Raw genomic sequence first — 72,089 nt, 5'->3', positions numbered from 1 at the left:
TTAATTCGATTCCCATATGCATGCATCTCAGGTGCAGGAATTCTTTTCCATGTCGCCAGAAGACCAATCTATTAGAGTGTGCAGGTCCTGCCACTGGGAAATAAGCCAAGTACATCTTGGCACACATCAACTAGGAACTATGTCTCCCTGTCAGCAGTCCTCTTTATTCGTGATTATCTTACTGATAGCCAGTCCGCATCCACAAGTAGCGCCATCGCCTTGTCATTGTCATCAGTCATCAGCCTCATCTACTACTTTCTGTATTCTTTCTGTTCATTAGCTAGCCTTTCGGGTGCCCCAAAAAAATGTAATCAGTTGTCCATTTGTGTGGAAACTGAACTCCCACATGTCCACGTTCACCATAATCTATGCCGAACCTCACGGATTTGCAAAAGAATCGCTTGCATTCAGTCTCAATGGAAGATACGTAGCTGCCATGTTTTATTGAATAAAGCCTTCTCTGTTTTATATTTTCATGTAGCGAAGACCACAGTCTTATTCTTGGAACTGAGCTCTAAGTTACACTCCACCATCAACAGCAGCAGTTATGGTCAGGGACTTTCCAAGTGTGTTATGTCCCATTAAGTTAATGTTTGGCATTACATTAATGCACAACTGGAAGCAGACTCATTGTTTACTGGCAGTGGCAATACCTCCACACCAGATGTCGCTTATGCACTTCCTCCACTTCTTCCTCAATGGACATCTCTAAAGGTACCGTCACATTAAGCGACGCTGCAGCGATATAGGCAACGATGCTGATCGCTGCAGCGTCGCTGTTTCGTCGCTGTGTGGTTGCTGGAGAGCTGTCACACAGACAGCTCTCCAGCGACCAACGATGCCAAAGTCCCCTGGTAACCAGGGTAAACATCGGGTTACTAAGCACAGGGCCGCACTTAGTAACCCGATGTTTACCCTGGTTACCATTGTAAATGTAAAAAAAAAAAACAAACACTACATACTTACATTCCTGTGTCTGTCCCCTGGCCTCAGCATCCCTGCACTGTCTCAGCGCCGGCCGGCCGTAAAGCAGAGCGGTGACGTCACCCCAGGAAGGTGGCATAATCTGGCATCAAATGTCACACAGGATGACTCATAGTGAAATACAATCAGGCAACTTGGTAAGCAACAATGCCACAAACATTGAGGCTGTCATGCAATGAGGCATAGAATATGCCTTCAATTTGATCTTGTAGCATTTAAAATATATATATTTACCCGCAGGAACAATGTTGTGTTCATTGTCAGAAAAGTGTGTGGGCAGTTCCACTGTGCAAGGATTTGGAGCGACCGAGCGGTTTTTACTGAGCTGCCGACTGACGTGCAAACTTGAAACATAATGGAATTCTCAACTGCATATGTTACAGCATCTGTACAAGCCACATCAGGCGGTGAGGTGACAGAATAAATCTGCCATTGGCAGGTGATGGTGTATTGCTTAGTGAAGCTTTTGAAAAAGAATAGAAAATGATTTGTCTTTTGTAAAAATTTGGCACATCTCAGTGTACTCCTTATTTCTAGTTAAATTAATATTTGTGGGAACGTTGTCTGGTGAAACTTTACCTAATAGGACCCTATGCTAGAATAGGCCCCCTGCACAAGAATGGATAGAAAAGGCAAATACTGTTATGATAAAAACTATTGGGCTTCTCTGACTCCTAATTTTCTTTAGATCTCTGCTTCACAATCAATTTGGGGTCAATCTGATTTTTTTTTTTAAAGGAATCAACTGGGTTGACTTCCCTCGGTAGTACCCTGCACAGAAATGGGACCCTATGCAAGGCATGGCACAAAAGGAAAAATTGTTCTCACTTAGAAACAAATATTCTTGATATTTCAAATTAGCTTTAACAAAATTCTCTATTATTATATACATTTTCTTTAATCATTTGTTTGAGTCAGGTGAAGTTCAACAGTAGAACAGCGCAGAGGACTGGACCCCCGTCCACGACTGGGAATATAACAGGTCGTGAGTCATGACAGTTTTATTCTTTACTGATTACTTCTTTATTCACAATGAAACAAATATCAGATAGCTAAGGAGACAGATGGATTCTGCTTAATGGTGTTGGGTACATCTTCAAGAGATAGCAATATTAAACAATTATCTTGAGATGTCATCACTTGTTCAAGGGTCTCAGGTTCAATAGAATTTAATTGATATTAGTAATAGCTAATTCTTCTGGTTATGGAGCATCTACAGTAGCAGTGTGCAGGCGTATAATATAAGTATATACAGTATGTCTGTGAATTGGCTATGGCATATATGCAATTGTATTTTAATTTGATACTATGGGGGTGCTGGGCTTGTTCTATATTTTTTAGATTGATTTAGATAGAGTGACGACGAGCAAAAGGGTTACATTGTTTTGAACTTTTGACTTTCAGGCTCCATATCTCACCATCCACAACTGCTTCAAGCATGAGACTACCAACACTTTTTAGACAATCATCTTGGCTATCTCATACATGAATTTGGCTTGCAATTATTTAGCCTATAATTAGTTATGCAGATTCTTGTCATGTCACTACATTGTTACTGCTTTGCTCCTGGTGGTGGAATAATCTTTTTCTTGCTGTATAATACAAATTACAGCCTGTTCTCACATTTCTCAATAGTGTGTTATTAGTTTGATTCCCATGCAAAATGTCACTGGTTCGAATTGAAGAGCAGCCATGATGATTTCCCAAGACAAGAGAAATGGCATCATCCAGGTGGTCTCTCAGCCAAGAAATTCCCAAACTGCATCATGTAAGTGTCATGACAGGTGGAAAAATACAAAATGAAATTCATGCATCCATTCAAAAGCCAAGAGGTGGAAGTCCAAGCAAAATATTAACAAGTGAGTCAACAAGTCGGCTCATCACAAGGTCTATCAGTTCTGGTGCAACAAACGTGGCAATAGAGGTGGCTCCTATGGATTGTAATAGTGAGATCACAGATGTCTATGCAATCATCGTGCGACGCACATTACACAAGTCTGAAATGGTGGTTCAAAAAAAGGTGAAGAAGCCTCGACTTTAATATAACAACCCTCAGATCCAGTTTCCAAAAAAGTCTGAAAAGTGGACAGTAGAAGATTGGAAACGGGTGATATGGAGTGATATGGTGAAAGTCAATAGACTAGGCTCTGCTGGGAGCAAATGGGTCTGGAAGAAACAAGTAAAAAAGAGGATATCAGATCGATAAATTGAAGGAGTTGTCAAGTTTGGTGGGGGAAGCCTGATTATATGGGGTTGTTTCACAGCCAAAGGTATTGGATATTTGACCATGATCAATGGTGGTCTCAATGCTGAGCTATATGTGAGTATCCTACAAGATGACTTACTTCGTTCACTCGAGTACTATGGGCATAAAAAGGATGACATAGTGTTCAAGCAGTACAACAACCACAAGCATACTTTGAGATTGGCCAAGAAATGGTTCAATGACAATGAAGTAGAGATGATGGATTGGCCCCCGCAGTCCCCTGACCTCAAACCAATCAAACACTTGTGAGTAGAGTTGAAGAAAAAGCTGTATACATACCATATCCAAGTGAGTAAACCACTATGCACAAACTTTATGAACTTGTAAGAAAGACCTGGCATCAGATTTTGGTCAAGACTTGTTTGAATCTGATCATGAGCATGCCCAGAAGGATTCAGGCAGTGTTGGAAGCCAAAGATGAATTTACTGAATACTAACAAAATAATAAAAAATACAATTCAGATTTTTAGGAGCAAAACAGTAACAATGCAGAGACATAATAACAATCTGCATAACTAATCATATGCTAAATAGTTGCAGGTCAAATTTATGTGTGGGATAGCCAAGATGATTGTCTATACAGCAAAATGATGACAGTCTCACATTTGAAGCAGTAGTGAATGATGAGATAAGGAGCCTGAAAGTCATAAATTCAAAACATTTTTACCCTTTTGCTCATCAGTGTAGATAGATAGAAAGACACAAAGCCAGTGAAGGCAACAAGGAAAAATAAAGGAAAAACGCTGATTATTTTAGATCATTTACACATAATGACAGACTAATTGCAAGATACAATGCTAACAAAAGAACTAGGCAGATTATCCTTTCAGTGCAGAAAAGAGACGGCTCATTAACCTATTCATTTAAAGTGATGCACAAGGGGTGGCTCTGTGTCCTTTTCATTATATGGATGCTTCCAAATTATTTTATTTAAGATATCCAAACAGAGAACATCCTCAGGAGATTTTCCATTACTGTTTCATAGAGATAAATCAATTATTTATCTATTCATCAATTGTTATGGTATAAAAATTGCATTTATAGCAGGACTGATTAACTCGTACAATGCTATGCTGCCACTAAAAAGAACTCTGAAATGCTTCAAATTCACACTTGTGACAAAAGTAATGTATACATTTTATATGTTCACAGTCTAATCTAAACTAGGAAAATGTAACAAAGCAAAGCAGTGTAACACTTGTCATTTTAGCAGTTGATGAAAGGTACCTAACTACCACTGACATAGCAACTAGACAAACGGGAACATCATCATGAGCCATTTCTACATAGATGTTGATTAAATAATATACAGTAGCTTGCAAAATTATTCACCCTCCTTGGTACTGTTCTTGTTTTGCTGCCTCATAACCTGGAAACTTCAGTGTGCATAACTATACACCTCACTGATTAATGCCCTCCTTGCCCGGGCTGAGAACTTTGGTGAGCAACCCTCTCTTGGCAAGTTTGTTGTGGTATCATGTTCTTTGCATTTGATGGTAATGGATTTGATGGTGCTCTGGGAGATCATTAGAGATTGGGATTTTTTATAACCCAAACCTGACTTGTACTTCTCAACAACTTTGTCCCTGACTTGTCTGGAGATTTCCTTGGTCTTCATGGTGTTTGGTTAGTGGTGCCTCTTCCTTAATGGTGTTGCAGCCTCTGTGGCTTTTCAGAAAAGGTGTATATGCTAACAGACCATGTGAAACTTAGATTGCACACAGGTGTACTTCCTTTTACTAAGCATGTGACTTATGAAGGTAATTGCTTGCACCAGAAATTTTTAGGGGCTTCATCACAAAAGGCGTGAATACATATGCATATGAAATTTTTTCGGTATTTTAACCCACAAAATTACTGTGTGTCTATATTTTTCTCACTTCACTTCACCAACTCAGACTATTCATCACACACAAATTGGATTACAAAAATGTTTTAACACAGGTTGTAATGTAACAAAATAGGTAAAAAGCCAAGGGGGTGAATACTTTTACAAGCCACTGTAGGGTAGGAATACAAAGTGCACAATTTGGCTTGACTCCAAAGATAAAATTAGTGAGTGACAACAGTGTCACTCCACAGTTTTTAGCAGCACCCTCAAATGAATCATCAGCAGGAGATATTAATAGATGCAGTAAGTGACACCAATGCTGCCCCTATGACGATTCATTTGAGAGCGTTGCTATCTCCACCCCCTGGCGATGTCTTCATTCAGTTAGAAGCAACAGCAGCAGTAGAGATAAAAGCAGAGTGCTGGCGCTGCACTCACATCTCCTACAGCGTCCATCCCTCCGGATCCAGAATGTTTTCAGAGGGGAGAAATGCAAGAAACTAGTGAGCAGCTACAGTGTTGTCCCCTGTGACATTCTGTTCCAGGAAGAGTGACCGATAGGGTTGAGCGACCTTGACCTTTTTAGAGTCGAGTCGTGTTTCGCGAAACCCGACTATCTTAGAAGTCGAGTCGAGTGGAATCGGCCGATTATCGCGAAAAGTCGGGTATCGCCCGAAACACGAAACCCAATGCAAGTCAATGGGGGAGCATAGTTGGCAGTGAGTGGAGGCCAGGAAAACACCTACACTGCCCATTTTAATGGCAAAAACATCCATTCTTTTTACTGAAGCTTGTCAATCGTAATTTAGTTTATAATAATTGGAAGGCATTTGAAATTGGTGGTAATTTGGCTAAAGTTGTGGGGGGTAGGGCTGGTTCAAGTAATTAGTGGGCCCAGGAAATCTGGAACGCATCACGGCAGTGGAGCAGGGAGAGGAAAGTATTTCAACTTTGCAAGTGCTGTGATCCTGAGCAAGCAGGGAAGGCCCACTCGTTGGTACTGGCACTGGCACAGGGCCCCTCAAAGTACAGCGGTGTGTTTGCACGGCGGGGGCGCCTCCCACCGGCAGCAACACTTTTGCGTACTATGAGAGGCCCTGTGCCAGTGACGTCGCCAACTAGTATTCCTCCCCCCACCTGATGAAGGAACCTGCACTTTCATCTGCACCTTCCTCTTTGTCCCCGTGTAAGGTGGTATGGTATGCGGGAAGAGGAACCTGACTTTCAGCAGGGTCACAATCTTGCTGTGTAGCGTGCACGGGGAATTTAGCGTTATGGGTCAATGTACCAGCAGACTCATCTATCACTGGCTGGGCAATGGGCAGGATGAGGAGGAAACACAGATATAGGCCCAAAGAATAAAGTGGGCTAAATGCAGTTCAAAATTGGTAACACAGGACTAACCAGGGGGCATTGCAGTGGAGGACAACTGGAATGAGAGGCTGACACAGAGAGTAGGCCCAAATCAGTAAGTAGTCGAAATGCAGTTCAAAATTGGCAACCGTAGTAAACAGGCGGCACAGCTTTGTTCAGTGGAAGAGAACAGCAAGGAGTGGCAGACACCGATAGTAGGCCCCAACCCAACTAGTAGGCCAAATGCAGTCTAACATTAACAACTACTTAACGAGAGCCTGAAAATGGAATTTCAGGACAGGAAACCAGGAGAACAGCAAGGAGTGGCAGACACCAATAGTAGGCCCCAACCCAACTAGTATGCCAAATGCAGTTGTTCCATTTAACCACAATTTAATGAGAGCCTGAACATAGAAGCTCAGGAAAGGCAACCTGGAGAACACCTTGTAGTGTAACACACCATCTCTCTACACCCCATACCCAATTTGTAGGCCTAATGCAGTGTAGTTTCCAACAACTACTAAACGAGAGCAGGAAGATCGAAGCAATGGCGAGGAAACCTGGGGAACACCTTGGAGTGGAACACACCATCTCTCTACACCCCATACCCAATTTGTAGGCCTAATGCACTGTAGTTTCCAACAACTACTAAACGAGAGCATTAAGATTGCAGCAATGGCGAGGAAACCTGGGGAACACCTTGGAGTGGAACACACCATCTCTCTACACCCCATACCCAATTTGTAGGCCTAATGCACTGTAGTTTCCAACAACTACTAAACGAGAGTCGGAAGACTGAAGCAATATGGATGAAACCTGGGGAACACCTTGGAGTGGAACACACCATCTCTCTACACCCCATACCCAATTTGTAGGCCTAATGCAGTGTAGTTTCCAACAACTACTAAACGAGAGCAGGAAGATCGAAGCAATGGCGAGGAAACCTGGGGAACACCTTGGAGTGGAACACACCATCTCTCTACACCCCATACCCAATTTGTAGGCCTAATGCACTGTAGTTTCCAACAACTACTAAACGAGAGCATTAAGATCGCAGCAATGGCGAGGAAACCTGGGGAACACCTTGGAGTGGAACACACCATCTCTCTACACCCCATACCCAATTTGTAGGCCTAATGCGCTGTAGTTTCCAACAACTACTAAACGAGAGCATTAAGATAGCAGCAATGGCGAGGAAACCTGGGGAACACCTTGGAGTGGAACACACCATCTCTCTACACCCCATACCCAATTTGTAGGCCTAATGCACTGTAGTTTCCAACAACTACTAAACGAGAGCAGGAAGATCGAAGCAATGGAGAGGAAACCTGGGGAACACCTTGGAGTGTAACACACCGTCTCTCTACACCCCATACCCAATTTGTAGGCCTAATGCACTGTAGTTTCCAACAACTACTAAACGAGAGTCGGAAGACCGAAGCAATGTGGATGAAACCTGGGGAACACCTTGGAGTGTAAAACACCATCTCTCTACACCCCATACCCAATTTGTAGGCCTAATGCAGCGTAGTTTCCAACAACTACTAAACGAGAGTCGGAAGACCGAAGCAATGTGGATGAAACCTGGGGAACACCTTGGAGTGTAACACACCATCTCTCTACACCCCATACCCAATTTGTAGGCCTAATGCACTGTAGTTTCCAACAACTACTAAACGAGAGCAGGAAGATCGAAGCAATGGAGAGGAAACCTGGGGAACACCTTGGAGTGTAACACACCATCTCTCTACACCCCATACCCAATTTGTAGACCTAATGCACTGTAGTTTCCAACAACTACTAAACTAGAGCATTAAGATTGCAGCAATGGCGAGGAAACCTGGGGAACACCTTGGAGTGGAACACACCATCTCTACACCCCAGACCCAACTTGTAGGCCGAATGCAGTGTTGTTTTTAACAACTACTTAAGAAGAGCCTGAAGATCAAAGCTCAGAAAAGGCAACCCGGGGAACACCTTGGAGCGGCAGACACTGGTAGTAGGCTGTAAACCCCAAATTTTGGTCAATGGAGTTTATGAAATGTTCCAGGGGTACACAGGCAGCATTGGTGTGATAAGCGGAGGACAATTTATATTTGGGACTGCAGACAGACTTTGTAGGCTGTCCCCTGTGGACTATGCATCCACAACATTAACCCAGTGCGCCGTAATGGACATCTAACCTTTCGTGGACATGCCTACTGGTCCATGCATCTGTTGTCAGGTGCACCTTTCTACTATTAGATAGCCAGAGAGCATGGACAATGCAGATTTTTACATGATGCTATAGTGCTGGGATGGCTTTTCTCGCAAAAGAAGTGACTACTGGGTAGCTCTTACCGTGGTACAGCGTAGTCCATCTGGGCTTTATAATTGTAAAATAGAGAATAAAAATTGGCTGTATGCACTTTAAAATAGGTTACAGGGGTACACGGGCGGCAGTGGTCTGGTCAGTGTAGTTGTAGTAGAAAGAAGGGACCGCAGACAGGCTTCGAAGGCCTAACATAACAAATTGGACAGGCTGTAGGCACTTTTACATTGGTTCCAGGGGTACACGGGCAGCAGTACAATGGTCAGTGGAGGCCAAGTGGAAGGAGGGACCGCAGACAGGCTTCGAAGGCCTAACATAAAAAAATAGGGCTGTTGGCAATTTACAATTGGTTCCAGGGGTACACGGGCAGCAGTACAATGGTCAGTGGAGGCCTAGTGGAAGGAGGGACCGCAGACAGGCTTCGAAGGCCTAACATAACAAAAATAGGGGTGCAGGCAATTTAACATTGGTTCCAGGGGTACACGGGCAGCAGTGGTCTGGTCAGTGTAGTAGTAGTAGAAAGAAGGGACTGCAGACAGGCTTCGAAGGCCTAACATAACAAAATTGGGCTGTTGGCAATTTACAATTGGTTCCAGGGGTACACGGGCAGCAGTACAATGGTCAGTGGAGGCCTAGTGGAAGGAGGGACCGCAGACAGGCTTCGAAGGCCTAACATAACAAAAATAGGGGTGCAGGCAATTTAACATTGGTTCCAGGGGTACACGGGCAGCAGTGGTCTGGTCAGTGTAGTAGTAGTAGAAAGAAGGGACTGCAGACAGGCTTCGAAGGCCTAACATAACAAAATTGGGCTGTTGGCAGTTTAAAATTGGTTCCAGGGGTACACGGGCAGCAGTACAATGGTCAGTGGAGGACTAGTGGAAGGAGGGACCGCAGACAGGCTTCGAAGGCCTAACATAACAAAAATAGGGGTGCAGGCAATTTAACATTGGTTCCAGGGGTACACGGGCAGCAGTGGTCTGGTCAGTGTAGTAGTAGTAGAAAGAAGGGACTGCAGACAGGCTTCGAAGGCCTAACATAACAAAATTGGGCTGTTGGCAATTTAAAATTGGTTCCAGGGGTACACGGGCAGCAGTACAATGGTCAGTTGAGGACTAGTGGAAGGAGGGACCGCAGACAGGCTTCGAAGGCCTAACATAACAAAAATAGGGGTGCAGGCAATTTAACATTGGTTCCTGTTATGTTTGCTAATGACAGGTGTTATGAAGGCAATCCAGAAACACAGTGTGCTTAGCGATCAGAGCGCACACAGTGATCTGACAAATACCCAAAAATACAAGAACGAGCTCTGAGACGTGGAAACTCTGTAGACTGCACACCTGATCCTATCCTAAACACAACTAAAAGCGGCTGTGGATTGCGCCTAACAACTACCTAGGCAACTCGGCACAGCCTAAGAAACTAGCTAGCCTGAAGATAGAAAAATAGGCCTGACTTGCCCCAGAGAAATTCCCCAAAGGAAAAGGCAGCCCCCCACATATAATGACTGTGAGTAAGATGAAAAGACAAAACGTATGGATGAAATAAATTCAGCAAAGTGGGGCCCGATATTCTAGGACAGAGCGAGGACAGTAAAGCGAACTTTGCAGTCTACAAAAAACCCTAAAGCAAAACCACGCAAAGGGGGCAAAAAAAACCCACCGTGCCGAACTAACGGCACGGCGGTACACCCTTTGCGTCTCGGAGCTTCCAGCAAAACAAAAGACAAGCTGGACAGAAAAAAAGCAACAAAAAAGCAAAAAGCACTTAGCTATACAGAGCAGCAGGTCACAGGAACAATCAGGAGAAGCTCAGATCCAACACTGAAACATTGACAAGGAGCAAGGATAGCAGCATCAAGCGGAGTTAAGTAATGAAGCAGTTAACGAGCTCACCAGAACACCTGAGGGAGGAAGCTCAGAAGCTGCAGTACCACTTGTGACCACAGGAGTGAATTCAGCCACAGAATTCACAACAGTACCCCCCCCCCTTGAGGAGGGGTCACCGAACCCTCACCAGAGCCCCCAGGCCGACCAGGATGAGCCGCATGAAAGGCACGAACAAGATCGGAAGCATGAACATCAGAGGCAAAAACCCAGGAATTATCTTCCTGAGCATAACCCTTCCATTTAACCAGATACTGGAGTTTCCGTCTAGAAACACGAGAATCCAAAATCTTCTCCACAATATACTCCAATTCCCCCTCCACCAAAACCGGGGCAGGAGGCTCAACAGATGGAACCATAGGTGCCACGTATCTCCGCAACAACGACCTATGGAATACATTATGTATGGAAAAGGAGTCTGGGAGGGTCAAACGAAATGACACAGGATTGAGAACCTCAGAAATCCTATACGGACCAATAAAACAAGGTTTAAATTTAGGAGAGGAAACCTTCATAGGAATATGACGAGAAGATAACCAAACCAGATCCCCAACACGAAGTCGGGGACCCACACGGCGTCTGCGATTAGCGAAAAGTTGAGCTTTCTCCTGGGACAAGATCAAATTGTCCACTACCTGAGCCCAGATCTGCTGCAACCTATCCACCACAGAATCCACACCAGGACAGTCCGAAGACTCAACCTGTCCTGAAGAGAAACGAGGATGGAACCCAGAATTGCAAAAAAATGGAGAAACCAAGGTAGCCGAGCTGGCCCGATTATTAAGGGCGAACTCAGCCAACGGCAAAAAGGACACCCAATCATCCTGGTCTGCAGAAACAAAACATCTCAGATATGTTTCCAAGGTCTGATTGGTTCGTTCGGTCTGGCCATTAGTCTGAGGATGGAAAGCCGAGGAAAAGGATAGGTCAATGCCCATCCTACCACAAAAGGCTCGCCAAAACCTTGAAACAAACTGGGAACCTCTGTCAGAAACAATATTCTCAGGAATGCCATGCAACCGAACCACATGCTGAAAGAACAAAGGTACCAAATCAGAGGAGGAAGGCAATTTAGCCAAGGGCACCAGATGGACCATTTTAGAAAAGCGATCACAGACCACCCAAATGACTGACATCTTTTGAGAAACGGGAAGGTCAGAAATGAAATCCATCGAAATATGTGTCCAAGGCCTCTTTGGGACCGGCAAGGGCAAAAGCAACCCACTGGCACGAGAACAGCAGGGCTTAGCCCTAGCACAAATCCCACAGGACTGCACAAAAGTACGTACATCCCGTGACAGAGATGGCCACCAGAAGGATCTAGCCACTAACTCTCTGGTACCAAAGATTCCAGGATGACCAGCCAACACCGAACAATGAAGTTCAGAGATAAGTTTATTAGTCCACCTATCAGGGACGAACAGTTTCTCTGCTGGACAACGATCAGGTTTATTCGCCTGAAATTTTTGCAGCACCCGCCGCAAATCAGGGGAGATGGCAGACACAATGACTCCTTCCTTGAGGATACCCGCTGGCTCAGATAAACCCGGAGAGTCGGGCACAAAACTCCTAGACAGAGCATCCGCCTTCACATTTTTAGAGCCCGGAAGGTACGAAATCACAAAGTCGAAGCGGGCAAAAAATAACGACCAACGGGCCTGTCTAGGATTCAAGCGCTTGGCAGACTCGAGATAAGTCAAGTTCTTATGATCAGTCAATACCACCACGCGATGCTTAGCTCCTTCAAGCCAATGACGCCACTCCTCGAATGCCCACTTCATGGCCAGCAACTCTCGATTGCCCACATCATAATTACGCTCAGCGGGCGAAAACTTCCTGGAAAAGAAAGCACATGGTTTCATCACTGAGCAATCAGAACCTCTCTGTGACAAAACCGCCCCTGCTCCAATCTCAGAAGCATCAACCTCGACCTGGAACGGAAGAGAAACATCTGGCTGACACAACACAGGGGCAGAACAAAAACGACGCTTCAACTCCTGAAAAGCTTCCACAGCAGCAGAAGACCAATTAACCAAATCAGCACCCTTCTTGGTCAAATCGGTCAATGGTTTGGCAATGCTAGAAAAATTACAGATGAAGCGACGATAAAAATTAGCAAAGCCCAGGAACTTTTGCAGACTTTTCAGAGATGTCGGCTGAATCCAATCCTGGATGGCTTGGACCTTAACTGGATCCATCTCGATAGTAGAAGGGGTAAAGATGAACCCCAAAAATGAAACTTTCTGCACACCGAAGAGACACTTTGATCCCTTCACAAACAAAGAGTTAGCACGCAGGACCTGAAAAACCATTCTGACCTGCTTCACATGAGACTCCCAATCATCTGAGAAGATCAAAATGTCATCCAAGTAAACAATCAGGAATTTATCCAGATACTCACGGAAGATGTCATGCATAAAAGACTGAAACACAGATGGAGCATTGGCAAGTCCGAACGGCATCACTAGATACTCAAAATGACCCTCGGGCGTATTGAATGCAGTTTTCCATTCATCTCCTTGCCTGATTCTCACCAGATTATACGCACCACGAAGATCTATCTTAGTGAACCAACTAGCCCCCTTAATCCGAGCAAACAAGTCAGATAACAATGGCAAGGGATACTGAAATTTAACAGTGATCTTATTAAGAAGGCGGTAATCAATACACGGTCTCAGCGAACCATCCTTCTTGGCTACAAAGAAGAACCCTGCTCCCAGTGGTGATGACGATGGGCGAATATGTCCCTTCTCCAGGGATTCCTTCACATAACTGCACGTAGCGGCGTGTTCGGGCACGGATAAATTAAATAATCGACCTTTAGGGAATTTACTACCAGGAATCAAATTGATAGCACAATCACAATCCCTATGCGGAGGTAGAGCATCGGACTTGCGCTCTTCAAATACATCCTGATAATCAGACAAGAACTCTGGGACCTCAGAAGGGGTGGATGACGAAATCGACAAAAATGGAACATCACCATGTACCCCCTGACAACCCCAGCTGAATACCGACATGGAATTCCAATCCAATACTGGATTATGGGTTTGTAGCCATGGCAACCCCAACACGACCACATCATGCAGATTATGCAACACCAGAAAGCGAATAACTTCCTGATGTGCAGGAGCCATGCACATGGTCAGCTGGGCCCAGTATTGAGGTTTATTCTTGGCCAAAGGTGTAGCATCAATTCCTCTCAATGGAATAGGACACCGCAAAGGCTCCAAGAAAAACCCACAACGTTTAGCATAATCCAAATCCATCAGATTCAGGGCAGCGCCCGAATCCACAAACGCCATGACAGAAAACGACGACAAAGAGCATATCAAGGTAATGGACAGAAGGAATTTGGACTGTACAGTACCAATGACGGCAGACCTAGCGGACCGCTTAGTGCGCTTAGGACAATCAGAAATAGCATGAGTGGAATCACCACAGTAGAAACACAGACCATTTAGACGTCTGTATTCCTGCCGTTCAACTCTAGTCATAGTCCTATCGCACTGCATAGGCTCAGGTTTAACCTCAGGCAGTACCGCCAAATGGTGCACAGATTTACGCTCGCGCAAGCGTCGACCGATCTGAATGGCCAAAGACAAAGACTCATTCAAACCAGCAGGCATAGGAAATCCCACCATGACATCCTTAAGAGCCTCAGAGAGACCCTTTCTGAACAAAGCTGCCAGCGCAGATTCATTCCACTGAGTGAGTACTGACCATTTCCTAAATTTCTGACAATATACTTCCATATCATCCTGACCCTGGCACAAAGCCAGCAAATTTTTCTCAGCCTGATCCACTGAATTAGGCTCATCGTACAGCAATCCGAGCGCCAGGAAAAACGCATCGACACTACTCAATGCAGGGTCTCCTGGCGCAAGAGAAAATGCCCAGTCTTGAGGGTCGCCGCGCAAAAAAGAAATAATAATCAAAACCTGCTGAATAGGATTACCAGAAGAATGAGGTTTCAAGGCCAGAAATAGCTTACAATTATTCTTGAAACTTAGAAACTTAGTTCTATCTCCAAAAAACAAATCAGGAATAGGAATTCTTGGTTCTAACATAGATTTCTGATCAATAGTATCTTGAATTTTTTGTACATTTATAACGAGATTATCCATTGAAGAGCACAGACCCTGAATATCCATGTCCACACCTGTGTCCAGAATCACCCAAATGTCTAGGGGAAAAAAAAAAAATGAACACAGAGCAGAAAAAAAAAAAAAATGATGTCAGAACTTTTTCTTTCCCTCTATTGAGAATCATTAGTTTGGCTCCTTGTACTGTTATGTTTGCTAATGACAGGTGTTATGAAGGCAATCCAGAAACACAGTGTGCTTAGCGATCAGAGCGCACACAGTGATCTGACAAATACCCAAAAATACAAGAACGAGCTCTGAGACGTGGAAACTCTGTAGACTGCACACCTGATCCTATCCTAAACACAACTAAAAGCGGCTGTGGATTGCGCCTAACAACTACCTAGGCAACTCGGCACAGCCTAAGAAACTAGCTAGCCTGAAGATAGAAAAATAGGCCTGACTTGCCCCAGAGAAATTCCCCAAAGGAAAAGGCAGCCCCCCACATATAATGACTGTGAGTAAGATGAAAAGACAAAACGTAGGGATGAAATAGATTCAGCAAAGTGGGGCCCGATATTCTAGGACAGAGCGAGGACAGTAAAGCGAACTTTGCAGTCTACAAAAAACCCTACAGCAAAACCACGCAAAGGGGGCAAAAAAAAACCACCGTGCCGAACTAACGGCACGGCGGTACACCCTTTGCGTCTCAGAGCTTCCAGCAAAACAAAAGACAAGCTGGACAGAAAAAAAGCAACAAAAAAGCAAAAAGCACTTAGCTATACAGAGCAGCAGGTCACAGGAACAATCAGGAGAAGCTCAGATCCAACACTGAAACATTGACAAGGAGCAAGGATAGCAGCATCAGGCGGAGTTAAGTAATGAAGCAGTTAACGAGCTCACCAGAACACCTGAGGGAGGAAGCTCAGAAGCTGCAGTACCACTTGTGACCACAGGAGTGAATTCAGCCACAGAATTCACAACAGGTTCCATGGGTACACGGGCAGCAGTGGTCTGGTCAGTGTAGTAGTAGTAGAAAGAAGGTACTGCAGACAGGCTTCGAAGGCCTAACATAACAAAATTGGGCTGTTGGCAGTTTAAAATTGGTTCCAGGGGTACACGGGCAGCAGTACAATGGTCAGTGGAGGACTAGTGGAAGGGGGGACCGCAGACAGGCTTCGAAGGCCTAACATAACAAAAATAGGGGTGCAGGCAATTTAACATTGGTTCCAGGGGTACACGGGCAGCAGTGGTCTGGTCAGTGTAGTAGTAGTAGAAAGAAGGGACTGCAGACAGGCTTCGAAGGCTTAACATAACAAAATTGGGCTGTTGGCAATTTAAAATTGGTTCCAGGGGTACACGGGCAGCAGTACAATGGTCAGTGGAGGACTAGTGGAAGGAGGGACCGCAGACAGGCTTCAAAGGCCTAACATAACAAAAATAGGGGTGCAGGCAATTTAACATTGGTTCCAGGGGTACACGGGCAGTAGTGGTCTGGTCAGTGTAGTAGTAGTAGAAAGAAGGGACTGCAGACAGGCTTCGAAGGCCTAACATAACAAAATTGGGCTGTTGGCAATTTACAATTGGTTCCAGGGGTACACGGGCAGCAGTACAATGGTCAGTGGAGGCCTAGTGGAAGGAGGGACCGCAGACAGGCTTCGAAGGCCTAACATAACAAAAATAGGGGTGCAGGCAATTTAACATTGGTTCCAGGGGTACACGGGCAGCAGTGGTCTGGTTAGTGTAGTAGTAGTAGAAAGAAGGGACTGCAGACAGGCTTCGAAGGCCTAACATAACAAAATTGGGCTGTTGGCAATTTAAAATTGGTTCCAGGGGTACACGGGCAGCAGTACAATGGTCAGTGGAGGACTAGTGGAAGGAGGGACCGCAGACAGGCTTCGAAGGCCTAACATAACAAAAATAGGGGTGCAGGCAATTTAACATTGGTTCCAGGGGTACACGGGCAGCAGTGGTCTGTTCAGTGTAGTAGTAGTAGAAAGAAGGGACTGCAGACAGGCTTCGAAGGCCTAACATAACAAAATTGGGCTGTTGGCAATTTAAAATTGGTTCCAGGGGTACACGGGCAGCAGTACAATGGTCAGTGGAGGCCTAGTGGAAGGAGGGACCGCAGACAGGCTTCGAAGGCCTAACATAACAAAAATGTCAATACAATGGTATTGTCAGTGCCAGGCATTGAAGGATGTCAGCGCATAGACTAAACATTGGTGGAGCTGTGAGAGATAATTTTGCAAGTGGTAGAGCACTGTTTGAGCTGGGGGGGGAACTGTCTTGTGGCCGGCGGTACAGGCCCAGGGCCCCTCATATTACAACGGTGTGTCTGACGTTGGGTGCGCACCACCACCGCCAGAGACATTTTATTGTACTATGAGGGACCCAGTGGCAGTGCCGTCGACCAAAAGCGGGCACACCCACCTCTTCAGAAAAAAAACTGCACTGCGTGGCGATACCACGGCCCCGTGTGGGGAGTTTGGCCATTTAGGGAGGTGTAAACATGTCGTATGCTGGACAATCAGGTGCAGCAAATTACGATATTGGAAAAGTCATTCATAATAGTCCACAGGCAAGACCATTTCATAGGAAAGCTAGGTGTCAGCCGGGCAAGGTGGGGCAAAAGATTTCGAAATCCAGTTGTGGTTCATTTTAATGAAGGTTAGATCATCTACATTTTGGGTAGCCAGACGAGTCCTTTTTTCTGTTAGTATTGAACCTGCAGCACTGAATACTCTTTCTGATAGGACACTAGCTGCCGGGCAAGCAAGCTCCTGCAATGCATATTCTGCCAATTCTGGCCAGGTGTCTAATTTGGATGCCCAGTAATCAAATGGGAATGACGGTTGAGGGAGAACGTCGATAAGGGATGAAAAATAGTTTGTAACCATACTGGACAAATGTTGTCTCCTGTCACTTTGAATTGATGCTGCAGTACCTGTCCTGTCTGCGGTCATAGCAAAATCACTCCACAACCTGGTCAGAAAACCCCTCTGGCCAACGCCACTTCTGATTTCTGCCCCTCTAACACCTCTGGTCTGCTGGCCCCTGCAGCTCGTGTGAGAACGATCACGGGCGCTGTGTGCAGGGAATGCCAGAAGCAAACGGTCAACAAGAGTTGATTGTTTGGTTGCTAATATTAGTTCCAAGTTCTCATGTGGCATTACATTTTGCAATTTGCCTTTATAGCGAGGATCAAGGAGGCAGGCCAACCAGTAATCGTCATCGTTCATCATTTTAGTAATGCGTGTGTCCCTTTTGAGGATACGTAAGGCATAATCCGCCATGTGGGCCAAAGTTCCAGTTCTCAAATCTGCGGTTGTGCTTGGTTGAGGGGCAGTTTCAGGCAAATCCACGTCACTTGTGTCCCTCAAAAAACCAGAACCCGGCCTTGCCGCGCCAACAATTTCCAGTGGCCCCGGAAAAGCTTCCTCATTAAAAATATAATCATCCTCCTCGTCCTCTTCCTCCTCTTCGCCCGCTACCTCGTCCTGTACACTGCCCTGGCCAGACAATGGCTGACTGTCACCAAGGCTTTCCTCTTCCTCAGCTGCAGACGCCTGATCCTTTATGTGCGTCAAACTTTGCATCAGCAGACGCATTAGGGGGATGCTCATGCTTATTATGGCGTTGTCTGCACTAACCAGCCGTGTGCATTCCTCAAAACACTGAAGGACTTGACACATGTCTTGAATCTTCGACCACTGCACACCTGACAACTCCATGTCTGCCATCCTACTGCCTGCCCGTGTATGTGTATCCTCCCACAAAAACATAAAAGCCCGCCTCTGTTCGCACAGTCTCTGAAGCATGTGCAGTGTTGAGTTCCACCTTGTTGCAACGTCTATGATTAGGCGATGCTGGGGAAGGTTCAAAGAACGCTGATAGGTCTGCATACGGCTGGAGTGTACGGGCGAACGGCGGATATGTGAGCAAAGTCCACGCACTTTGAGGAGCAGGTCGGATAACCCCGGATAACTTTTCAGGAAGCACTGCACCACCAGGTTTAAGGTGTGAGCCAGGCAAGGAATGTGTTTCAGTTGGGAAAGGGAGATGGCAGCCATGAAATTCCTTCCGTTATCACTCACTACCTTGCCTGCCTGAAGATCTACAGTGCCCAGCCACGACTGCGTTTCTTTCTGCAAGAACTCGGACAGAACTTCCGCGGTGTGTCTGTTGTCGCCCAAACACTTCATAGCCAATACAGCCTGCTGACGTTTGCCAGTAGCTGCCCCATAATGGGAGACCTGGTGTGCAACAGTGGCAGCTGCGGATGGAGTGGTTGTGCGACTGCGGTCTGTGGACGAGCTCTCGCTTCTGCAGGAGGACGAGGAGGAGGAGGAGGGGGTGCGAACGGCTACAGCCAACTGTTTCCTAGACCGTGGGCTGGGCAGAACTGTCCCAAAATTGCTGTCCCCTGTGGACCCTGCATCCACAACATTCACCCAGTGTGCCATGATGGACACGTAACGTCCCTGGCCATGCCTACTGGTCCATGCATCTGTTGTCAGGTGCACCTTTGTGCTCACAGATTGCCTGAGTGCATGGACGATGCGCTCTTTAACATGCTGGTGGAGGGCTGGGATGGCTTTTCTGGAAAAAAAGTGTCGACTGGGTAGCTTGTAGCGTGGTACAGCGTAGTCCATCAGGGCTTTGAAAGCTTCGCTTTCAACTAACCGGTAGGGCATCATCTCTAACGAGATTAGTCTAGCTATGTGGGCGTTCAAACCCTGTGTACGCGGATGCGAGGCTAAGTACTTCCTTTTTCTAACCATAGTCTCATGTAGGGTGAGTGTTATGAAAGGCAATTCAGTACCACAATGGACATAGCGGTCAGAGCACATACAGTGATCTGACAATAACCCAAAATCATAGAACGAGCTCTGAGACGTGGGAACTCTGCAGACCGCAATCCCTAATCCTCTCCAAACAACACTAGAGGCAGCCGTGGATTGCGCCTAACTCTGCCTATGCAACTCGGCACAGCCTGAGAAACTAACTAGCCTGAAGATAGAAAATAAGCCTACCTTGCCTCAGAGAAATACCCCAAAGGAAAAGGCAGCCCCCCACATATAATGACTGTGAGTTAAGATGGAAAGACAAACGTAGAGATGAAATAGATTCAGCAAAGTGAGGCCCGACTTTCTTAACAGAGCGAGGATAGAAAATATAACTTTGCGGTCTATACAAAACCCTAAAGAAAACCACGCAAAGGGGGCAAAAAGACCCTCCGTACCGAACTAACGGCACGGAGGTACACCCTTTGCGTCCCAGAGCTTCCAGCAAAAAATTAGACAAGCTGGACAGAAAAAATAGCAAACAAATAGCAAAGAAGAACTTAGCTATGCAGAGCAGCAGGCCACAGGAATGATCCAGGGAAAAGCAAGTCCAACACTGGAACATTGACAGGAAGCCAGGATCAAAGCATTAGGTGGAGTTAAGTAGAGAAGCACCTAACGACCTCACCAGATCACCTGAGGGAGGAAACTCAGAAGCCGCAGTACCACTTCCCTCCACCAACAGAAGCTCACAGAGAGAATCAGCCGAAGTACCACTTGTGACCACAGGAGGGAGCTCTGCCACAGAATTCACAACAGTACCCCCCCCCCCTTGAGGAGGGGTCACCGAACCCTCACCAGAGCCCCCAGGCCGACCAGGATGAGCCACATGAAAGGCACGAACAAGATCGGGAGCATGGACATCAGAGGCAAAAACCCAGGAATTATCTTCCTGAGCATAACCCTTCCATTTAACCAGATACTGGAGTTTCCGTCTAGAAACACGAGAATCCAAAATCTTCTCCACAATATACTCCAATTCCCCCTCCACCAAAACCGGGGCAGGAGGATCAACAGATGGAACCATAGGTGCCACGTATCTCCGCAACAATGACCTATGGAATACGTTATGTATGGAAAAAGAATCTGGAAGGGTCAGACAAAAAGACACAGGATTAAGAACCTCAGAAATCCTATACGGACCAATGAAACGAGGTTTAAACTTAGGAGAGGAAACCTTCATAGGAATATGACGAGAAGATAACCAAACCAGATCCCCAACACGAAGTCGGGGACCCACACGGCGTCTGCGATTAGCGAAACGTTGAGCCTTCTCCTGGGACAAGGTCAAATTGTCCACTACATGAGTCCAAATCTGCTGCAACCTGTCCACCACAGTATCCACACCAGGACAGTCCGAAGACTCAACCTGTCCTGAAGAGAAATGAGGATGGAACCCAGAATTGCAGAAAAATGGCGAAACCAAGGTAGCCGAGCTGGCCCGATTATTAAGGGCGAACTCAGCCAAAGGCAAAAAGTACACCCAGTCATCCTGATCGGCAGAAACAAAGCATCTCAGATATGTTTCCAAGGTCTGATTGGTTCGTTCGGTCTGGCCATTAGTCTGAGGATGGAAAGCCGAGGAAAAAGACAAGTCAATGCCCATCCTACCACAAAAGGCTCGCCAAAACCTTGAAACAAACTGGGAACCTCTATCAGAAACGATATTCTCTGGAATGCCATGTAAACGAACCACATGCTGGAAGAACAATGGCACCAAATCAGAGGAGGAAGGCAATTTAGACAAGGGTACCAAATGGACCATCTTAGAAAAGCGATCACAGACCACCCAAATGACTGACATCTTTTGAGAAACGGGAAGATCAGAAATAAAATCCATAGAGATATGTGTCCAAGGCCTTTTCGGGACCGGCAAGGGCAAAAGCAACCCACTGGCACGAGAACAGCAGGGCTTAGCCCGAGCACAAATCCCACAGGACTGCACAAAAGTACGCACATCCCGCGACAGAGACGGCCACCAAAAGGATCTAGCCACTAACTCTCTGGTACCAAAGATTCCAGGATGACCAGCCAACACCGAACAATGAACCTCAGAGATAACTTTATTGGTCCACCTATCAGGGACAAACAGTCTCTCCGCTGGACAACGATCAGGTTTATTAGCCTGAAATTTTTGCAGCACCCGCCGCAAATCAGGGGAGATGGCAGACACAATTACTCCTTCCTTGAGGATACCCGCCGGCTCAGACAAACGCGGAGAGTCAGGCACAAAACTCCTAGACAGAGCATCCGCCTTCACATTTTTAGAGCCCGGAAGGTACGAAATCACAAAGTCAAAACGGGCAAAAAACAGCGACCAACGAGCCTGTCTAGGATTCAACCGCTTAGCAGACTCAAGATAAGTCAAGTTCTTATGATCAGTCAATACCACCACGCGATGCTTAGCTCCTTCAAGCCAATGACGCCACTCCTCGAATGCCCACTTCATGGCCAGCAACTCTCGGTTGCCCACATCATAATTTCGCTCAGCAGGCGAAAACTTCCTGGAAAAAAAAAGCGCATGGTTTCATCACTGAGCAATCAGAACCTCTCTGCGACAAAACAGCCCCTGCTCCAATCTCAGAAGCATCAACCTCGACCTGGAACGGAAGAGAAACATCTGGTTGACACAACACAGGGGCAGAAGAAAACGCTTCAACTCTTGAAAAGCTTCCACAGCAGCAGAAGACCAATTGACCAAATCAGCACCCTTCTTGGTCAAATCGGTCAATGGTTTGGCAATACTAGAAAAATTGCAGATGAAGCGACGATAAAAATTAGCAAAGCCCAGGAACTTTTGCAGACTTTTCAGAGATGTCGGCTGAGTCCAATCATGGATGGCTTGGACCTTAACAGGATCCATCTCAATAGTAGAAGGGGAAAAGATGAACCCCAAAAATGAAACCTTCTGAACACCAAAGAGACACTTTGATCCCTTCACAAACAAAGAATTAGCACGCAGGACCTGAAAAACTGTTCTGACCTGCTTCACATGAGACTCCCAATCATCCGAGAAGATCAAAATGTCATCCAAGTACACAATCAGGAATTTATCCAGGTACTCTCGGAAGATGTCATGCATAAAGGACTGAAACACTGATGGAGCATTGGCAAGTCCGAATGGCATCACTAGATACTCAAAATGACCCTCGTGCGTATTAAATGCAGTTTTCCATTCATCTCCTCGCCTGATACGCACCAGATTATACGCACCACGAAGATCTATCTTGGTGAACCAACTAGCCCCCTTAATCCGAGCAAACAAATCAGATAACAATGGCAAGGGGTACTGAAATTTAACCGTGATCTTATTTAGAAGGTGGTAATCTATACAAGGTCTCAGCGAACCATCCTTCTTGGCTAAAAAAAAGAACCCTGCTCCTAATGGTGACGATGACGGGCGAATATGCCCCTTCTCCAGGGATTCCTTCACATAACTGCGCATAGCGGCGTGCTCAGGCACGGATAAATTAAACAGTCGACCTTTTGGGAATTTACTACCAGGAATCAAATTGATAGCACAATCACAATCCCTATGCGGAGGTAGGGCATCAGACTTGAGCTCATCAAATACATCCCGGTAATCAGACAAGAACTCTGGAACCTCAGAAGGGGTGGATGACGAAATTGACAGAAATGGAACATCACCATGTACCCCCTGACAACCCCAGCTGGACACCGACATAGATTTCCAATCTAATACTGGATTATGGGCTTGTAGCCATGGCAACCCCAACACGACCACATCATGCAGATTATGCAACACCAGAAAGCGAATAACCTCCTGATGTGCAGGAGCCATGCACATGGTCAGCTGGGTCCAGTATTGAGGCTTATTCTTGGCCAAAGGCGTGGCATCAATTCCTCTCAATGGAATAGGACACTGCAAGGGCTCTAAGAGAAACCCACAACGCTTACCATACTCCAAGTCCATCAAATTCAGGGCAGCGCCTGAATCCACAAATGCCATGACAGAATACGATGACAAAGAGTAGATCAAGGTAACAGACAGAAGAAATTTTGACTGTACCGTACCAATGGTGGCAGACCTAGCGAACCGCTTAGTGCGCTTAGGACAATCAGAGATAGCATGAGTGGAATCACCACAGTAGAAACACAGCCCATTCAGACGTCTGTGTTCTTGCCGTTCAACTCTGGTCAAAGTCCTATCGCACTGCATAGGCTCAGGTTTAAGCTCAGGTAATACCACCAAATGGTGCACAGATTTACGCTCACGCAAGCGTCGACCGATCTGAATGGCCAAAGACATAGACTCATTCAAACCAGCAGGCATAGGAAATCCCACCATGACATCCTTAAGGGCTTCAGAGAGACCCTTTCTGAACATAGCTGCCAGCGCAGATTCATTCCATTGAGTGAGCACGGACCACTTTCTAAATTTCTGACAATATACCTCTATCTCATCCTGACCCTGACAAAGAGCCAGCAAATTTTTCTCTGCCTGATCCACTGAATTAGGTTCATCGTACAGCAATCCGAGCGCCAGGAAAAACGCATCGATATTACTCAATGCAGGATCTCCTGGCGCAAGAGAAAATGCCCAGTCCTGAGGGTCGCCGCGCAAAAAAGAAATAACAATCAAAACCTGTTGAACTGGATCACCAGAGGAGCGAGGTTTCAAGGCCAGAAATAATTTACAATTATTTTTGAAACTCAGAAACTTAGTTCTATCTCCAAAAAACAAATCAGGAATAGGAATTCTTGGTTCTAACATAGATTTCTGATCAATAGTGTCTTGAATCTTTTGTACTCTTGCCGAGAGCTGATCCATAGATGAAGACAGACTTCTAATGTCCATCGCTACACCTGTGTACTGAACCACCCAAATGTCTAGGGGAAAAAAAGGCAAAACACAGTGCAAAGAAAAAAAAATGGTCTCAGAACTTCTTTTTTCCCTCTATTGAGAATCATTAGTACTTTGGGCTTCCTGTACTGTTATGAAAGGCAATTCAGTACCACAATGGACATAGCGGTTAGAGCACATACAGTGATCTGACAATAACCTAAAATCATAGAACGAGCTCTGAGACGTGGGAACTCTGCAGACCGCAATCCCTAATCCTCTCCAAACAACACTAGAGGCAGCCGTGGATTGCGCCTAACCCTGCCTATGCAACTCGGCACAGCCTGAGAAACTAACTAGCCTGAAGATAGAAAATAAGCCTACCTTGCCTCAGAGAAATACCCCAAAGGAAAAGGCAGCCCCCCACATATAATGACTGTGAGTTAAGATGAAAAGACAAACGTAGAGATGAAATAGATTCAGCAAAGTGAGGCCCGACTTTCTTAACAGAGCGAGGATAGAAAAGATAACTTTGCAGTCTACACAAAACCCTAAAGAAAACCACGCAAAGGGGGCAAAAAGACCCTCCGTACCGAACTAACAGCACGGAGGTACACCCTTTGCGTCCCAGAGCTTCCAGCAAAAAATTAGACAAGCTGGACAGAAAAAATAGCAAACAAATAGCAAAGAAGAACTTAGCTATGCAGAGCAGCAGGCCACAGGAATGATCCAGGGAAAAGCAAGTCCAACACTGGAACATTGACAGGAAGCCAGGATCAAAGCATTAGGTGGAATAAGTAGAGAAGCACCTAACGACCTCACCAGATCACCTGAGGGAGGAAACTCAGAAGCCGTAGTACCACTTCCCTCCACCAACAGAAGCTCACAGAGAGAATCAGCCGAAGTACCACTTGTGACCACAGGAGGGAGCTCTGCCACAGAATTCGCAACAGGTGAGCTGGACTGGAGAGCTGGAGATCGTGGAACTAGCGGGGGTGCCGGTGGACATGGCAGACTGAGAGACGGTGGGAGATGGTATTGTTGCCGCCGGTGCCCTAGATGCAGTGTTTCCTACTACGAAACTGGTGATTCCCTGACCCTGACTGCTTTGGCCTGGCAAAGAAACCTGCACAGATTCTGCAGGTGGTGCGGAAAATGGTGGCCCTACACTGCCGGAAGGGATGTTGCGTTGATGACTAGCTTCATTGGCCGAGGGTGCTACAACCTTAAGGGACGTTTGGTAGTTAGTCCAAGCTTGCAAATGCATGGTGGTTAAATGTCTATGCATGCAACTTGTATTGAGACTTTTCAGATTCTGCCCTCTGCTTAAGGTAGTTGAACATTTTTGACAGATGACTTTGCGCTGATCAATTGGATGTTGTTTAAAAAAATGCCAGACTGCACTCTTTCTAGCATCGGATACCTTTTCAGGCATTGCAGACTGAGCTTTAATCGGATGGCCACGCTGTCCTCCAACAGGTTTTGGCTTTGCCACGCGTTTTGGGCAAGATACGGGTCCGGCAGATGGAACCTGTTGCGATGTTGATGCCTGCTGCGGCCCCTCCTCCTCCGCTTCAGAACTGCTGCCGCCTGCACCCTGTTCCCCCAATGGCTGCCAATCGGGGTCAAGAACTGGGTCATCTATTACCTCTTCTTGTAGCTCGTGTGCAACTTCGTCTGTGTCACCGTGTCGGTCGGTGGTATAGCGTTCGTGATGGGGCAACATAGTCTCATCAGGGTCTGATTCTTGATCATTACCCTGCGAGGGCAATGTTGTGGTCTGAGTCAAAGGACCAGCATAGTAGTCTGGCTGTGGCTGTGCATCAGTGCACTCCATGTCAGATTCAACTTGTAATCGGCATGGACTGTTAACTGCTTCACTTTCTAAGCCAGGGACGGTATGTGTAAAGAGCTCCATGGAGTAACCCGTTGTGTCGCCTGCTGCATTCTTCTCTGTTGTTGTTTTTGCTGAAGAGGACAAGGAAGCGACTTGTCCCTGACCGTGAACATCCACTAACGACGCGCTGCTTTTACATTTACCAGTTTCACGAGAGGAGGCAAAAGAGCTAGAGGCTGAGTCAGCAAGATAAGCCAAAACTTGCTCTTGCTGCTCCGGCTTTAAAAGCGGTTTTCCTACTCCCAGAAAAGGGAGCGTTCGAGGCCTTGTGTAGCCAGATGACGAACCTGGCTCCACAGCTCCAGACTTAGGTGCAATATTTTTTTTCCCACGACCACCTGATGCTCCACCACTACCACTACCCTCATTACCAGCTGACAATGAACGCCCCCGGCCACGACCTCTTCCACCAGACTTCCTCATTGTTTTAAAAACGTAACCAAACTAACGGTATTTGTTGCTGTCACACAACTTACACGGTGAGCTATAACTTCAGTATGATTTAGCTACCCCTTTACAGGTGGGTGAGACCACAACGAAAATCAGGCACAATGTTACACACTCTGTTTTTGGTGGCACCAAATGAGAGAGATGCCACACACGCAGGACTGTCACTGAAGCACAAATGTAAATATTAATCTCCCACTGTTTTTTTTTATTTTTTTTTTTTTTTTCAGGGAGACTTTAGAAACAAAATAAAATAAAATGATTTTTTCAGGAAGAATTTAGAAACCAAATAAAATAAAATGATTTCTTCAGGGAGAATTTAGAAAACAAATAAAACAAAAAATAGGCTTTCTATGGCCCACTGAGTGAGAGATGACGTGCACAGGAGTCAGGAGTGGCACACAAGCCCAGAGGCCAATATTTTTCTCCCAATGATTGATGTAGTGATTTTTTCAGGTTGATTTTGGAACCCAAATCAAGCTACAAAAATAATAGGCTTTCTATGGCCCACAATTGGAGAGAGAGAGAGAGATGGCACACCCAGGAGTCAAGACTGGCACACAAGCAGAAAGGGCAATATTAATCTCCCACTGATTTTTTTTTTTTTTTCAGGGAGACTTTAGAAAAAAAAATAATAGAATAAAATGATTTTTTCAGGAAGAATTTAGAAACCAAATAAAATAAAATGATTTTTTCAGGGAGAATTTAGAAAACAAATAAAACAAAAAATAGGCTTTCTATGGCCCACTGAGTGAGAGATGACGCACACAGGAGTCAGGAGTGGCACACAAGCCCAGAGGCCAATATTTTTCTCCCAATGATTGATGTAGTGATTTTTTCAGGTAGATTTTGGAACCCAAATCAAGCAAAAAAAATAATAGGATTTCTATGGCCCACAATTGGAGAGAGAGAGAGAGATGGCACACCCAGGAGTCAAGACTGGCACACAAGCAGAAAGGGCAATATTAATCTCCCACTGATTTTTTTTTTTTACAGGGAGACTTTAGAAAAAAAAAAATAGAATAAAATGATTTTTTCAGGAAGAATTTAGAAACCAAATAAAATAAAATGATTTTTTCAGGGAGAATTTAGAAAACAAGTAAAACAAAAAATAGGCTTTCTATGGCCCACTGAGTGAGAGATGATGCACACAGGAGTCAGGAGTGGCACACAAGCCCAGAGGCCAATATTTATCTCCCACTGATTGATTTATTGATTTTTTCAGGTAGAATTTAGAACCCAAATCAACCAAAAAAATAAATAGGCTTTCTATGGCTCACTATCTGAGAGAGAGAGATGGCACGCTTAGGACTGGCACACAAGCCCAAAGGCCAATATTAATCTCCCTTTTTTTTTTTTTTTTTTCAGGGAAAATTTATAAACCCAATAAAAAAAATAATAAATAGGCTTTCTATGGCCCACTATCTGAGAGAGAGAGATGGCACGCTTAGGACTGGCACACAAGCCCAAAGGCCAATATTAATCTCCCACTTTTTTTTTTTTTTTTCAGGGAAAATTTATAAACCCAATAAAAAAAATAATAAATACCGTATATACTCGAGTATAAGCCGACCCGAGTATAAGCCGACCCCCCTAATTTTGCCACAAAAAACTGGGAAAACTTATTGACTCGAGTATAAGCCTAGGGTGGAAATGCAGCATTTACCGGTGAATTTCAAAAATAAAAATAGATCATTATTTCCCCATAGCTGTGCCATATAGTGCTCTGCACCGTTCATATTTCCCCATAGGTGTGAACCATATAGTGCTCTGCACCGTTCATTATGCCCCCTAGCTGTGCCATATACGGTGCTCTGCACCGTTCATTGTGCCCCATAGATGTGCCATATACGGTGCTCTGCACCGTTCACTGTGCCCTATAGCTGTGCTGTGCCATATACGGTGCTCTGCACCGTTCACTGTGCCCCATAGCTGTGCCATATAGTGCTCTGCACCGTTCACTGTGCCCCATAGCTGTGCTGTGCCATATACGGTGCTCTGCACCGTTCACTGTGCCCCATACATAGCTGTGCTGTGCCATATACGGTGCTCTGCACCGTTCACTGTGCCCTATAGCTGTGCTGTGCCATATACGGTGCTCTGCACCGTTCACTGTGCCCCATAGCTGTGCTGTGCCATATACGGTGCTCTGCACCGTTCACTGTGCCCCATAGCTGTGCTGTGCCATATACGGTGCTCTGCACCGTTCACTGTGCCCCATAGCTGTGCTGTGCCATATACGGTGCTCTGCACCGTTCACTGTGCCCCATAGCTGTGCTGTGCCATATACGGTGCTCTGCACCGTTCACTGTGCCCCATACGGTGCTCTGCACCGTTCATTGTGCCCCATAGATGTGCCATATACGGTGCTCTGCACCGTTCACTGTGCCCCCCCTAGCTGTGCCATATACGGTGCTCTGCACCGTTCACTGTGCCCCCCCTAGCTGTGCCATATACGGTGCTCTGCACCGTTCACTGTGCCCCCCCTAGCTGTGCCATATACGGTGCTCTGCACCGTTCACTGTGCCCCATAGCTGTGCTGTGCCATATACGGTGCTCTGCACCGTTCACTGTGCCCCATAGATGTGCTCCATATACGGTGCCCTGCACCGTTCACTGTGCCCCATAGATGTTCCACATAAATTTGTGCCGCCGCTGCCGCAATAAAGAAAAAAAAACACATACTCACCTCCCTTGATTGCAGCTCCCGGCGTCTCGTTCCGGCGCCTCCATCTTCCCGGCGTCTCTGCTCTGACTGATCAGGCAGAGGGCGCCGCGCACACTGTATGCGTCATCGCGCCCTCTGCCTGAACAGTCAGAGAGCAGAGACGCCGGGAAGATGGAGGCGCCGGCCGGGAAGATGGATCGGCGCCCGGCGGCTGGAACGTGGACAGGTGAATATAACATACTCACCTAGTCCTGGCGATCCTCGCGCTGTCCCCTCCTGTCTTCGGTGCCGCAGATTCTTTCTCTATCAGCGGTCACCGGCACTGCTGATTAGAGAAATGAATAAGCGGCTCCGCCCCTATGGGAGGTGGAGCCGCTTATTCATTTCTGTAATGAGCGGTCCCACGTGACCGCTGAAGAGAGGAAGAAGCTGCAGCGCCGAAGCCCGTGGGACGGCAGGGACAGCGCGAGGATCGCTGGGACTAGGTAAGTATACCTCAGCGCCCTCTCCCCCTCACCTGCCGACCCCACCGCTACCGTGACTCGAGTATAAGCCGAGGGGGGCACTTTCAGCCCAAAAATTTGGGCTGAAAATCTCGGCTTATACTCGAGTATATACGGTAGGCTTTCTATGGCCCACTATCTGAGAGAGAGAGATGGCACGCTTAGGACTGGCACACAAGCCCAAAGGCCAATATTAATCTCCCTTTTTTTTTCAGGGAGAATTTATAAAACCAAAAAAAAAAAAAATAAATAGGCTTTCTATGGCCCACTATTTGTGAGAGAGATGGCACGCTTAGGACTGGCACACAAGCCCAAAGGCCAATATTAATCTCCCACTGATTGATTTATTGATTTTTTCAGGTAGAATTTAGAACCCAAATGAAACAAAAAAAAAATAGGCTTTCTATGGCCCACTGAGTGAGTGATGATGCACACAGGAGTCAGGAGTGGCACACAAGCCCTGAGGCCAATATTTTTCTCCCACTGATTGATGTAGTGATTTTTTCAGGTAGATTTTGGAACCCAAATCAAGCAAAAAAATAAATAGGCTTTCTATGGCCCACTGACTGAGAGATGGCACACACAGGAATCAGGAGTGGCACACAAGCCCTGAGGCCAATATTTTTCTCCCACTGATTGATGTAGTGATTTTTTCAGGTAGATTTTAGAACCCAAATCAAGCAAAAAAATAAATAGGCTTTCTATGGCCCACTGAGTGAGAGATGGCACAGACAGGGATGGCACTCTAGCAGAAATGCCAATCTTAATCTCCCACAAAAAAAAAAAAAAATCAATTACTATCTCCCTGCAGTAATCTCAGCCAGGTATGGCAGGCAGCAATAAGGAGTGGACTGATGCACAAATTAAATAAAAAGTGTGGACAAACAAACAAGATAGCTGTGCAGAAAGGAGGGAACAAGAGGATTTGTGCTTTGAAAAAAGCAGTTGGTTTGCACAGCGGCGTACACACAGCAATGCAGCTATCAGGGAGCCTTCTAGGGCAGCCCAATGAGCTACAGCGCTGAGAAAAAAAAAAAAATGTAGCTTCCACTATCCCTGCACACCGAAGGTGGTGTTGGACAGTGCAAATCGCTACAGCACAAGCGGTTTGGTGGTTAATGGACCCTGCCTAACGCTATCCCTGCTTCTGACGAAGCGGCAGCAACCTCTCCCTAAGCTCAGATCAGCAGCAGTAAGATGGCGGTCAGCGGGAACGCCCCTTTATAGCCCCTGTGACGCCGCAGACAGCAAGCCAATCACTGCAATGCCCTTCTCTAAGATGGTGGGGCCAGGACCTATGTCATCACGCTGCCCACACTCTGCGTTTACCTTCATTGGCTGAGAAATGGCGCTTTTCGCGTCATTGAAACGCGACTTTGGCGCGAAAGTCGCGTACCGCATGGCCGACCCCGCACAGGGGTCGGATCGGGTCTCATGAAACCCGACTTTGCCAAAAGTCGGCTACTTTTGAAAATGAACGACCCGTTTCGCTCAACCCTAGTAACCGATACTGCAGGGAGTGAGTGCAACCCCTGCTCCCTGTGACATTATGCTTGAGGCTCCTCTCGAACAAAACAATACAGGTAGTACAGAAAAAAAGACATTTAAAGCACCACTCCAGCGTGTTTTTTTAATTGCACCACTCCAGCGGGTTTTTTTTAATTGCACCGCTGGAGTGATGCTTTAATTGTAAATCTCCTGCCCCCTGTCTCTTTCTCCACTTCCCACATTTTCATCTATTTTCGATGACGCTCCCTTTTGGTATCCGGCCAATACTGATCTGCCTGCAGCTCCGGTGGTCACTTTTCAATACAAGTCTATGAGAAACTTGTTGTGGCTCTCATAAACTTGTAGTGAGAGCTTGTGAAGTAGCTTCTGACTTCCAGCCAGTCAGACGATACTGTTACAAGATGGTGCCACGGAACCAGAGCGGCACCGGAAAACTGTGAAAACGCCATAGGGTAAGTGCATGACCTGGGGCAGAGGCCAACATTTAAAGCACCACTCCAGCACTGAAAAACCCAGCTGCAGTGGTGCTTTAACCCCTTTCTGACCTTGGACGGGATAGTACATCAGAGGTCAGAACCCCCACTTTGATGTGGGCTCCGGAGGTAAGCCCGCATCAAAGCCGGGACATGTCAGCTGTTTTGTATAGCTGACATGTGCCCGCAATAGTGGTGGGTGGAATCACGATCCACCCACTGCTATTAATTAGTTAAATGCCACTGTCAAACGCTGACAGAAGCATTTAACTAGCCACTAGCCACCCTGTGGTCGGTACTCATAGCAATGCAGTAATTCAGCTACATAGGAGCAATTTGAGCATCGCTCCTATGTAGCAGAGCTGATCGAGTTGTACCAGCTTCTAGCCTTCCATGGATATATGGCAAAAGTAAAAAAAATGTTTTAAAAAATATGAAAAAAATTAAAGAAATATAAAAGTATAAATCACCCCCCTTTCTCTCCATTCAAAATAAAACAATAAAAAAAATTATACACATATTTGGTATCGCCAGGCTCAGAATCGCCCAATCTATCAATAAAAAAAAAGGATTAACCTGATTGCTAACAGACTGGTGGGGTTGTCAGCAGAAGGGTGAGACTCTGTAATTGTAATGTTGCACCATCTCAGGTATTTTGCTGGGATTGTTCTATGTGATATGTGTATGGTTTGTGGTTCAATAAAGTATTACTGTTAGGGCTAGCGGAACGCACCGAGTAAAATAGATGTTTATTATGAATGGTGCGTTCGCAGCCCGGGGTCCACCATGCAGGAGGAACCTGCTGCTAGTGAATGGCGGCACTGTTTGGCGGTATAGACTAGCTCTGCTATCTCACAGAGCAACCGCGAGAGGAAAGCACTGCGCCCTGTTAGCCTCACAGGAGCACAAGCTTACTGCCGAACTGATAGCAGTCAGTGGTTATGCACACACACAATCTCCTCAACGGAGGTGCCGGTATTCTAGGGGCTTATTTCAGCCGGGTCCCTGAATCACGTTCACACAATCTCCTCGCCGGAGGTGCCAGCATTCTAGGGGCTTATTTCAGCTGGGTCACTGAATACAAACATACATAACCACACTGGCGCAAAGCACATATTAGAATTGATAATAGCGCATGGCCGTGCGGCCATGCGAGCCTTAAATAGCTGCAGCACATTTAGGACCTTCCAAAGAGGCACCAATGGAGTTGCCGCAGTACCTGAGCATGTGACCCCAGATCTCCACTGAGAGATCTTGCCCTGGGCATGCTCAGAGTGCAAAGCAGGATTTAGTCCTAGCACCTACAAGGACCTTAGCTGCAGTATCTGATCATGTGACCCTCGATCTCCTCTGAGAGATCTTACTCTGGGCATGCTCAGAATGTGAAAAGCAGGACTTAGACCCAGAAGCGTCTGCTCGCCGCTGCCCAGCACTGACTTCAATGGCAGAAGCAGGAAATGCAGCAGTAACTCTCAGCACAGAGTCAGACTGAGCGAGACGCTGGGATCGACGTCTCCGCTGAGCAGATCCACTGCGGCAGGAGAAGAATGGGAGACCGCAGCGGAGATGGCCCGAGAATCCCCCTGTGCAGAGGCAGGAACTCGACCCCTAACATTACCCCCCTCCTAGGGCCCCCCTCCCTGGGCCTCGCTACGTTCGAAGGCAGCAATGAGCTGCGGAGCCCGAATGTACTCAGCAGGCTCCCAGGACCTATCCTCAGGGCCATAACCCTTCCTGTCCACCCAAAAAAATTTTTTGCCACGTACCACCTTGCACCCCAAAATAGCGTTCACCTCAAAATTGTCCGTAGACGAACCTGATGTCCCGGCAGATGACTCAGAAAACCGGGACATGTATACGGACTAAAAGGAGGGACACATGAAAGGTGTTGGTGATACCAAGGCGTGGAGGAAGGGCTAGACGGTAGACCACAGGATTAACCTGTTCGAGGACCTTGAAGGGACCCAAGTAGCGAGGTGCAAACTTAGTGGACTCTACACGCAGCCTGATGTTACGGGCGGAGAGCCACACTAAGTCGCCAGGAGCAAAGGTCGGGGTAGGGCGCCGATGTGCATCGGCGGAGGACCTCAATCTCTCCTTGGAGGCCCGAATGGCATCCTGAGTGCGGTCCCAAATGTCCCGTGCCTCCACTGCCCAGTCTGCCACCCTGGAGTCAGCAGAGGACACGGGCATAGGAACAGGAACACGCGGATGCTGGCCGTAATTAAGGAGGAAAGGAGTCTGACCAGTGGAGTCGCTTGTTAAGGGCGAACTCTGCCCATGGTAATAAAGATGCCCAGTCATCCTGCCTGGCAGAAACAAAATGTCACAAATATGTGACCAGAGTCTGATTGGCCCTCTCTACCAACCCATTCATCTCGGGATGATATGCGGAAGAGAGATTTAACTCAATGCTGAGAAGATGACAAAGCTCTCTCCAGAACCGAGACGCAAACTGGGGACCCCGGTCACTGACAATTTTGTCTAGCATGCCGTGTAGGTGGAAGATGTGTCTTATGAACAACGCTGCCAAGGCCCGTGCAGAAGGTAACCGTGGAAGCGGCACCAAATGCACCATTTTCGAGAAATGATCTGTAATAACCCAAATGATGGTACAGCCGCGAGACTTGGGCAAACCCACTACAAAGTCCATCCTGACCATCTCCCAGGGCCTGTCTGCCACAGGCAAGGGATAGAGTAACCCAGCCGGCCGTTGTCGAGGAGACTTATATTAGGCGCATGAGACACACGCCAGAACGTAATCTCTGACATCTCGGAGCATATGCGGCCACCAGTTTGTCCTCGCCAGCAGCTCAGATGTCCTTTTTGCCCCAAAGTGTAAACCCACCCTGGAGGAATGAGCCCAAGAGAGAACCTCCGGTCGCAAATTTATGGGCACAAAAGTCTTGCCCGGAGGCACAGACTCAAGCGACACCGGAGCCACAGTTCTCAGGCTCTCAGAAGGGACAATAAGCCGAGGCTCTCCCTCCTCCTCCTCAGATGACACAACAGAGCAAGAAAGGGCATCAGCACGAATGTTCTTCTCCCCAGCGAGATAATGGAGGGTGAAGTGGAATCGGGAGAAGAACAAGGACCATCTGGCCTGGCGAGAATTTAGTCGCTGGGCTGTTTGCAAATATAGCAAATTTTTGTGGTCTGTGAAAACTTGAAAGGGAAAACGAGCCCCCTCCAAGAGATGTCTCCTCTCTGAGAAAGCCAACTTCATCGCTAGCAACTCCCTGTCCCCGATGGAATAATTCCTCTCCACTGGTGTGAAGGTCTTGGAGAAGAAGAAGCATGGATGCTTCCGACCTTGAGCATCCTTTTGGAAGAGGACTGCTCCTGCACCAACGTAAGAGACATCCACCTCCATTATAAATGGCTTATCGACATCGGGATGATGTAGGATGGGAGCGCTAGCAAGATGGGACTTAATAGTAGAAAAGGCCCTGGAGACCTCTTCAGACCACACTTTGGGATGTGCTCCCTTCTTGGTGAGGGCTACCAAAGGAGCTACCAAAGTTGAGAAGTGGGGAATGAACTGGCGGTAATAATTAATTAACCCCATAAAGCGCTGCACCTCTTTAAGTGAATGGGGTTCTTGCCAGTCCATCACAGCCTGTAGTTTTGCAGGATCCATAGCCAATCCCTGGGCGGAGATGATATAGCCCAGGAAAGGTAAAGACTCCTGCTCAAGCACACACTTCTCCAACTTTGCGTAAAGAGAGTTTGCCCGTAAGAGGTCGAAGACTCTGCCAACATCTCTCCGGTGGGAGTCAATATCTGGAGAGAAGATGAGAATATCATCCAGATAGACTATGACCGAGGTAGAAAGCATGTCCCAGAAGATATCGTTGACAAAGTCTTGGAAAAAAGCTGGGGCATTACAGAGCCCGAAGGGCATCACCAGATACTCATAGTGCCCATCTCTGGTGTTAAACGCCATCTTCCATTCGTCCCCCTCACGGATGTGAATCAGGTTATAAGCTCCCCGCAGGTCTAATTTGGTAAATACCTTAGCTCCCCGTAGCTTATCAAAAAGCTTAGAAATCAGGGGCAGCGGGTACTTATTCTTAACGGTGATGGCGTTAAGACCCCTGTAATCTATGCAAGGACGTAATTCTCCATTCTTCTTCTGCACGAAGAAGAACCCTGCCCCTGCTGGTGATACTGACTTCCTAATAAACCCTCTTGCCAAATTCTTCTGGATGTATTGGGACATAGCCTCCGTTTCTGGGAGAGAGAGGGGATAGACACGTCCCCAAGGAGGTTCTACTCCAGGCAAGAGATCTATAGGACAGTCATAGCGACGGTGAGGTGGAAGGGTCTCCGCGGCCTTTTTGGAGAAGACGTCTGAATAGGACCAATAGTATTTGGGGAGAGAAGAGAGATCTGCGGGTATCTCAGTGGTGGAAACCTGAACGCACTCTATCACACATCTGCCCTTACAGGATTCACTCCAACCCAATATCCTCCCAGAGGTCCACTCAATATGTGGGGAGTGGTAACGGAGCCAGGGTATTCCCAGCAGAATCTCATCCATTCCCACGGGAAGGACAAGAAGGGAAATAATCTCCTGGTGGGATTGGGACATGACTAACTTGAAAGGGACAGTCTGATGTGTGATTTGTAACGGAAGTGTAGACCCATTCACCACTCTAACAGTTACTGGTTTGGCAAGCATTACCAGAGGTATTGCGTGGCGCAGAGCAAAAGCAGGAGACATGAAATTTCCCTCTGCACCAGAATCCACACAAAGCTCTACTGTATGAGTGGATGTGCCTAACAGGATTGTCCCTTTAAAGGACAATTTGGAGGAAAATGCCGCTGTGTCCAGTGAACCTCCTCCAATGGTCACTAGACGCGATCGTTTCCCGACTGCCGTGGACATTTATTAGCGTAATGTCCCAGTTGCTGGCAATTTTTACACACCACAGGTAGGGTTGAGCAACTTTTACTTTTTTAGGGTCGAGTCGGGTTTTGCGAAACCCGACTATCTCAAAAGTCGAGTCGAGTGAAATCGGCCGATTATTGCGAAAAGTCGGGGATCGACCGAAACACGAAACCCAATACAAAGTCAATGGGAATTTTTCTCTCTCTCTCTCTCCTCCGTCCCTGAACAGAAAAGCTGGTGTTACACATTGCAAATCGCTACAGCGCACAAGCGACAAGATGACGATAGGCGTCCACGCCCCTAAGACCTATGTCATCACTCTGCCAACGCTCCTTCATTGGCTGAAAAAATGGCGCCAAGCGCGTCATACGACACGCGACTTTGGCGAGAAAGTCGCGTACCGCATGGCCGACCCCACACAGGGATCGGGCCGGGTTTCATGAAACCCCACTTTACCAAAAGTCGGCGACTTTTGAAAATGAATGATCCGTTTCGCTCAACCCTAACCACAGGTACATGAGCAGTCTGAGACCTAGGTCCTGCTCAAGAGACCTCCATGGCCTCATGGGAGTCGGACGCCATAACAGGAGATTCTAGAGGTTTGGCAAAGGTGGGAGCCAGCCGAAACCTCTGCCTACACTGGGTCCGCTCCAACCTCCATTGTTAAAACGGAGATCGATGCGGGTAGATATAGTAATGAGCTCCTCCAGTGTGGCGGGAATCTCCCTGGTGGCCAAGGCGTCCTTTACATGATCTGCCAGTCCTTTCCAGAACACCGGAATAAGGACTTTATCCGGCCATTCCAGCTCAGAAGCTAGAGTCCGGAATTGGATTGCGAACTGGCTGACCATGGACGAACCCTGAGTAATTTCCAACAATTGGAGCGCGGTATCGTGGGTGACACGAGGTCCCAAAAAGACCTGCCTCAGAGCATCCAGGAAGAGAGGAGCACTCTGAACCACACGATCATCACGTTCCCAAAGCGGCCTTGCCCACTCCAACGCCCTGCTCGAAAAAAGAGATAAAATGAATCCCACTTTCGCCCGTTCCGTAGGAAAACGTGTAGCCAGCAGCTCAAGATGTATGGAGCACTGGCTCACGAATCCCCGACATAGCTTACTGTCACCAGCAAACTTGTCTGGAAGCGGGAGGCGGGATAAAGTCGGAGCAGGGGTGGCAGTGGACAAACTGGCTGCAGCTACACTTGCAGCCTGAACAGCGACAGCAGTGACGTCCACAGCTGAGGTTGCACGCTCTAGAGCCGCCAACCTACCCTCCAGCTGCTGGATGTACCGCTGTAGACGCTGATTGTCCGCCATTTACTAGCCAGACCCTGGCGCTAGTATTATGTTAGGGCTAGCGGAACGCACCGAGTAAAATAGATGTTTATTATGAATGGTGCGTTCACATCCCGGGGTCCACCGTGCAGGAGGAACCTGCTGCTAGTGAATGGCGGTATAGACTAGCTCTGTTACCTCACAGAGCAACCGCGAGAGGAAAGCACTGTGCCCTGTTAGCCTCACAGGAGCACAAGCTTACTGCTGAACTGATATCAGTCAGTGGTTATGCACAGACACAATCTCCTCACCGGAGGTGCCGGTATTCTAGGGGCTTATTTCAGCCGGGTCCCTGAATCACGTTCACACAATCTCCTCGCCGGAGGTGCCAGCATTCTAGGGGCTTATTTCAGCCGGGTCCTTGAATACAAACATACATAACCACACTGGCGCAAAGCACATATTAGAATTGATACTAGCGCATGGCCGTGCGGCCATGCGAGCCTTAAATAGCTGCAGCACATTTAGGACCTTCCAAAGAAGGACCAATGGAGTTGCCGCAGTACCTGAGCATGTGACCCCAGATCTCCACTGAGAGATCTTGCCCTGGGCATGCTCAGAGTGCAAAGCAGGATTTAGTCCTAGCACCTACAAGGACCTTAGCTGCAGTATCTGATCATGTGACCCTCGATCTCCACTGAGAGATCTTACTCTGGGCATGCTCAGAACGTGAAAAGCAGGACTTAGACCCAGAAGCATCTGTTCGCCGCTGCCCAGCACTGACTTCAATGGCATAAGCAGGAAATGCAGCAGTAACTCTCAGCATAAAGTCAGACTGAGTGAGATGCTGGGATCGATGTCTCCGCTGAGCAGGCTCCATTGCGGCAGGAGAAGAATGGGAGACCGCAGCGGAGATGGCCTGAGATTCCCCCTGTGCAGAGGCAGGAACTCGACCCCTAAGAATTACCACACTGTTTTTTTTTTTGTTTTTTTTCCAACAAACTTTATTGGTTTTACAAATTTAACAAAGGTAAGGTTAAAGGGTGCAGGAAAAATAGGATACATGGGATAATAGGGAAAGAAAGGGGAAAGAAAATACAGGACTTCCATACTTTAACATACTGAAGCTTACTCAAATAGAACCAGGACAACTGTCACTTACTCAAAAGTCAAATATGGTTGACAAGGAAAAATAAATACGTCCTGGGATGTCTGGAATCACCTTTAGGTGTTCCTATGACCTTGTGGGGGCAAAGTACGGTTCAAAAACAGGCTACAATTAACGAATATATGAAGAAAAGTCTTTCTGGGCATTCAAATAATTGAGTCATTATGTTCAATAAGGTGTTGTTTGTTTGTAGTATTTCTGTTAGGAGTCGAATTCCCACCACTGCACAGGGGGAATCTCGAGCCATGTCTGCTGTGGTCTCCCATTCTGCTTCAGCCACAGTGGAACCTGCTCAGCAGAGACATTGGTCCCAGCATCTTGCTCAGCCTGATACTGTGCAAAGGGTTACTGCTGCATTTCCAGGTCCTGCTTTGCACACACTGAGCATGCCCACGGGAGGACCTATCATTGGAGGTCCAGAGTCACATGCTCAGGCCCTGTAGCAGCTCCTATTGAACCATTTGGAAGGTCCTTGTCTGCTACAGCTATAAAAGGTTTGCATGGCCGCACGGCCATGCGCTAGTATCAAACCAAAGTCTATGAGCTCAGCGCCAGTGTGGTCATGTCTGGATGTGGTTAGCGTTTGGCTGAAATAAGCTCCTAGAATACCGGCACCTCCGGTGAGGAGTTTGTATGTGTGTATTCAGGCCCTTGGCTGAAATAAGCCGCTAGAATACCGGCACCTCTGGTGAGGAGTTGTTTGCCTGTTTCTCTGACTGCATGACCACAGTTTTGCTCTGTTTGGTAGCTGTGTACCTCTGTGAGGTTAACAGGGCAGAGCATCTTGTTTCTAGTGAATCTGTGGAGTTAACAGAGTTTGCTTATACCACCATATAGCGCCGCCATTTGCCAGCAGCAGGTTCATCTCCTGCACGGTGGACCCCGGGTTGCGAACGCACCTATTAATACATATATATATAGTCGGTGCGTTCCGCCAACCCTAACAATTTCTTCATTTGGGACGAAGATCAGATTTGGACTTAGAGAGGAGTCCATGGGAGTCCATGGAGGATATTATGCCTGCATCTATCAGGAAGTCAGCTCCCTCCGCCGGAGATGAAATATCGATCAATTTGGATGCAAATTTAATTTTTAGCATTGAGATCTGAAACCAATTGTAAGGTATTCCAGCTTTTCGGAGTTCACAGGTAGTGGACTGAAATAATTTTCGCTTTTGTAATGTTTCTTTAGATAGGTCTTTGAAAAAGACCAAGTGGTTATATGGAGAAGAAAGGAATTTCGGCTCCTTTGGTATATTTAGTAAAGCATTTCTAACCCAATTGGGGTAGAAGGAGACAATGACATCTGTTTCAACATCAGGTGGAAGAGCAGATGGTCTGCGTACTCTAAAGGCATTTTCAATTAAATTCTCCTCTTTGGTGTTAGGAAGTAGATAAGAAATTAATGAAGAGATGTAATCTTTTAGTTGGGAGTTCTGGACCGACTTTGGAATTTCTCTAATTTTTACATTATTTTTCTTTTTAAAGGGACTCTGTCACCTGAATTTGGCGGGACTGGTTTTGGGTCATATGGGCGGAGTTTTCGGGTGTTTGATTCACCCTTTCCTTACCCGCTGGCTGCATGCTGGCTGCAATATTGGATTGAAGTTCATTCTCTGTCCTCCATAGTACACGCCTGCGCAAAGCAATCTTGCCTTGTGCAGGCATGTACTATGGAGGACAGAGAGTGAACTTCAATCCAATATTGCAGCCAGCATGCAGCCAGCGGGTAAGGAAAGGGTGAATCAAACACCCAAAAACCCCGCCCATATGACCCAAAACTGGTCCCGCCAAATTCAGGTGACAGGTTCCCTTTAAAGTCTTCAAGATTGTTTAGATTTTTTCTAAAAGAGTTGATATCATTTTGGATATTTTTCAATGAATCAGAGAGTGTAGCAAGATTTTGGTCTTCATTAGGATATGAGGACCTTTGATTTTTGACTGAAGAGATTTTTTTTTAGTTTTAGAAGGAGTTATCAGAAACTCCATAAGAATATGAGTCTGTATTAACAGCTATGTATGATAACATATCTTTAAAGAGCTCTTTAATGAAACTCTCGGACACTTCTTTGGTATTGTTTAAGTGTATAGAGTCTTCAGATTCCAAATCGGTTTCAGATATTTTTGAGTCATCATCACTAGTAGTATTTTCCACTGAAACAAGGAGGGCTTTACATATGCTATTCATAAATTTTTCTGTTGGATTATCATCTATTGCTTGGATATCGTTTAGCAATGAAATGTTGTTTTTAGAGTGCCCTTGTAATTTTTTCTGATATGGTTTGATTTGATTTGGTTTAGTTTTTTGCTTACATTTTTCATAAAATTCAGAGTTTTCACTACTAGATTTGTGTTCTGAGGAAGAATATGACCCTGAAGAATAGATGTCGTCAAGGGCCATATCATCTGAAGAAAAGTCACCTCTATAATCAGATGAATCTATATCGCTATAAAACTCCCCAAAATGACCATGTTCCATCTGTCCTGATGAGTTAATGGATTCATCTGATTGGTAGGAAACAAATTTGTCTGTGTTGGAGATATTTGTTGTTTCTTTAACAGATTTAGCAGAATAAGGAGCTATATTAGGAAACTTCCCTTTAATTTTCCCTAAATTGTAATCTCTAGTATTGTATGAGGATTTAGAAGGGAATTTTTTTTCAGGTAGAGAACTCAGATGCAGATCAATACCCCCATCATCAGATAAAATTTTGGCCTCATCTATCTTTAGATTAGATGATTCTTTGAAAGATCCATCTCCTGTGATTACCTGGTTATACAATTGTTTTGTATGTGTAGGGTTCACCTTTACATACTCTGTGTTTTTATGGCTATTATGTAAAGAAGTAGAAGTGGTACCATTCTTTACATTAAGTTATAGTTGATGATTTTTATTTTTTAAGATCGGTATTTTGCTAACTGTTCCATATGAATGTCTGATAATGCCACCTCTTTGATTTTTTTCTTTCATCTTTTATATCTGAATTATGGAAGAGGGTTTTTCCCTCTGTGTCCCTGTACACTGTGTGATTTTCAGCGGGTTTTTTCTCTGACCAGCCAACATGGGGTGTTTCTAACAAGCCCCGCAGTTGTATAACACTTCCTTCCTTTTCCTTTGTCACATTAAATGATCTGCCTCCCTCAGCGCTTATTGCCCCTGGCACAAACATCGGTGCATCATGTCTCAAATTACTTCTTTGATCTATGGGAGCTGAAGAGATCCCCCCACCGTGTGGTGTTAATGCCGGTGATTCTCCTTCCTTTCTCCTCTGCATCGTCGCAGCGTCATGTCTGTAATCACTTCTTTGGACACGGAGAGCTGAGGAGAACTCTCCGTGCCTGTGCAGCGCTGAAGATGGTGAATCACCATCTTTTTCTGTTTGCTGCGTCATACCTTGTAAGAACTCCACGGCTCACCCGCTTCTCTTTTTATATCTGGCACCTTGCATTGGAGTCTCGATAGGAGCTAGGATCTCCGCTGTCTCCACGTCTTCTCCTGCTTCCTCCTTCCGATAGGAGCTAGGATCTCCGTCGTCTCCACGTCTTCTCCTGCTTCTTCCTTCCACTGTGTCACAGATCCGGCAGCCATCGTGATCCCTCGGTGCATCTTTGGATATCTGTCAGCTGGAGCTCCGGAAAGGGCGGGCATTGTTGCCGCGTCGCCATTTTCTCCTCTCCGCTGCTTCTTCATTGCCTCAGAATCCCCCACGCTCCTTCGGTTTTTTGCAGGACAGCATCAGCTGATGTCTCGGAGAGTGCAGGATGTTTTATAACAGATGTCTTACAGGCCATATGATTGTTGTGAAGTTGTGACTCTGTTTTTTTGCAGGGATTTATAGTGTGAGGCAAAGGCTTTGTCACCTTTATCTCAGATGAGAACAGGCTTTCATTAGATCTTCTCCAAGTGTCCCTCCATTTTAATAAAGGGATTTTCTTGGTTAAATGTTCTTTTTTTTTATAACCCAGTCCAGGCATGATTTAGTAGGTTTTATAACCAGGTATTCCACAATTTAATATGCTTTAGGTAGCTGAAATAGGGGAATATTAGGAGCTACGTAAGAAAACGTCTGCTCCTGTCCCCCGCAAACCAAGCCCCCTTTTACCACACTCTTGTACCCTTTTTAGCCTCACCTTGTGTTGTCTGAGTAGTATTATGCCCATGGTAAAAGGAGTTCAGGCGTTCAATGGGAAGAGCCCTGGTCCCTGCAGTTTCGGCTAGAGGACTAGAGCAGCCGCTGACCCCTCATGTCTTCACAGTGTGTGTGCTTTTTTTGTTTGTTTTTTACATTTTTACATATTTTATGTAACTTTTTTCCTTTTTCACTAAGTCCCATTGTGGGACATGTATATTTTTTACATTGATCTCTGGTCTCATACACTGCAGTATTCGTGTACTGAAGTGAATGAGACCTGTCAGTGAGTCAGCGCCTGTACCTTGAGGTCATCACATTGATGGTCATGCGTCATTAGGGGTTAAGTAATTCAATTAATATTAATCTAAAATAATAATACAATTAATATGTTAATATTAATATTGGGCAGAAGTAACTTCAGCCTATTGGTTCGGCCCTACAGAACAGTCACAGTATTTCATGTGGTCCGTTGGGAAAATTCATTAATCACACATGGTCTATAAAGTTATGTTCCAACAATAAATTTTTGATGCTGCATATTTTTGCTTCACAAAAAAATGGAGTATTAGTTCCAGCAAAGCACTGTTCTGGAACATAAACAGTGATTTGTCAGTGCATGTATTTACCGTATTTTTCAGTCTATAAGATGCACTTTTTTTCCTCTAAAATTTGGAAGGAAAATGGGGGGTGCATCTTATAGTCCGGATGTACCTGCAGAGGCAGATGAGCAGTTCACAGGAGGCAGAAGCCAGCTTCCGCTAATACCTCTGCCCACTGTTTAAGAAAGTGAATATTCACTGCTTTCCACTCCCATAGAGCAGGGCGTGGGGAGCAGTGAGTATTCCAACAGCTGATCTTGGCGGTTATGATAAGGTAATTCAGTACCACAATGGACATAGAGGTCAGAGCACATACAGTGACCTGACAATAACCCAAAAACATAGAACGAGCTCTGAGACGTGGGAACTCTGCTGACCGCAATCCCTAATCCTCTCCAACCACACTAGAGGCAGCCGTGGATTGCGCCTAACGCTCCCTATGCAACTCGGCACAGCCTGAGAAACTAGCTAGCCTGAAGATAGAAAATAAGCCTACCTTGCCTCAGAGAAATACCCCAAAGGAAAAGGCAGCCCCCACATATAATGACTGTGAGTTAAGATGAAAAGACAAATGTAGAGATGAAATAGATTTAGCAAAGTGAGGCCCGACTTTCTGAACAGAGCGAGGATAGGAAAGGTAACTTTGCGGTCAACACAAAACCCTACAAAAACCACGCAAAGGGGGCAAAAAGACCCTCCGTACCGAACTAACGGCACGGAGGTACACCCTCTGCGTCCCAGAGCTTCCAGCAAGCAGGAAAATCAAATAGACAAGCTGGACAGAAAAAAAACAGCAAACAAAGTAGCAAAGCAGAACTTAGCTATGCAGAGCAGCAGGCCACAGGAACGATCCAGGAGGAAACAGGTCCAATACTAGAACATTGACTGGAGGCCAGGATCAAAGCACTAGGTGGAGTTAAATAGAGCAGCACCTAACGACTTCACCACATCACCTGAGGAAGGAAACTCAGAAGCCGCAGTACCACTTTCCTCCACCAACGGAAGCTCACAGAGAGAATCAGCCAAAGTACCACTTGCGACCACAGGAGGGAGCTCTGCCACAGAATTCACAACAGTACCCCCCCTTGAGGAGGGGTCACAGAACCCTCACCAGAGCCCACAGGACGACCAGGATGAGCCATATGAAAGGCACGAACAAGATCGGGAGCATGGACATCAGAGGCAAAGACCCAGGAATTATCTTCCTGAGCATAACCCTTCCACTTAACCAGATACTGGAGTTTCCGTCTCAAAACACGAGAATCCTAAATCTTCTCCACAATATACTCCAACTCCCCCTCCACCAAAACCGGGGCAGGAGGATCAACAGATGGAACCATAGGTGCCACGTATCTCCGCAACAATGACCTATGGAATACGTTATGTATGGAAAAAGAATCTGGAAGGGTCAGACGAAAAGACACAGGATTAAGAACCTCAGAAATCCTATACGGACCAATGAAACGAGGTTTAAACTTAGGAGAGGAAACCTTCATAGGAATATGACGAGAAGATAACCAAACCAAATCCCCAACACGAAGTCGGGGACCCACACAGCGTCTGCGATTAGCGAAACGTTGAGCCCTCTCCTGGGACAAGGTCAAATTGTCCACTACATGAGTCCAAATCTGCTGCAACCTGTCCACCACAGTATCCACACCAGGACAGTCCGAAGACTCAACCTGCCCTGAAGAGAAACGAGGATGGAACCCAGAGTTGCAGAAAAACGGCGAAACCAAGGTAGCCGAGCTGGCCCGATTATTAAGGGCGAACTCAGCCAAAGGCAAAAAGGACACCCAGTCATCCTGATCAGCAGAAACAAAACATCTCAGATATGTTTCCAAGGTCTGATTGGTTCGTTCGGTCTGGCCATTAGTCTGAGGATGGAAAGCCGAGGAAAAGGATAGGTCAATGCCCATCCTACCACAAAAGGCTCGCCAAAACTTCAAAACAAACTGGGAACCTCTGTCAGAAATGATATTCTCTGGAATGCCATGTAAACGAACCACATGCTGGAAGAACAATGGCACCAAATCAGAGGAGGAAGGTAATTTAGACAAGGGTACCAAATGGACCATCTTAGAGAAGCGATCACAGACCACCCAAATGACTGACATCTTTTGAGAGACGGGAAGATCTGAAATAAAATCCATAGAGATATGTGTCCAAGGCCTCTTCGGGACCGGCAAGGGCAAAAGCAACCCACTGGCACGAGAACAGCAGGGCTTAGCCCGAGCACAAATCCCACAGGACTGCACAAAAGTACGCACATCTCGCGACAGAGATGGCCACCAAAAGGATCTAGCCACTAACTCTCTGGTACCAAAGATTCCAGGATGACCAGCCAACACTGAACAATGAACCTCAGAGATAACTTTATTCGTCCACCTATCAGGGACAAACAGTTTCTCCGCTGGGCAACGATCAGGTTTATTAGCCTGAAATTTTTGCAGCACCCGCCGCAAATCAGGGGAGATGGCAGACACAATTACTCCCTCTTTGAGGATACCTGCCGGCTCAGATAAACCCGGAGAGTCGGGCACAAAACTCCTAGACAGAGCATCCGCCTTCACATTTTTAGAGCCCGGAAGGTACGAAATCACAAAGTCAAAACGGGCAAAAAACAGCGACCAACGAGCCTGTCTAGGATTCAACCGCTTGGCAGACTCGAGATAAGTCAAGTTCTTATGATCAGTCAAGACCACCACGCGATGCTTAGCTCCTTCAAGCCAATGACACCACTCCTCGAATGCCCACTTCATGGCCAGCAACTCTCGATTGCCCACATCATAATTTCGCTCAGCAGGCGAACACTTCCTGGAAAAGAAAGCGCATGGTTTCATCACCGAGCAATCAGAACTTCTCTGCGACAAAACAGCCCCTGCTCCAATCTCAGAAGCATCAACCTCGACCTGGAACGGAAGCGAAACATCTGGTTGACACAAGACAGGGGCAGAAGAAAAACGACGCTTCAACTCTCGAAAAGCTTCCACAGCAGCAGAAGACCAATTGACCACATCAGCACCCTTCTTGGTCAAATCGGTCAATGGTTTAGCAATACTAGAAAAATTGCAGATGAAGCGACGATAAAAATTAGCAAAGCCCAGGAACTTTTGCAGACTTTTCAGAGATGTCGGCTGAGTCCAATCATGGATGGCTTGGACCTTAACAGGGTCCATCTCGATAGTAGAAGGGGAAAAGATGAACCCCAAAAATGAAACCTTCTGAACACCAAAGAGACACTTTGATCCCTTCACAAACAAAGAATTAGCACGCAGGACCTGAAACACCGTTCTGACCTGCTTCACATGAGACTCCCAATCATCCGAGAAGATCAAAATGTCATCCAAGTACACAATCAGGAATTTATCCAGGTACTCTTGGAAGATGTCATGCATAAAGGACTGAAACACTGATGGAGCATTGGCAAGTCCGAATGGCATTACTAGATACTCAAAATGGCCCTCGTGCGTATTAAATGCAGTTTTCCATTCATCGCCTCGCTTAATGCGCACAAGATTATACGCACCACGAAGATCTATCTTGGTGAACCAACTAGCCCTCTTAATCCGAGCAAACAAATCAGATAACAACGGCAAGGGGTACTGAAATTTAACCGTGATCTTATTTAGAAGGCGGTAATCTATACAAGGTCTCAGTGAACCATCCTTCTTGGCTACAAAAAAGAACCCTGCTCCTAATGGCGACGATGACGGGCGAATATGCCCCTTCTCCAAGGACTCCTTCACATAACTCCGCATAGCGGCGTGCTCAGGCACAGATAAATTAAACAGTCGACCTTTTGGGAATTTACTACCAGGAATCAAATCGATAGCACAATCACAATCCCTATGCAGAGGTAGGGTATCGGACTTGGGCTCATCAAATACATCCCGGTAATCAGACAAGAACTCTGGAACCTCAGAAGGGGTGGATGACGAAATAGTCAGAAATGGGACATCACCATGTACCCCCTGACAACCCCAGCTGGACACAGACATGGATTTCCAATCCAATACTGTATTATGGACTTGTAGCCATGGCAACCCCAACACGACCACATCATGCAGATTATGCAACACCAGAAAGCGAATAACCTCCTGATGTGCAGGAGCCATGGACATGGTCAGCTGGGTCCAAGTACTGAGGCTTATTCTTGGCCAAAGGCGTAGCATCAATTCCTCTCAATGGAATAGGACACTGCAAGGGCTCCAAGAAAAACCCACAACGCCTAGCATACTCCAAGTCCATCAAATTCAGGGCAGCGCCTGAATCCACAAATGCCATGACAGAATACGATGACAAAGAGCAGATCAAGGTAACGGACAGAAGAAATTTTGACTGTACCGTACCAATGGTGGCAGACCTAGCGAACCGCTTAGTGCGCTTAGGACAATCAGAGATAGCATGAGTGGAATCACCACAGTAGAAACACAGCCCATTCAGACGTCTGTGTTCTTGCCGTTCAACTCTGGTCAAAGTCCTATCACACTGCATAGGCTCAGGTTTAAGCTCAGGTAATACCGCCAAATGGTGCACAGATTTACGCTCACGCAAGCGTCGACCGATCTGAATGGCCAAAGACATAGACTCATTCAGACCAGCAGGCATAGGAAATCCCACCATGACATCCTTAAGGGCTTCAGAGAGACCTTTTCTGAAAATAGCCGCGAGCGCACCTTCATTCCATTGAGTGAGTACGGACCACTTTCTAAATTTCTGACAATATACCTCTATCTCATCCTGACCTTGACACAGAGCCAGAAAATTTTTCTCTGCCTGATCCACTGAATTAGGTTCATCATACAGCAATCCGAGCGCCAGGAAAAACGCATCGATATTACTTAATGCAGGATCTCCTGACGCAAGAGAAAATGCCCAGTCCTGAGGGTCGCCACGTAAAAAAGAAATAATGATTCTAACTTGTTGAACTGGGTCACCAGAGGAGCGAGGTTTCAAAGCCAGAAATAGTTTACAATTATTTTTGAAACTCAGAAATTTAGTTCTATCTCCAAAAAACAAATCAGGAATAGGAATTCTCGGTTCTAACATAGAATTCTGAACCACAAAGTCTTGAATATTTTGTACTCTTGCCGTGAGCTGATCCACACATGAAGACAGACCTTTAATGTCCATCGCTACACCTGTGTCCTGAACCACCCAAATGTCTAGGGGAAAAAAAAGGCAAAACACAGTGCAGAGAAAAAAAAATGGTCTCAGAACTTCTTTTTTCCCTCTATTGAGAATCATTAGTACTTTGGGCCTCCAGTACTGTTATGATAAGGTAATTCAGTACCACAATGGACATAGAGGTCAGAGCACATACAGTGACCTGACAATAACCCAAAAACATAGAACGAGCTCTGAGACGTGGGAACTCTGCTGACCGCAATCCCTAATCCTCTCCAACCACACTAGAGGCAGCCGTGAATTGCGCCTAACGCTCCCTATGCAACTCGGCACAGCCTGAGAAACTAGCTAGCCTGAAGATAGAAAATAAGCCTACCTTGCCTCAGAGAAATACCCCAAAGGAAAAGGCAGCCCCCACATATAATGACTGTGAGTTAAGATGAAAAGACAAACGTAGAGATGAAATAGATTTAGCAAAGTGAGGCCCGACTTTCTGAACAGAGCGAGGATAGGAAAGGTAACTTTGCGGTCAACACAAAACCCTACAAAAACCACGCTGTTGTGAATTCTGTGGCTGAATTCACTCCTGTGGTCACAAGTTGTACTGCAGCTTCTGAGCTTCCTCCCTCAGGTGTTCTGGTGAGCTCGTTAACTGCTTCATTACTTAACTCCGCCTGATGCTGCTATCCTTGCTCCTTGTCAATGTTTCAGTGTTGGATCTGAGCTTCTCCTGATTGTTCCTGTGACCTGCTGCTCTGTATAGCTAAGTGCTTTTTGCTTTTTTGTTGCTTTTTTTCTGTCCAGCTTGTCTTTTGTTTTGCTGGAAGCTCTGAGACGCAAAGGGTGTACCGCCGTGCCGTTAGTTCGGCACGGTGGGGTTTTTTTTTGCCCCTTTGCGTGGTTTCGCTTTAGGGTTTTTTGTAGACTGCAAAGCTCGCTTTACTGTCCTCGCTCTGTCCTAGAATATCGGGCCCCACTTTGCTGAATCTATTTCATCCCTACGTTTTGTCTTTTCATCTTACTCACAGTCATTATATGTGGGGGGCTGCCTTTTCCTTTGGGGAATTTCTCTGGGGCAAGTCAGGCCTATTTTTCTATCTTCAGGCTAGCTAGTTTCTTAGGCTGTGCCGAGTTGCCTAGGTAGTTGTTAGGCGCAATCCACAGCCGCTTTTAGTTGTGTTTAGGATAGGATCAGGTGTGCAGTCTACAGAGTTTCCACGTCTCAGAGCTCGTTCTTGTATTTTTGGGTATTTGTCAGATCACTGTGTGCGCTCTGATCGCTAAGCACACTGTGTTTCTGGATTGCCTTCATAACACCTGTCATTAGCAAACATAACACCACGCAAAGGGGGCAAAAAGACCCTCCGTACCGAACTAACGGCACGGAGGTACACCCTTTGCGTCCCAGAGCTTCCAGCAAGCAGGAAAAAACAAATAGACAAGCTGGACAGAAAAAAAACAGCAAACAAAATAGCAAAGCAGAACTTAGCTATGCAGAGCAGCAGGCCACAGGAACGATCCAGGAGGAAACAGGTCCAATACTAGAACATTGACTGGAGGCCAGGATCAAAGCACTAGGTGGAGTTAAATAGAGCAGCACCTAACGACTTCACCACATCACCTGAGGAAGGAAACTCAAAAGCCGCAGTACCACTTTCCTCCACCAACGGAAGCTCACAGAGAGAATCAGCCGAAGTACCACTTGTGACCACAGGAGGGAGCTCTGCCACAGAATTCACAACACTTGGCATGTAAAGAGCGCATGATGTCTCTGCCATGCACTGCTTAGAAGCTGAAATCAGCTGCTATGATCAGAACAGGGTGCTGTGAGGGATCGGAGGGAAGGTAAGTAGAATTGTTTATGTTTTTATGTGTGCAGCATGATGGGGGCCATGTCTACCAGGATGGGGATGGAGGAGTCCCTGTATACCAGGATGAGGATGAGGGGACCATGTATACCAGAGTGAGGGGAGATGTATACCAGGATGGGGATGGGGGGCAATGTATACCGAGGTGGGGATGGGGGCCAAGTATACCAGGATGGGGATTAGTGTTATGGCTGGCAATCAGGCAACACAGCGTGCAGTAATCAGCGCACATACAGAGATCTGGCAATAACCAAAAACAATAGGACGAGCTCTGAGACGTGGAATCTCTGTAGACTGCAGTACCTGATCTATCCTCACACAACTATAAGCAGCAGTGGATTGCGCCTATCACTACCTATGCAACTCGACACTGCCTGAGGAGCTGACTAGCCTGAAGATAGAAATACAAGCCTGACTTACCTCAGAGAAATACCCCAAAGGAATAGGCAGCCCCCCACATATAATGACTGTTAGCAAGATGAAAAGACAAACGTAGGGATGAAATAGATTCAGCAAAGTGAGGCCCGATATTCTAGACAGAGCGAGGATAGCAAAGAGAACTATGCAGTCTACAAAAAACCCTAGAACGAAAACCACGCAAAGGGGCAAAAAGACCCACCGTGCCGAACTAACAGCACGGCGGTGCACCCCTTTGCTTCTCAGAGCTTCCAGCAAAAGTTAATAGCAAGCTGGACAGAAAAAACAGAAAACAAACTAGAAGCACTTATCTAGCAGAGCAGCAGGCCCAAGGAAAGATGCAGTAGCTCAGATCCAACACTGGAACATTGACAAGGAGCAAGGAAGACAGACTCAGGTGGAGCTAAATAGCAAGGCAGCCAACGAGCTCACCAAAACACCTGAGGGAGGAAGCCCAGAGACTGCAATACCACTTGTGACCACAGAAGTGAACTCAGCCACAAAATTCACAACAGTACCCCCCCCTTGAGGAGGGGTCACCGAACCCTCACCAGAACCCCCAGGCCGACCAGGATGAGCCACATGAAAGGCACGAACAAGATCTGGGGCATGGACATCAGAGGCAAAAACCCAGGAATTATCTTCCTGAGCATAACCCTTCCATTTGACCAGATACTGGAGTTTCCGTCTAGAGACACGAGAATCCAAAATCTTCTCCACAATATACTCCAATTCCCCCTCCACCAAAACAGGGGCAGGAGGCTCCACAGATGGAACCATAGGTGCCACGTATCTCCTCAACAACGACCTATGGAATACATTATGTATGGAAAAGGAGTCTGGGAGGGTCAGACGAAAAGACACCGGATTGAGAATCTCAGAAATCCTATACGGACCAATAAAACGAGGTTTAAATTTAGGAGAGGAAACCTTCATAGGAATATGACGAGAAGATAACCAAACCAGATCCCCAACACGAAGTCGGGGTCCCACACGGCGTCTGCGATTAGCGAAAAGCTGAGCCTTCTCCTGGGACAAGGTCAAATTGTCCACTACCTGAGTCCAGATCTGCTGCAACCTGTCCACCACAGAATCCACACCAGGACAGTCCGAAGACTCAACCTGTCCTGAAGAGAAACGAGGATGGAACCCAGAATTGCAGAAAAATGGAGAGACCAAGGTAGCCGAGCTGGCCCGATTATTAAGGGCGAACTCAGCCAACGGCAAAAATGACACCCAATCATCCTGGTCAGCGGAAACAAAACATCTCAGATATGTTTCCAAGGTCTGATTGGTTCGTTCGGTCTGGCCATTAGTCTGAGGATGGAAGGCCGAGGAGAAAGATAGGTCAATGCCCATCCTACCACAAAAGGCTCGCCAGAACCTCGAGACAAACTGGGAACCTCTGTCAGAAACAATATTCTCAGGAATGCCATGTAAACGAACCACATGCTGGAAGAACAAAGGCACCAAATCAGAGGAGGAAGGCAATTTAACCAAGGGCACCAGATGGACCATTTTAGAAAAGCGATCACAGACCACCCAAATGACCGACATTTTTTGAGAAACAGGAAGGTCAGAAATGAAATCCATCGAAATATGTGTCCAAGGCCTCTTCGGGACCGGCAAGGGCAAAAGCAACCCACTGGCACGTGAACAGCAGGGCTTAGCCCTAGCACAAATTCCACAGGACTGCACAAAAGCACGCACATCCCGTGACAGAGACGGCCACCAGAAGGATCTAGCAACCAACTCCCTGGTACCAAAGATTCCTGGATGACCAGCCAGCACCGAACAATGAAGTTCAGAGATAACTTTACTAGTCCACCTATCAGGGACGAACAGTTTCTCGGCCGGACAACGATCAGGTTTATTAGCCTGAAATTTCTGCAACACTCTCCGCAAATCAGGGGAGATGGCAGACACAATGACTCCTTCCTTGAGGATACTCGCCGGCTCAGATAACCCCGGAGAGTCGGGCACAAAACTCCTAGACAGAGCATCCGCCTTCACATTTTTAGAGCCCGGAAGGTATGAAATCACAAAATCAAAACGAGCAAAAAATAACGACCAACGGGCCTGTCTAGGATTCAAGCGCTTGGCAGATTCAAGATAAGTAAGGTTCTTATGATCAGTCAATACCACCACGCGATGCTTAGCACCCTCAAGCCAATGACACCACTCCTCGAATGCCCACTTCATGGCCAGCAACTCTCGGTTGCCCACATCATAATTACGCTCAGCAGCAGAAAATTTCCTGGAAAAGAAAGCACATGGTTTGAACACTGAGCAACCAGAACCTCTCTGTGACAAAACCGCCCCTGCACCAATCTCAGAAGCATCAACCTCGACCTGGAACGGAAGAGAAACATCAGGTTGACACAACACAGGGGCACAGCAAAAACGACGCTTCAACTCCTGAAAAGCTTCCACGGCAGCAGAAGACCAATTAACCAAATCAGCACCCTTCTTGGTCAAATCGGTCAATGGTCTGGCAATGCTAGAAAAATTACAGATGAAGCGACGATAAAAATTAGCAAAGCCCAGGAATTTCTGCAGACTTTTTAGAGATGTCGGCTGAGTCCAATCCTGGATGGCCTGAACCTTAACCGGATCCATCTCGATAGTAGAAGGGGAAAAGATGAACCCCAAAAATGAAACTTTCTGCACACCGAAGAGACACTTTGATCCCTTCACGAACAAGGAATTAGCACGCAGTACCTGGAAAACCATTCTGACTTGCTTCACATGAGACTCCCAATCATCTGAGAAGATCAAAATGTCATCCAAGTAAACAATCAAGAATTTATCCAGATACTCACGGAAAATGTCATGCATAAAAGACTGAAAAACAGATGGAGCATTGGCAAGTCCGAACGGCATCACCAGATACTCAAAATGACCCTCGGGCGTATTAAATGCCGTTTTCCATTCATCTCCCTGCCTGATTCTCACCAGATTATACGCACCACGAAGATCAATCTTAGTAAACCAACTAGCCCCCTTAATCCGAGCAAACAAGTCAGAAATCAATGGCAAGGGATACTGAAACTTAACAGTGATCTTATTAAGAAGGCGGTAATCAATACACGGTCTTAGCGAACCATCCTTCTTGGCTACAAAAAAGAACCCCGCTCCCAATGGTGACGACGATGGGCGAATATGTCCCTTCTCCAGGGACTCCTTCACATAACTGCGCATAGCGGTGTGTTCAGGCACGGACAAATTAAATAAACGTCCCTTAGGGAATTTACTACCAGGAATCAAATCGATAGCACAATCACAATTCCTATGCGGAGGTAGGGCATCAGACTTGGACTCTTCAAATACATCCTGAAAGTCCGACAAGAACTCTGGGATGTCAGAAGGAATGGATGACGAAATAGACAAAAATGGAACATCACCATGTACTCCCTGACAACCCCAGCTGGTTACCGACATAGAGTTCCAATCCAATACTGGATTATGGGTTTGTAGCCATGGCAACCCCAACACGACCACATCATGCAAATTATGCAGTACCAGAAAGCGAATAACTTCCTGATGTGCAGGAGCCATGCACATGGTCAGCTGGGCCCAGTACTGAGGCTTATTCTTGGCCAAAGGTGTAGCATCAATTCCTCTCAACGGAATAGGACACCGCAAAGGCTCCAAGAAAAATCCACAACGTTTAGCATAATCCAAATCCATCAGATTCAGGGCAGCGCCTGAATCCACAAACGCCATGACAGAATACGATGACAAAGAGCACATTAAGGTAATGGACAAAAGGAATTTGGACTGTACAGTACCAATAACGGCAGAGCTATCGAACCGCCTAGTGCGTTTAGGACAATTAGAAATAGCATGAGTAGAATCACCACAATAGAAACACAGTCTGTTCAGACGTCTGTGTTCTTGCCGTTCTACTTTAGTCATAGTCCTGTCGCACTGCATAGGCTCAGGTTTACTCTCAGACAATACCGCCAGATGGTGCACAGATTTACGCTCGCGCAAGCGACGACCGATCTGAATGGCCAAGGACATAGACTCATTCAAACCAGCAGGCATAGGAAATCCCACCATTACATCCTTAAGAGCTTCAGAGAGACCCTTTCTGAACAAAGCCGCTAGTGCAGATTCATTCCACAGAGTGAGTACTGACCACTTCCTAAATTTCTGACAATATACTTCTACATCATCCTGACCCTGGCATAAAGCCAGCAGATTTTTCTCAGCCTGATCCACTGAATTAGGCTCATCGTAAAGCAATCCCAGCGCCTGGAAAAATGCATCAACATTACTCAATGCAGAATCTCCTGGTGCAAGAGAAAACGCCCAGTCCTGTGGGTCGCCGCGCAAAAAAGAAATAATAATCAAAACCTGTTGAATAGGATTACCAGAAGAATGAGGTTTCAAGGCCAAAAATAGCTTACAATTATTTCTGAAGCTCAGGAACTTAGTTCTATCACCAAAAAACAAATCAGGAATCGGAATTCTTGGTTCTAGCATCGATTTCTGATCAATAGTATCTTGAATCTTTTGTACATTTACAACGAGATTATCCATTGAGGAGCACAGAGCCTGAATATCCATGTCCACAGCTGTGTCCTGAAGCACTCTAATGTCTAGGGGAAAAAAAAGACTGAAGACAGAGCTAAGAAAAAAAAATGATGTCAGGATTTCTTTTTTCCCTCTATTGGGAATCATTGGTGTGGCTCCTTGTACTGTTATGGCTGGCAATCAGGCAACACAGCGTGCAGTAATCAGCGCACATACAGAGATCTGGCAATAACCAAAAACAATAGGACGAGCTCTGAGACGTGGAATCTCTGTAGACTGCAGTACCTGATCTATCCTCACACAACTATAAGCAGCAGTGGATTGCGCCTATCACTACCTATGCAACTCGACACTGCCTGAGGAGCTGACTAGCCTGAAGATAGAAATACAAGCCTGACTTACCTCAGAGAAATACCCCAAAGGAATAGGCAGCCCCCCACATATAATGACTGTTAGCAAGATGAAAAGACAAACGTAGGGATGAAATAGATTCAGCAAAGTGAGGCCCGATATTCTAGACAGAGCGAGGATAGCAAAGAGAACTATGCAGTCTACAAAAAACCCTAAAACGAAAACCACGCAAAGGGGCAAAAAGACCCACCGTGCCGAACTAACAGCACGGCGGTGCACCCCTTTGCTTCTCAGAGCTTCCAGCAAAAGTTAATAGCAAGCTGGACAGAAAAAACAGAAAACAAACTAGAAGCACTTATCTAGCAGAGCAGCAGGCCCAAGGAAAGATGCAGTAGCTCAGATCCAACACTGGAACATTGACAAGGAGCAAGGAAGACAGACTCAGGTGGAGCTAAATAGCAAGGCAGCCAACGAGCTCACCAAAACACCTGAGGGAGGAAGCCCAGAGACTGCAATACCACTTGTGACCACAGAAGTGAACTCAGCCACAAAATTCACAACAGATTAGGTATCCATATATGCCAGAATGGGGATGATGGGACCATGCATTCCTGGATGGGGATGAGGGGGGCCATACATAAAAGGGTGGTGAAGAGGGGGTCATGTATACTAGGATGGGGATGTGGGGGCCATGTATATGGATTGGGTATATATATATATATACATATATATATATATATATATATATATACCAGGAGGGGGGATATTTGTATAGAATTGGGTGACATTACCTCTATAACAGTATCAGCGGCAGAAACCCCCACCCCCAAAACAGTGCGTTGTGACCAGATTTTTTGCTTCAATTTTTTTTCTATTTTCCTTCTCTAAAAGACATGTATTGCTTTTATTGCTTTACATATAAATATGTAAGCCATTATGTTCTTATTGCGCAAGCAGTTTTTTTATCTTGGAACTCTGCCATGCAGACCATATTTGCCCAGTCTTTCTTATGGTGGAGTTATTAACACTGACCTTGACTGAGGCAAGTGAGGCCTGCAGTTCTTTGGATGTTGTTGTGTTGCCTTTTGGAATTCCTTCCTTGAGGAGGTGGTGATGGTGAACTCAGTCAAGTGGTTTAAGAGAGGCCTCAAAACTTCTGGAACAAGAAAATTTGGAGTGATGAGATCAAAATTGACTTTTTTGGCCACAACCATAAACATTACATTTGGAGAGAGGTCAACAAGACCTGTGATGAAAGGAACAACATTCCTAGGGACAAAGTTGCTGAAAAGTACAAATCAGGGTTGGGTTATAAAAAAAAAATCCCAATCTCTGGTGATCCCCTGGAGCACCAGCAAATCCATTAACATCAAATGGAAACAACATGGTACCACAACAAACCTGCCAAGAGTGGGCCGCCCACCAAAACTCTCAGCCCAGGCAAGGAGGGCATTAATCAGAGAGGCAGCATGGAGACCAAAGATAAGTCTGAAGGAACTGCAGAGTTCTCGAGCAGAGACTGGAGTATGTCTCTGTGGTGCCCAAGGGTCCTGGTCATCGCAATGGTATTGCTTTCCTCTCGGGGAGAGTGATGCTACGTTTGGAGGCAAAGAAGGATAACTGCATCCAGGTATCACAAACATGCAACATATTTCACACTCCAGACCACTAGGGGGAGCCTCTGCTCCTATTTAATAGGTCACTTCCCATATATATATATATATATATATATATAACTGGTAGTCTGTAGGGAAAGTTATAGAGTTCCAGACAGTAGTCAGAGGTAGACAGAGGGTCCAATGGTGCTGTGCATGCCCTCAGAGCTGCAGTTCCGAGAAAGAGACATTCAGAAGGCAGAATTGTATTGCAGCGAGCGTGTAAAGGAGAGGAAGCAAACGAGAGGATAGCAGAAGGGGACCCACCCTGCACAGGCTGCCTCCTTCTGAGGCACATGATCCCGGTAGCCGAAACACCGTGGGAGTAAGGATCTTTATGCTTAGCTCCAGAGACCGGCAGGACAGCCAATTGCAAGTTACTTGTCAGCCCCTACACCCAGGAGGCACGGTGGCACCCCTTAGAGACTGGGGCATGCTAGAGTCCCTATAAACTGCCTCAAGCCACCAGTCATACGGGTTTGTCCTATCCTATCTGGGGGACAGAGAAAGACAGAACATCTACAACAGTTGTGAGGGCCTTATTAGAAGCTTAGCAGTAAGGGACTACACCAAGACAGCGCAAGGGAAGGCTATTGATTTCCACCTGGACAAAGGGGACTCTGGACTTGCCTCCAAACCGGCCGGACTCTGCCTGCCCTGTGATCTGGTGCCCTGGACTGTGGATGCTGAAGTCTTCAATAAAGGTAAAGGGACTGCAACCTTGTGTCCTCGTTCTTCACTGCACCTCTCACCATTCTACCATCTACACACTGGGAAGCCCTGGGGATATACTTCACCTGTGGGAAGGTATACCATCTAGCTGTCATAACATCTCCCCAGTGGACCCCTTACAGCAGCGTCAGTCACCCTGACCGAATACCACAGGTGGCGTCACGAACACAAACTTTATCCCTTTAAAGACCTTTCCCTTTTACACAGACATCCCAGGGCAATGGACCAGGTCCATCCCCCTGTGAACCGAAGGACCCGGTACCGAGTACCCGGCGGCCCCATGGGGGTGATCCATCTCCATATAATTACAATAAACCGCACATTCTATAGAGGTGGCCTTTAAGGAAGAGTGGCCAGAAAAAAGCTTTTATTTGCACGCAACAATTGTAGGGCATATTGTGAGTTTTCCAAAAATAAATGTGGGAGACTCCCCAAATGTATGGTGGAAGGTGCTGTGGTCAGATGAAACCAAAATGAAACTTTTTGGCCACCAAGGTAAACGCTAGGTCTAGCGCCAAACCAACACAGCTCATCACTCCAAGAACACCATCCCCATGCTGTGGCGATTTTTTTTGGCAGCAGGGACAAAGAAAATAGTCTGAGATGAGGGGAACATAGATGGTGTGAAATGGGAGACTGAGATGGAGGTTCACCTTCCAACAAGATGACCCAAAGCATACTGCTAAAGCAACACTCAAGGGGTTTAACGGGAAATGTGTAAATGTTTTCGAATGCCTTAGTGAAAGCCCAGATCTTAATGCAATTGAGATTCTGTGGTCAGACTTGAAGACTGCTGTTCATCAAAGGAAACCATCTAACTTGAAGGAACTGGAGCAGTTTGGCTTGAGAAATGGGTAAAAATCCCAGAGACAAGAAAAGACTTATCAAAAGAGATTTGCAGCTGTAATTGCTGCAAAAGGAGGCCCTACAAAGTTCTGACTTTAGGGGGCTGAATAATTCTGTACACTGAATATTTGTTGTTTGCTTCACAATAATAAGAAAACCAAATGTTCACAGCTGTAGGAATTTTCTTTATGTGAACTGATGCAAACCATAAAAAACAGCGAAGTTCCAGGTTGTGAGATAGCAAAACACAAAAAATGTCAAAGGGGTTAAATACTTTCACAAGCCACTGTATGTATTCTTTTTACTGTATTTTAATATATTTTGCTCATGTATCTTCAATAGTGTTGAGCATTCCGATACCGCAAGTATCGGGTATCGGCCGATATTTGCGGTATCGGAATTCCGATACCAAGTTCCGATACTTTCAGTATATCGGATACTGGAATCGGAAGTTCCCATAATTCAAAGAGCCAGAATTCAGCCAATGAGGAATAATTAGAAGTGTGGGCACATCCTGTTCTGCATGGTAGGCATGCAACTACTGGCATGGCTGCGATTGGCTGCTAGAATGATGTCATGATGCACTATAAAAGTCGCCGCCGCGATTTTGGGTTCACTCTGCTGTGAATTCAGTTAGGGACAGGACACTGTGTTCTGACTGAGGGCCAGTTTAGAGAACCTGTGTGAGAACCTTGTTTTTGCCTTGCAGCGCTGTTCACAGCTGTCTGCAAGGTCTCTGTGTGAGTGCAGCTCAGGCTGTTGTCTTTTCTACAGCCACCGCAGGTTGTAGTCAGCTCAAACATGCGTCACTGCCTCATGCTGTTCAATTGTCCTTCTTTGCATTAGTACTGCCTGCAGCACTTTTTTCCTGTTTTTCTCCTATTAGTGGGTTTCCATACGTATCCTGCTGGATTGTGGAAAAACACTATATAGGATTACATAGAGGAGCTTTTTTTGGCCTTGCAGCGCCGTTCACGGCTGTCTGCATGGTCTGTGTGTGAGTACAGCTCACCCTGTAGTCTGTTCTGCCGCCACAGCCGGTGGTAGTCAGCTCAGGGTGCGTCACTGCCTCATACTGTTCCATTGTCCTTTTTTCAGTTAGTGCTGCCTGTTGCACATTTTTTCAAATATATCCTATTAGTGGGTTTCTATCTGTATCCTGCTAGATTGTGGAAAACACTATATAGGATTACATAGAGGAGCTTTTTTTGGCCTTGCAGCGCTGTTCACGGCTGTCTGCACGGTCTGTGTGTGAGTGCAGCTCACTCTGTAGTCTGTTCTGCGAAAAAAAAAACAAAGTTAATAAAGTTCACCAAACACTCCACTTTACAGTTGTGTAGGCCACATTAGCTCATATTAAAGTCTAGTCCACACATTAGAAAATTAGTGTTTCTTATACCTGTTAGGAGCTGTTCAGGAATAAGCACACTAAGCCCTTAGTACTTTTCTGCCTATCTTTATCAGTCTACCAAGATGAAGAAGGCAGGGAGTAAGGCACGTGGACGTGGGCGTGGAGCAGGGAGAGGGCGTGGGGATTCTGTGCCTGCTGCGGGCATCGGTGACTCATCATCCCCCAGTTTAAGCAGAAACCAGTCCTTCATGCGCAGCTTTGTAGGAGATATCCGTACCCCGCTGCTGCGTTAGGAACAAATTGAAGCCATTGTCGGATGGATGGCAGCTAACGCATTGACTTCAATTAGTGCCACATCCTCTCAGGCACAGAGCACTGGAGAGCACCCATCTGTCTCTTCAACACCTGCCAAATTGCCAAGGCAGTCAGAGAGCCCAGGACAGGAGCCATCTCTACTTCTGTTCTCTGAATCTCTTGGCTTGGAAAGAGGGGGCCAGCCAAGCAGCATTGAAGAAATGGAAAAAAGGCAGTATGCAGTGATGCCCAACAGCTTTGTCTCTCTGAAGCTGAAGAGGCAGGTGGACCAGTGCCTCCGGTCACCACACCTCAGTACGCATCTGATGATGAGACTCAGGTGCCACTTTCTGGTGCATACTGTGCTGCCGAGAATACCAAGAAGAAGCAGTTGGTGGAAGAGGGTAGTGTAGATGATGAGGTCCTTGGCTCTGCAGTGCCGATTCCTCCTTCCAGAAAATCGCATCATATGTGACCTACCTACCAGGTGTAATTCAACGTTACATATGTTGGAGTGGTTGTGTGAGCAGCAGCCAGCAGTAATGGAGTACGAGCTGCATCAGTGGCAAACAAGTCGCACTGCGCGCCGTTCACACTTCACAACCACTGAGTGGGCCATTATGAAGGACATCTGCCAGGTTTTGCGTGCCTTCGATGATTCCACGCGGATGGCGAGTGCAGATGATGCACTAGTCAGCATGACTGTCCCCCTTATCTGCCTGCTTGAAAAAACACTGAAAGCGTTAAGGTATGAGGTTGTGGAAGAGGTGGAGGATGAGGAGTCACAAATGCCATCTGCTTCTGGACAGTCTGCGCGACGTGGTTCCTCACAAAGGCCTAGGCAGGGGACACTTTGTGAGGAGGATGAGGAGGAGTCAAGGGAGGAGGAAGACATCTTTACAAAGGAGGGATTTACACAATGCTCCAGTAGTCAGTATGTAGAGCGATGGTGGGGTGATGCAGAGCAGGCAGAGATCACGGCTCAAGCAGGGGACAGTGTTTCTTGGCCAGTTGGCAGTCTGCAGCACATGGTGGATTTCATGCTACAGTGCCTGAGAAACGTCCGCCGCATCGCCCTTATTCTCAACACGGCTGATTATTGGGTGTACACCCTCCTAGATCCGCACTACCAGGACAACGTACAAAGCCTCATAACACCGTTGAACCGGGAGCGGAAAATGTGGGAGTACCAAGACACACTGGAGCATTCCATCATCTTCTCCAGTCCAACTGAGAGCAGTGCTGCTAGTGCTTTACAAAGCTGCTCAGTGAGTCGAGGCTGTGGAGGAAGCTAAGCACAAACAGGGAGCAGAAGCAATGCCTCAGCACAAGGCAAGACCAGTCTGGCCCAACTGTTGCAAAGTTTTGTGTGCCCGCCACAAATGTCTACACCGTCACAGATGGCTCCCGTCAGCAAGAGGCAACGTTTCCGTCAGATGGTGACAGACTACAAGTCTTGCCCTCTCAGTGTACTCCCAGACAGCTCTTCCCCCTTCAAGTTTTGGGTCTCTAAGCTGGATACATGGCCAGAGAGCTTAGCTAGTATGCATTGGAGGTGCTGGCTTGCCCTGCTGCTAGTGTATTATCGGAACGCGTCTTTAGTGCCGCAGGTGGTGTACTAACAGACCGTCGCATGTGACTATCTTCGGATAATGTTGACTGGATTACTTTTCTGAAAATGAATAAGGCCTGGATCTCACAGGAATTTGCCACTCCTCTTCCAGATTAAATACTTTGTTGGCAACAGTATCCAGGTCTCCTGTTGTGTTCATGTTTCTACCACCTGAACTGTAATCCCTGGGCTCCAACACCACCAGTTGCTGCTCAGAAGTGCCGTCTGCACAGTCAACACATGACCCAGTGTTATTGGGTTTCAGTAAGTTAGCTGATCCCCTGCTGTGTATCCGGCAATTGCTTCTGCTTCCTCCACACTCATATTACTACAGAAATTAAAGGGAACCTGTCCTCCCAGGCATTTGTAACTGAAAAAGACACCTTGTGCAGCACAACTGCTGCACCAGGAAAAGGTGGCTCTTTTTAGTTTTGCTCCTTGCACACGCTGAACTTAACACTTATAAAATATGTGTCCCCTCATACCGTGAAACCGTCCCGGAGTTGGGACTTTCCTTCGTAATATGACACAGCACAGCCACCATTCATACCCCCTTGGCGCTTGGCGCCGCCCTCTCAGCGTTGGTTGAATCTGTCCCGGAGCCTGCGCTGTTATGTTAAACCTTGGGCATGCGCAGTTAGCGCTGCCCGTCTTCTGACATCAATTGATGTCAGGCTGACTGCTCCTGTGCGGTCACGCTGCCCGAGATCCCACCCCGCTGTGTCTCCTGATTTATTCTCATACTGTGGGGCTGGGATTCATGGCCATGCACTGTGCATAACTTTGCCTGTCACTCATCTCTTTCTGCCTTCTTCAGACTGTATGCCGTCAGCTGATCCCTAATCACATGCCACGGCCGTGACACCGCACAGTCTGAAGAAGGTGGAAGGAAATGAGTGAGAGGGGAAGATATGCACTGTGCACGCCCATGAATCCCAGCCCCACAGTGTTAATAAATCAGAAGACACTGCGGGTCGTGATCTCGGGCAGCGCATCCGCACAGGCACAGTCAGCCTGACATCAAATGATGGCTAACAGCTCATGCCCAAGGTGTAACATAATAGCGCTGCCTCCGGGACAGATTCAAACAACGCTGAGGAGGCGGCACCCAGCGCCAAGGGGGTATGAATGCAGGCTGTGCTGCGTCTCATTAAGAAGGAAAGTCCCACCTCCGGAACGGTTTCACAGTATGAGGGGACACATTTTATAAGTGTTTAGTTCAGCGTGTGCAAGGAGCATAACTAAAAGAGCCACCTTTTCCTTGTGCAGTATCCAGAGCAATACAAAGAAAAAAAAACACTGCACCGCTGCTATCTAGTTAGATTCTAAAAATGCAACAACCCAAACTGATCAGAGAGCCAAATACCTTACGGGGTGCAGCTTCCAAAGTGCAACATAATAGTCCAACAAAAGAAAAAAATGAAGTGCACTTACCCGTATATGCTGGTCACAATACTTTATTCGGACATGGTACAAAAAGTGCAGGGAGGGATGTGAAAAAAGCGGACAACGATCGTTTCGTGCCTCAGCACTTCAACGGGTCCAAAAAAAAAAAAAAAAAATTAGTTGAAGTGCTGAGGCACGAAACGATCGTTGTCCGCTTTTTTCACATCCCTCCCTGCACTTTTTGTACCATGTCCGAATAAAGTATTGTAACCAGCATATACGGGTAAGTGCACTTCATTTTTTTCTTTTGTTGGACTTTTCCTTGTGCAGCATTACTACTGCACATGGTGGCTCTTTCAGTTACTAATGCCTGGGGGGTTAAAGGTTCCATTTCAAATTGCTTCAATTAGGCCTCGGCCTACACTCTGCTTCTCCTGGATTCCCTGGGCTTCAACACTGCCATTTGCTGCTCGGAAGTGCCGTCTGCACAGTGAACACTTGCTGCCTTGTTAGTGGGGTTCAGTAACGTCAGCTGCTCCCCTGCTGTGTATCCGGCAATGTCTCCTGCGACCGCCACGCTGACACTACAACAGATATTAAACTCGCTCCAATTAGGCCTCAGCCTACACTCAGATGGACCCTGGGCTCCAACACAGCCAGTTGGTGCTCGGAAGTGCTGTCTGCACAGAGAAAGACACTCGCTCCTGTGTTAGTGGGGTTCAGTAACGTCCGCTGCTCCCCTGCTGTGTATCCGGCAATGTGTCCTGCGACCGCCATGCTGACGCTACAACACATATTAAACTCGCTCCAATTAGGCCTCGGCCTACACCCTGATTGACCCTGGGCTCCAACACCGCCAGTTGGTGCTCGGAAGTGCTGTCTGCACAGAGAAAAACACTCGATCCTGTGTTAGTGGGGTTCAGTAATGTCAGCTGCTCCCCTGCTGTGTATCTCGCAATGTGTCCTGCGACCCCCACACTGACACTACAATAGAAATAAAAGGGAACCTGTCCCCTCCCCCCAGGTGTTTGTATCTGAAAGAGCCACCTTGTGCAGCAGTAATGCTGCACAAGGAAAAGGTGGCTCTTTTAGTTATGCTCCTTGCACACGCTGACCTTAACACTTATAAAATGTATCCCCTCATACCTTGTAACCGTCCCGAAGGTGGGACTTTCCTTCGTAATGAGACGCAGCACAGCCGTCATTCCTCCCCCCTTGGCGCCGGGCGCCGCCTCCTCAGCGTTGTTTGAATCTGTCCCGTAGCCTGCGCTGTTATGTTAAACCTTGGGCATGCGCAGTTAGCGTTGCCCGACTTCTGACATCATTTGGTGTCAGGCTGACTGCACCTGTGCGGCCGCGCTGCCAGAGATCCCGCCTCGCAGTGTCTTCTTATTCACACTGCGGGGCTGGGATTCATGGGCATGTGCTGTGCATATCTTCGCCTCAGGCTCTCACTCATCTCCCTACGCCTTCTTGAGACTGTGCTGCATCAGCTGATCCCTAATCGAATGCCACTGCCATGACGGCACACAGTCTGAAGAAGGTGGAAGGAGAAGAGTGAGAGGTGAAGATATGCACTGCACATGCCCATGAATCCCAGCCCCACAGTGTGATTAAATCAGAAGACACTGCGAGGCCTGATCTTGGGCAGCGTGGCCGCACAGGAGCAGTCAGCCTGACAGCAAATTATGTCAGAAGACGGGCAGTGCTAACTGCGCATGCACAAAGTTTAACATAACAACGCAGGAAATGGGACAGATTAAACCAACGTTGAGGGGGTGGCGCTTGGCGCCAAAGGGGGAGGAATGACGGCTGTGCTGCGTCTCATTACGAAGGAAAGTCCCACCTCCGGGACGGTTTCACGGTATGAGGGGAAACATTTTATAAGTGTTTAGTTCTCCATTTGCAAGGAGCATAATTAACTGTTTCCTTGTGCAGCATTAGTGCTGCACAAGATGGCTCTTTCAGTTACAAACACCTGGTGGGTTAAAGGTTCCCTTTCAACTTGCTCCAATTAGGCCTCAGCCTACACTCTGCTTCTCCTGCATTCCCTGGGCTCCAACACCGCCATTTGCTGCCTGGAAGTGCCGTTTGCACAGTCACCACTTGCTGCCGTGTTATTGGGTTTCAGTAACGTCAGCTGATCCCCTGCTGTGTGTGCGGCAATAACTCAAATCTGCTCCTCCTGCTTTTCCTGGGCTCCAACACCGCCAGTTGCTGCTCGGAAGTGCCATTTGTACAGTCAACACATGCTGCCATGTTATTGGGTTTCAATAACGTCAGCTATCCCCAGCTGTGTATCGGCAAAGTGTGTCCTGCGACCACCACTCTGACACAACAACAGATATTAAACTGCCTCAAGTGCAGGCTTCAGCCTACACTCTGCTCCTCCTGCTGTCCCTGGGCTCCAACACCGCCAGTTGCTGCCCGGAAGTGCTGTTTGCACAGTCAACACTTGCTGCCGTGTTATTGGGTTTCAGTAACGTCAGCTGATCCCTAGCTGTGTATCCGGCAATGTGTCCTGCGACCGTCGTGCTGACACAACAACAGATATTAAACAGCCTCAAGTGCAGGCTTCGGCCTACACTCTACTCCTCCTGCTGTCCCTGGGCTCCATCACCGCCAGTTGCTGCCCGGAAGTGCTGTCTGCACAGTCAACAGTTGCTCCTCTATTAATGTGGTTCAGTAACGCCAGCTGCTCCCCTGCTGTGTGTGCAGCAATAACTCAAGTCTGCTCCTCCTGCTGTCCCTGGGCTCCAACACCGCCAGTGGCTGCCCGGAAGTGCTGTCTGCACAGTCAACAGTTGCTCCTCTGTTATTGGGGTTCAGTAATGCCAGCTGCTCCCCTGCTGTGTGTGCGGCAATAACTCAAGTCTGCTCCTCCTACTGTCGCTGGGCTCCAATACCGCCAGTTGCTGCCCGGAAGTGCTGTCTGCACAGTCAACAGTTGCTCCTCTGTTATTGGGGTTCAGTAACGCCAGCTGCTCCCCTGCTGTGTGTGTGGCAATAACTCAAGTCTGCTCCTCCTGCTGTCCCTGGGCTCTAACACTGCCAGTTGCTACCCGGAAGTGCTGTCTGCACAGTCAACAGTTGCTCCTCTGTTATTGGGGTTCAGTAACGCCAGCTGCTCCCCTGCTGTGTGTGCGGCAATGTGTCCTGCGACCACCACGCTGACACAACAACAGATATTAAACTGCCTCAAGTGCAGGCTTCGGCCTACACTCTGCTCCTCCTGCTGTGCCTAGGCTCCAACACCGCCAGTTGCTGCCCGCAAGTGCCATTTGCACAGTCAACACTTGCTGCCGTGTTATTGGGTTTCAGTAACGTCAGCTGATCCCCAGCTGTGTATCTGGCAATGTGTCCTGCGACCACCACGCTGACACAACAACAGATATTAAACTGCCTCGAGTGCAGACTTTGGCCTACACTCTGCTCCTCCTGCTGTCCCTGGGCTCCAACACCGCCAGTTGCTGCCTGGAAGTGCTGTCTGCACAGTCAACAGTTGCTCCTCTGTTATTGGGGTTCAGTAACGCCAGCTGCTCCCCTGCTGTGTGTGCGGCAATAACTCAAGTCTGCTCCTCCTGCTGTCCCTGGACTCCAACACCGCCAGTTGCTGCCCGGAAGTGCTGTCTGCACAGTCAACAGTTGCTCCTCTGTTATTGGGGTTCAGTAACGCCAACTGCTCCCCTGATGTGTGCATGGCAATAAGTCAAGTCTGCTCCTCCTGCTTTCACTGGGCTCCAACACCGGCAATTGCTGCCCAGAAGTGCCATTTGCACAGTCAACACTTGCTGCCGTGTTATTGGGGTTCAGTAATGTCAGCTGCTCCCCTGCTGTGTATCCGGCAATGTGTCCAGCGACCTCCATGCTGACATCAAAATAAAAATTAAAGGGAACCTGTCCCCCCCAGGCGTTTGTTACTTAAAGAGCCACCTTGTGCAGCACTAATGCTGCATTTGGACAAGGTGGCTCTTTTAGTTATTCTCCTTGCACACGCTGAACTAAACACTTATAAAATATGTCCCTTCATACCTTCAAACCGTCCCGGAGGTGGGACTTTCCTTCTTAATGAGACGCAGCACATACGCCATTCATACCCTCTTGGCGCCGGGCGCCGCCTCCTCAGCGTTGTTTGAATCTGTCCCAAAGCCTGCGCTGTTATGTTATCCCTTGACCATGCACAGTTAGCGCTGCCCCTCTTCTGACATCATTTGCTGTCAGGCTGGCTGCACCTGTGCGGCCACCCTGCCCGAGATCACGCCCCGCAGTGTCTTATTTATTCACACTGCGGGCCTGGGATTCATGGGCATGCATAGTGCATATCTTCGCCTCTCACTCATCTCCTTCTGCCTTCTTCAGACTGTGTCGCGTCACAGCCGTGGCATGTGATTTGGGATCAGCTGACGCGGCACAGTCTGAAGAAGATGGAAGGAGGTGAGTGAGAGGCGAAAATATGCACTGCGCATGCCCATAAATCCCAGGCCCGCAGTGTGAATAGATCAGAAGACACTGCGGGCCTGGGATTCATGGGCATGCGCAGTGCATATATTGGCCTCTCACTCATCTCCTTCCATCTTCTTCAGACTGTGTCGCGTCACGGTTGTGGCATGTGATTTGGGATCAGCTGATGCGGCACAGTCTGAAGAAGGTGGAAGGAGAAGAGTGAGAGGCGAAGATATGCACTGCGCATGCCCATGAATCCCAGGCCCGCAGTGTGAATAAATCAGAAGACACTGCGGGGTGGGATCACTGGCAGGGCGGCCGCACAGGCGCAGCCAGCCTGACAACAAATGATGTCTGAAGATGGGCAGCGCTAACTGCGCATGGCCAAGGGATAACATAACAGCGCAGGCTCTGGGACAGATTCAAACAATGCTGAGGAGGCCTCACACGGCACCAAGGGGGTGTGAATGACGGCTGTGCTGCTTCTCATTAAGAAGGAAATTCCCACCTCCGGGACGGTTTCAGGGTATGAGGGGACACATCTTATAAGTCTTAACTTTAGCATGTGCAAGGAGCATAATTAAAAGAGCCACATTTTCCTTGTGCAGCATTAGTGCTGCACAAGGTGGATCTTTTAGTTGCAAACACCTAGGGGGTTAAAGGTTCCCTTTCAACTTTGCTTCAATTAGGCCTCAGCCTATACTCTGCTTCTCCTGCATTCCCTGGGCTCCAACACCGCCAGTTGCTGCTCAGAAGTGTCTGTGGCACGGGTACTCCCTCCTGCCCAGCCCGGTTCCAGCACGCCAGTTGTTTCCGGGTAGTGTCAAGGTCACTTTGCCTCCAATACGTTGTCTTGTCGTGTTGCAGTCTGGTTAGCCGACTCTATGGTGCCTGCAGTTTAGGTGCTTCCTATGTGGGCTGCGGAAACTGGCAATGAAGGCTGGTTCCCTTGTGCCAATAGGACAAGCTCCCCCTCTAGGACTGTGGGTTTTCGTTAACTACGGCGGCTCGTGGCTTAGCAATTTTTTTCATCCTGTGGACCTTCTGCTGCCTACCTGAGTTCCAGCACCATTAGCTGGTTCTTAGGAACACAAGCTTGAATAGGTCCCCCTGGTTCCAGTAACGTCAGCTGGTCCTCGGTAGTTCCATTGGCTCTTGTACCTTCGGCTAGCCATCCGGGTTCCAGTACCGTCAGCTGGTTCTCGGCCATGTCTTTTGCTCTTGTACCTTCTGCTCCCCATCCTGGTTCCAGTACCATCAGCTGGTTCTGGGCAGAGCCTTTGGCTTAGGTGCCTCCCTCTGGGTATCCGAGTTCCACCAACATCTGGTGGTCCTTGGTAGTGCTTTCTGGCACGAGTACCTCCTGCTTAGTAACCGGGTTCCAGTAACGTCAGCTGGTCCTCGGTAGTTCCATTGGCTCTTGTACCTTCGGCTAGCCATCCGGGTTCCAGTACCGTCAGCTGGTTCTCGGCAGTGTCTCAGCCTTCTTGTACCTTCTGCTACATTTCCAAGTTCAAGACCCTAAAGACGATGACACTGAAGACCACCCCGATGACGACGATGACCCCGGAGAAGATGATGAAGAAGAAAGTATGGGAGAAATTAAAAAGAAGGTGAACAGCATGGAAGTAGTGAAACATAAATATCTGACTAAATATAAAAAATCATAACATAAATACAACCTCTACAATAAATCATATGAAAGCAAGTCAAATATCACCCATAATAACTAATACCTCCTCACAAAAAGGATGAAATAAATTGAATATCCAAAACCAATATGATAAAAATATGAATTTTTATTAAATAAATATTAAAAAACATTAAAAAAGGGGGAAACATAAAACTTCAAGACAATACAGAGAAGTCCCCATAGTGCAATTATTGGAGTGGGCTCAAGGACATAATAGTCAGCAAGTAAAAGGGTAAAAGAAGAAATAAATCCTCTAATAAATAGCCAACATTTCTTTTGCAAACATGCATTCAAAAAAATAGAATGAGGCAAAAAAAGAGGAGTAAAATAACATGAATACCCTAAGACATAAAGCTGTCCATACCCAGTATGATCCTGGAGCTAGCAGGATCATACTGGGTATGGACAGCTTTATGTTTTAGGGTATTCATGTTATTTTACCCCTCTTTTTTTGCCTCATTCTATTTTTTTGAATGCATGTTTGCAAAAGAAATGTTGGCTATTTATTAGAGGATTGATTTTTTCTTTTACCCTTTTACTTGCTGACTATTATGTCCTTGAGCCCACTCCAATAATTGCACTATGGGGACTTCCCTGTATTGTCTTGATGTTTTATGTTTCCCCCGTTTTATGTTTTTTAATATTTATTTAATAAAAATTCATATTTTTATCATATTGATTTTGGATATTCAATTTATTTCACCCTTTTTGTGAGGAGGTATTAAAATCGTAACATAGTCAATAGCTTTGAAACTCCGAACGTCTTAAAAAAAAAATAATTCCTGCTATTCCATTTGATTGGGCTAAACCTCTATACCGTTAATGTCTCTTCCACCTCCCCCAATACATCCTACATTATTCTTAGTTGTTTTCCATCATGTAGAATTAACCTACAAGGAAAGAAAGGGTTTATTTTAATTCCAATATTTTTGTCCCATTTACTTGCATTGGTATCGGGTATCGGTATCGGTGATATCTGATATTTTTTGAATATCGGCCGATCCAATCCGATACCGATACTTCTGGATATCGGAAGGTATCGCTCAACACTAATCTTCAATAAAGCTTGTGATTTTTTAATATGTGTTGTTGGCTCGTATTTATGCTTCATTTATAGCTTATTTGTAAACTGCCCTGAATAAAATGGCTTAGGGTGCACTTTTAAAATCAACAATATGTCAATTTCTCTTGCAAGTATGCTGAGTTTTATGGGCAGAATTTCTCCATTCAATTCAATTAGATGGGGCGAAGTCGCAGGTAAACAATACATATGCGTTTTTAGTGCATTTCCATTACGGAAATGCCCTAAAAATATGTGTAAACTTCACATGACTGTCAAGTTTTGTCAGGCTGGGGTCAGACGAGACTATTGTATCCAATGCGAGAGCACGGCTCCTGCTCTGCTGCAAGCAGGAGCCGAGTGTCATGCGTCTGTGCTCCGAGCCTCTCGCACAGAGAGGATCGGAGCACAGCTGCGGAGGAGTCGGAGAAATTAATTTCTCCATCTCCTCCATTGCTGGCATCAGTGTATATCGCACATCACTTGGATGATATCCAAGTGATGGGTGTTATCTCACTCACACCCATAGGCTTTTATGGGTGCGAGTGAGCTGAGACTTGGCCGAGTGTTGTTGACAATCGCAACATGCTGCGATTTCACTCTCACACTGTAAACGGCCGAGAAAAAATATGGCGATGTGTGCTGCCCCATAGGTGAATACTGGTCCGAGTGCTATGTGATTTTTTATCGCATAGCGCTCATCCATATTCAACGGTAGTGTGACTCCGGACTCAAAGCCAAATACCGGGAAGTATCAAAAACAAAGCATCTTTGTTGA

Source organism: Ranitomeya imitator, chromosome 4 (assembly GCF_032444005.1).
Source record: "Ranitomeya imitator isolate aRanImi1 chromosome 4, aRanImi1.pri, whole genome shotgun sequence".
Classification (NCBI taxonomy): domain Eukaryota; kingdom Metazoa; phylum Chordata; class Amphibia; order Anura; family Dendrobatidae; genus Ranitomeya; species Ranitomeya imitator.
The sequence above is the reverse complement of the archived record's forward strand: the minus strand, read 5'-3'. Positions refer to the sequence as shown.